A 72089-nucleotide genomic window follows, 5' to 3' on the forward strand; every position below is an offset into this window, starting at 1 on the left:
TCATCGTGCAGTGTGCATGGCAGGTAAAATTGTGCGGTCTGCTTGTGGTCACCCAGGTATGTTCTTTTTTAATTGCTCAAGGGATGTGGGCATCTCTGGCTAAGCCAGCATTTATTGCCCATCCCTAATTGTCCTTAAGGAGGTTGAGGTGAGCTGCCTTCATGAACCACTGCAATCCATGTGGTGTAGGGACACCACAGTGATTTTGGAAGGAAGTTCCAGGATATCAACCCAGCGACAGTGAATGAGTGGTGATATATTTCCAAGTCAGGATGGTGTGCAGCTTGGAGGGGGAACTTGAAGGTGATGCCGTTCCCATGCAGCTGCTGCCCTTGTCCTTCTAGGTGATAGAATTTGAAAGGTGCTGTTGAATGATCTTTGGTGAGATGCTACAGTGCACCTTGTAGATGGTACACACTGCTGCTATTGTTGTCAGTGGTGGAGGGAGTGAATGCTTAAGGTGGTAGATGGGGTGTCAATCAGGCAGGCTACTTTGTCCTGGGTGCTGTTGAGCTTCTTGAGTGTTGTTGGAGCTGCACTCATCCAAGAAAGTGGAGAGTATTCCATCACACTCCTAATTTGTGCCTTGTAGATGCTTGACAAGATATGGGGAGTCAAGAAGTGAGTTACTCACCAATGAATTTCCAAGTTCTGACTTGCTCTTGTAGCCACAACATTTATATGTTCGGTCCAGTTCAGTTTCTATTCAATGGTAACCCCCAGGATGTTGATAGTGGGGGATTCAGCGATGGTAATGCCATTGAATGTCAAAGGGTGATGGTTGGGTTCTCTGTTGTTGGAGATGGTCATTGCCTGGCACTTGTATGGCGCAGATGTTACTTACCACTTGCCTGAATATTGTCCAGGTCTTGCTGTATATGGATAGGGACTGCTTCAATTTCTGAGGAGTCTCGAATAGTGCTGAATATTGTGCAATTTGAATATTGAATCAATGAACATAACCACTTCTGGCATATGACAGAGGGAAGGTCATTGATGAAACAGCTGAAGAAGACTGGGCTTAGGACAGTACACTGAGGAACTCCTGCACCAATGTCCTTGGAATGAGATGATGGACCTCCAACAACCACAACCATCTTCCTTTGTTCTAGGTATGAATTCCAGCCAGTGGAGAGTTTTCCCCTTGATTCTCATTGACTCCGGTCTTGCTAGAGCTCCTTGATGCCACACTCAGTCAAATGCGGCTTTGATGTCAAGGGCAGTTACTCTCACCTCACCTCTGGGCCAGGATTTTACATATGGCGAGTGGGCTGTTTGGGACCGAGTGCGGGTGGGCCAATTAAGGCCCGACATGCATGGATCGCAGCTTCTGAGAACAGCGGGAATGGCCGGGCGGCGGCAGGAGGCCAATGACCGCTGCATCCAATTGTGACCTGGTGGCCTATTCAAAAACGGCACAGGCAGCCTTCCAAAGGCTGCCACCGATGATGCACAGGAGGATGTCCGACAGCACTCTCGGAGAGCAGGCCAGGCAGGAGGGCAGGTTGGTGGGGCAGTGTGCCGAGAGATTTTTGGATAAGTGTCTCGCTAGCCTCCTCGAGGAGGTGGCAGCACAGCGCGAAATCATCGTGCCAAGGGATGGGGGGAGGAGGACCCTCCACATGGCGAAACTTGCCTAGCAGGAGATGGCAGAAAGGGTCAGCTCCCACGATGTGGTGCAGTGCCGGAAGTGGTTTATGACCTCCTGCGAACGGGAAGGGTGAGTACCGTGTTGGCATGGGTCACTTAGCACAGCAGTTAGGTTCCCCTCCACACCCCCCAACTCAGAATTTTATTTTTGCATTCATTCATTCACAGCATATAGCCCTCGCTGGGTGGGCCAGCATTTACTGCCCATCCCTAGTTGCCCCTGAGAGGGTGGTGGTGAGCTGCCTTCTGTATCCACTGCATGTGGTGCAGCTGCACCCACAGTACTGTTTGGGGGTGAGCTCCAGGATCTGGACCTAGGCGCAGCGCTGGAACACTGAAACATTTCAAAGTCAGGATGCTGAGTGACTTGGAGGGGGACTTCCAGGTGGCGGGGTAGCCATCCATCTGCTGCCCTTGTCTTTCTAGGTGGTAGTACTCATGGGTTTGGAAGGTCTTAGAGTGTGAATGGCAAATGTGATGGAGGCAGCATCTGGGCAAGGGGGTCAGCCCTAGCTGTACGGAGTGAGTGTACAGCGGCTCCAGGGTCACAAATCGGGTGAGCCCTGCAATGTTTCACTCAGGTGGGGGTGGCAGGGCTGCAATGGTAATGCAGGTACAGGGAGGACTAATAAATGCTCCTCTCTCCTTTCAGGAGAAGACAGCACACAATAATGCCGGATGGATGTGGATTGGCAGAGGGCAGGCCCACCTGCTCATACTGACCAGATATGAGCAGGAGGCTCTTGAGCTGGAGAGGCACCACGTGCCCAGGTCTACCTGCCACGGTGAGGTTCGCGTGCCAGTGGGAGGTAAGAGTGCCGTGCCCTGAGGTCACAATTTCTGTCAGTGCAAACATTCCACTGTTGAATATATATTTATTTCAGCCTTCAACATGGGTTGCCCATTGATAATGGAAGGAGGAGCACATCCTGATCTGGGTGCTAGGCATGCACATTAACAGTGTAACTACTTTTACTAATCAAATGTCTTTGTTCTTCCTTTCAGCCTAATAGGAGCGCGCCCAGACTCAGGAGGCAGATGGAGCGCCGCTGACCCCTGAGGACCCAGAAGATGTAAACACACCATCATCACACCCTCTCAGCCAGGCAGGCACCAGCGCAGATACCAGCACTTCAGGTTTGGCGGCTAGTATCTCGGTGCACAGTGGTGAGGGCACTTTGCACTCACTTGAGGTGCAGGCGGAGGCAGAGAGTGTCCAGGGCGCCAGCAGTTGGTGAACTGGTGGGGTCCAGGAACATGCTCAGTCAGCAACTAATGATGTGCCTCGAAAGTCATCCCTGACGCAGCAGATGCTGGGTGTGCAGCAGGGTCTGCGGGAGTATCTGGCAGCGATACATGAGGGTATGTGTGCCATGGTCTCCGTACTGGAGGAGTCCATGTGGAGCATGAGCAATGCAATGACCCTCATGGCCGAGTGCACTGCCTCCTCCATGGGGAGAGTGGTGGCTCTCATGGAGAGGATCCTCCAGGAAAACAATCAGGGGTTCCCGGGGATGCACTTGGACCTGCAAGCCCTCATAGCGGCATTGACCCCAGGTGGTCATCCATCAATGGTGAGCAGGGAAGTCCAAAGCGACATCATGTTGGCGCACGGGCTGCCTGTCATCTCTGCGGGCTCCTCTCAGGGCACTCCGGATGATGTCAGCAGCTCCTCCGCCCCTCGGCCAGTGACCGTGGCATCTGATGAGGCTGCAGTGACTGGGGAGATGCCAGCCTTGCCACTGGCTGCTCTCTCCCAGTTGGGGCCAGCACAGGCTCCACTAGCCAGAGGATGCCCACCAATGTCCTCAAGGCCAACAGGACAGCACAGTGAGCAGGCTGTCTCAGGCCAGCGAGGAGGAAGCACCTAGACATAGCACCCGCTTATCACTGGTGGTTTTCTTTTGCCCCCCGTTTCAGTTGTTTTTCAGTAGGTGTGCTGCTCAGCACCTTTTAATGGACTTTGATTTTTGTATGCAAGTATGCAATCATTAAATGTTTTAGTTCTCAACAAGCCTCTGGGTGCCTCATTAGTTCTGCAGGTGAAGGAGAACTCATGATGTTATGAGTGACTTGTTTGTAATTGAGCTTTATTGACAAGGCACATAGTTCATGTTCCTAACCATGCTGATATTGCTCTCAGGTATCAAGTATGGAGTCTGTGGCCCTGGCATGTGTTAGAGGTCCATCTGTGGTGGGCTAGCTTAAGGAGCATTGGATCAAAGCCTCCCAGGTTTCCCTGCCTCCCGGGAGGTTGCCAGGTTAGAGTCTATCCCTTCAGTGTTCTCCTGAGTGTGCTCATCCTCAGGCTCACTACTGGACTCATCGGGCAGAATTTTACGAGTCGGCAAGAGGGGGCGGGGCCCACTCGCCGATGTGTAAAATTGAGGCTATTGACAGGGTCAATTAAGTAATTAAAGGACCTGCCAGACCAACCTTAAGGTTGGCGGGCAGGCCAGGGGCCCCGGTGAGAACTAGAAAAAGCATGAAACCTCATCCACTGGCGGGATGAGGTTTCCTGCAGGCTTTAAAAAATTTTAATAAAGATTTTGTAAAAATTATGGACATGTCCCAACTCATGTGACAAGGGGACATGTAAGGAAAATTTTATTTTTCTCTCTTTGTCTTTTTTACATTTACAGCTGATCCCCCTGAGGCAGCACTTAGCCTCAGGGAAATGAGTGCTCTTTCCTGCGCATGCGCGAAAGAGTGCACTCTCGATTTTGGGATTCACCCCCCCCACCCCCCGCCCACACAGGGAGCGCATAGCCTTAATTGGCCTGCCCACATAAAATGGTGGCATGCCTCAGATCGGGGGCACCAATCGGAAGCCCGCCCGCCCACCAATTCCCCCCCGACGGGGAGAAAATTCAGCCCATCATCTGCAGCCAGAGCATCTGCGTCTACATCTTCCTCCTCCACTGCATCCCCCCTTTCCAGTGCCAGTTTGTGGAGAGTGCAGCATACAACCACTATCAGTGACACACTGCGGGGTATTGCAGTGTGCTCCCTGAACGGTCCAGGCATCGGAAGTGCATCTTGAGGAGATTGATGGTTCTCTCTACCACCACCGTTGTGGAGACGTGGCTCCTGTTGTACCGCTGCTTGGCCTCTGTTCTTGGACAGCAGACAGGAGCCATGAGCCACCTTCTGAGGGGATAGCCCTTGTCACCCAGCAGCCTTCCATCAAGCCGGGCTGGAGCACTGAAGAGCCCCGGCACTTGGGAGCATCTGAGGATGTAGGCATCGTGGGAGCTGCCTGGGTACCTTGCAGCAGACTTGTAGAATCAGCATCCTGTGGTCACACACTATCTGCACGTTCATGGAGTGGAAGCCCTTCCTGTTGACGAAGGCACCGGGTTCACCTGCTGGCGACTTGATGGCCACATGTGTACAGTCTGCTGGACACGGGGGAAGTCAGCAATCACTGCAAAGCCTCTGGCTTTCTCTTTCTGGCTGGCCTCATCTGTGCGGTAGTGAATGAAAGTCAATGCATGCCTGAACAGAGCATCTGTCACCAGCTTGACACAACTGTGGACAGCCAACTGGGAGACTCCACAAAGATCACCCACCAACTCCAGGAAAGAGCTGGAGGCATAGAAGTTGAGGGCAGCCATAACCTCCAGTGCCATTGGCATGGGTTGTCCATGTACACAGTTGGAGCTGGTCTCAGGGCCGATCATCTGACAGATATAGTTCACTGTTTCCCTTGACAGTTGGAGCCTTCTTCGGCACTGCACCTCAGTCATATTGAGGTAGCTCCTTCACCACCTGTATACCCTGGCAGCAGGATAGTGGCGTCTTCTGCAGCCCCTTCCGCCTTGGACTTCCTGTTGGCCTTGTGCCCCTTGTGCCTGCGCCTGTCCTCCCAAAGGTGGCTCCCTTGGAGGTTGAATATGGTCTCCTGACCTCCTCCCCCTTCTGGCCCCCTCTTCTTCTTCAGCGGTGGTGCCTCCAGCGGAGAGCACAATCCCCATTCCCAGGGTAAGGATAGGCTGTCTGATATCTGCAAGGTCCCAAGAATTACGTTTCTTCCAGAGCCCCGAACTGAAGCCTGTTTTTTCTGTCAAAGGAGCTCTGAAGAGAATTGAAGTTGTTCTGTTCACACAAGCAAGTAGCAGTAAGTTTAAAAAGTTAATTACTTACAGCTCACAATCACGAGCTCACTCACCCAACATCACTGTGCACCATTGCGATATTTTGTTCGGCGGGCGCGTGCCAGAGTCATTAATTTAAAACATGTCCCAACTCTGTGACACAGTCACATGAGGGGACATGTTCAAATAAATTTTTAAACCATTTATTTAATTTTTTTAATATCCATTCAATTTCCTTGAGGCAGCTCCGTGCCTCAGAAAGAGTGCTGTGCTCTTTCATGTGTATGCGTGATAGACCGCTGGCCCTAACTCTCCCTCCTCCCCCTGCCCCCTGCACAGGTCGCACTGAGTGCTACCTGTTGTGTATCACGCTGGGTGGGCCTTAATTGGCCCGCCAGCATAAGATGGCTGCACGGAGCTGATCGAAGGCAGAAATTGGCTCTGAGCCTGCCCCCACCCACTCCCGCCCAGCCTGTCCGCCAAAGGAAAATTCCTGCCCATAAGGTTTAGGATGATGGTAGAAAAGGACAATGGGCAACCCAGAGTAAGAATAATTAACTGAGGAAGAGCCAAATTCAATGGGGGCAAGAACAGAGCTGGGCCAGAAAACTGAAGCCAAAGGTTGGCAGGAATAACTGCAGCTTGACAATGGGCTACCTTCAAAGAAGAAATGGTATGGGCACAGTCAAGATATATTCCCTCAAAAGAGAAAGGTAGGCAAACAAATCCAGAGCTCTCTGGGTGAAAAAGGAGATAGAAATTAAGATAAGGAATAAAAAGCGTGATTATGATAGGTGCCAGGTAGAAAGGACAATTGAGAACAAAGCTGAATACAGAAGGTTCCGAAGAGAGGTGAAGCAGCAAATAAGAGAAGCAAAGGGGGATTATGAGAAAAGACTGGCAGCCAACATAAAGGGGAATCTGTTGGCAAATAAATAGTAAGAGGGTGGTAAAGGGAGGAGTTGGGCTGATTAGGGACCAAAAAGCAGATTTACACGTAGAAACAAGAGACATGGCAGAGGTGTTAAATTATTACTTTAATAAATTAATACTTTGCATCTGTCTTTATCAAGTAAGCAGATACTACCCAGGCCATAGTGACAGAGGAGGAAACTCTGTGAATAGAATTGTTCAAAACTGATAAGCAGGAGGTATTGGACAAACTGTTGGTACTTAAAGTTGACAAGGTACCAGGACTGGATGAGATGCATCCAAGGATATTGAAGGAAGTGAGAGTGGAAATTGCAGGGGCACTGGCCATAATCTTTCAGTCTTTCCTAGACTCAGGGGAAGTGCCAGAGGACTAGAGAAATGCAAACGTTACGCCCTTGTTCAAAAAAGGTTGTAAGGATAAGCCCAGCAACTACAGAAAAATTCTGCCCTATGATATAATGATCACTGTCTCCTAAATGTGTCCCCACTGACACATGATCACTTGATCTACTTGGCCCACCTCATTTCCAAGAACTAGGTCTAGCAGTGCTGCCTTTCTTGTTGGGCTGGACGCATAGTGCTGTAGCAAATTCTCCTGAACACACCCTAGGAACTCTTGCATTAAGCTGCAGCTCCTGTGTGAATGGTAATTGCATGTTATTCACCAACAGATGCTTATTGGAACAGCCTGAGTGCCCACAAGGCACTGAAACAGTCTGTTGTTCTTTTTATCCAGTAGCAATTTGGGCTCCTGTTCATCAAATTTCATAGCACTTTGTAGTATCATAAGAGCTCATTCAGACCTTGGCTCACCGTGCTGTGAAACATAAGCTGCTCTTAATCTTTATTGTGCAATGAGGTCACAAATGCAGCACTAAACTCTTCTGTAGACCTGTCAGTATAGGACCACTGTTAACCATGATGACAACTTAAAATAGTGGCAGAATTACGGACTCCTGTTCTACATCATTAAACAGGCGAGTATCGTGACTTATAATGGCCTGCCAATGGTCGAGAGAATATTTGTCTGTCACATATAAGCTGGGCAAGTTCATTAGTGAACCATTCGGATTTTTACAAAAACTCTTCAGCTTTTTGGATTTAGTTTCACAACTTATCACGGTGGCATTTGAACATACAACCCCTGTGTTGCTCCTGCACTACCACTTGGGTAATGCATATTACATTAGTGCATGAGCCTCCTCAATGATCATTAGTAGCCTACTTGATGTAGACTGGGCAGCATCACAGTCCTGTCCACACCCAACATTTAAACATGAATACTTGTAACAGGCCAGTCAGGCGTTGAATCCTAACTGATTATCCTCTCCTTATTTCATGGGTACTGAGGCTAGCTGTAGAGCTCTTCCTTCCAGCTAAGATCAACCATCTGCTTCTTGAATAAACTCATTGGGCTGAGTTAAGTTTAGAACAGCACCACCTGTGCAGCCATGGAACCAACATATTATAGAGTAGCATCATTTCACTCTTGGTTAGCATAGGAAAACATTTCAAAATGCTTTATGCTCAGCAAGGGATAAAAACACTACATGTATAGAGAAAGAAAGAAAGTAATCGGAAGTGTAGCCGCTGTTGTAATGAGAGAAATGGGGCAGCCAACTACACACAACAAGATCCCACAAACAGTAACATGATAAAAGACCAGATAAACTGGCTTTAGCAATGTGAATTGAGGGATAATTATTGGCCAGGTCACCCAGGAGAACTCCCTATTCTTCTTTGAAATATTGCCATGAGATCATTCCCATTTGCCTGAGAAGGCAGGCAGGGGCTCATGTCAAAGAAAGAGAGGGTATAAGCTGTCAATGATAAGGGTTTTTTTTGTAACCAGCAAGATAGATGGCAAGTTGGAGAAATCTAGGGAGGGAATGCTGAAGTATATGAGTATATTAGTTTGAAAGAGCTGTCACTAATTATGAAACAAAGGGAACAGAGAACAAGGGCTCGTCCAATATTGGAGGAGCAGCAGGTGAGAGCGAAAATACAAGGTCAGAGAAGATTGCTGTGGTGGGGTAGAGGAAGGCTACAGACAGCACTGGAAGTGAAAAAAAAAATCTGCTTATGCATACATATGCAATAGATCTTTGAATCTAAAAGGAAGTGATTGCAGTGAATGCTTACAAACTGAACAATTTAACTAGATCAGCTGAAGTGCAATGATAGACTAAGGAATATTTTCTGATCAGGGCATAACATAAGCAATGACTGATTGAGAAAAGGGTGGAGAGCCATGATGTCAGGTGTTTGTGTCTTTTGTTCCGCGTCAAAGCTCTTGCGAGTAATTTTGAGGAATGCTGGAAGGACTTGCCAGTTTACCATTAGATCATGCAAATGAAGGTTAAAAGTTGCAATTGCACCAACATTTCCTACCATTGACACTGGAATATTTTCAACCCCTTATCTTTTGCTTCTGATCATAGAAAGGACATTAAAGGCACAGAAAGCATATGGCATAGATTCATGAGAACTATGCCAGAAATGGGAAACTATGTGGCGTGCATCACCACAACAGTCAATGGTTGCAACTGCTTGGTAACAGATGCCAATGCCAAAAACAACAACTCATAATGACACTTGGTAACTTTATGTGCAGTACTTGTGGAAGAACGTGCCTTTCAAGTATTAGCCTCTTCAGCCATTAGCAATGATGCACCATATTTGAATACCCCATCTGAAATGAATTTGTTTGCTGTGTGTCCATTGTCTTTCGTAGATGAGAGGATACTGGCTAGTTGTCTGAAGAGACTTGAGATACTGGAATTGCATTCAACTGGAGCAGGGATAGCTAAGGAAAATTATTTCCGAGAAGTTTTTTTTCAATTGTGAAGAGTTACAATAAAGCGAATATGGAAAAACTCTAAGTTCTGATTGAGGAGTCAGTGACAAGGGTTATCAGGGAGAGAGTAATTTATATCCTCAGGATTAATGGGGCATGGAATACTTTGCTACAGTGAATGGTTGTGGTAGAAATTGTAGGTTTTAAGGGCAACTGGATAAATCTTTGAAGCACAGGAAGTCACAGGGCTATAGGGAGGTGGTAGGATAATGGGACAAGTTTTGGATTGTTCTAACAAGGAGTCAGCACAGACCTGCTGAGATAGATTATTTGTCTTTCTATGCTGTAAATTCCCGGGGGATGAGTTGATAGTGAGTCAGCCTCCCATTATACACCTCTCCTGATTTTTATTTGCATTCAAGTTGAGCTGCTTATATAAAATGGATATCTACGGTTGCTGAAAGCTTTGTTGTTTAACAGAAGATTGTCAGGAGCTTTTAAAAGGTATTTCTGCACCTTTTTTATTCTTTCTTTGCTGATACCATTCAGGCAGTCAACAGCTTTGAGGTAATCATTTAGGTTCTGCCATTTTTCGTGCATGAGACAACAGCATGATGGGTTTCCCTGAGCAGAATCCCTTTGTATTTGCGCTTTTATGTAAGGAGAGGAGATGCAGTGGGGTCATGTTAGGTTGCGTCATTGGCACTCTGTACCCATCAGCAGGAAGCCTCACAGTCATATGTACAAATAGAGGTGTTCGGAACTTGAACTTTTTAGGAGATCACTGCCTGAGAACGCTCTAAATCACAATACAGGTTGTGACAGGGTTTTGTCAAATTGTCCTCAAGATGACCTATAGACAATCCTTCCATATCCATAATGCCGACAGCTGCTGTCCAGGTTACCAATGTCTTCAAAATTCCTGCTGCAGGTTGCCAAAAGAGACGTTGGCAAACTAAACCAATCAGCTGCTCTTGCTGCATTTGAACAAGACAGTGATATCTTGTTTGCTCAAGAAAGCAGTTTTAGCTCCTTATCAAGGAAGAACTGACAACCTCATGAACTGGCACTGCATTTTTACTAAATGGTAGGATTTCCAAAAATTCAGGACATTAAATATTGCACTCGTGACCTTTCACAATCTCTCAACAAGAATATTTAAAGCATTCTACACTATTAATGTGAGCATGGCAATTATGTAAGTTAATGATTGTGACAGCTGACTAGAAGCAGATGTTTTCATTTTGAGGCAAATCACTAGTGAAACACCTAGCAGCACCTCGCATATCCAGCTTTCTCTGTCACTTTCTGTGGAGCCTCACTTTCAGATAAAGCCTTCTTTTACATCATACAATGGCGCCTGCATCAGAGGGGGCATAGCCAGGGGTATGATAAGAGACAGAAAGAGTCCCAAACCAGATGTAAAATTGACACAAAGCTTGTCAGTTTAGCAGTGGGGCATCCTCTGTGTAGGTGTTGGTTCTACTGCTACATTTATGGGGTCCTTTTTAGGGGCCCCAGGCAGGCGTTTAAAACAGATTCTACCTGGCTGCAATCCAGTGCTGACCCTCACTTGTTTCCTTCCCAGTCAGTCACCCTCCCCACCCAGGTCTTATAAGGCTGTATCTGATACCACAGTTGATACTTACATTTAAATGAGGCCAAGGGCCCATTCTCAATTGGCCTTCTGGCCTACTGGCCTCACATAGTGAAGGTTCCCTGCCTTCAGGTTAGTGTTATTTAATTTCCACCCCACTGGTTCTCATTCAGAATCAATGAATGCAATCTTATCCAAGATGAATTATCCCTCGCCCGTCATTGCTGAAACATATAGATACATTATGGGGGTAACTTTTCCAAGTCTGAGCTAATAGCAGTGTATCGGATAACATGAGGCTCTGTGTCATCATTTTTTGATGCACGCTGATGGTGGGAGAGATCCCCCGCCAGGAAGGTGCATTCTGAAAATAACCCCCTCTTAGTAGATGCAAGAGAAAATGGTGCACTGCATTTCTGCTGGCGCAGAGCTTCAGAGAATTGGAAATGGAAATCGGTGCATCTGATTGGCAGGTTTCTGGATCATTAAAATTAATCACCAGAAAATGAGGAGCGCCTGCTGCGAATCAGAAGTGGTGACCTCTGTGCTTGATTTTCTGATCCATGGCACATTGAATGAAATTCAAGCTATTGTCGCAAAATTTACCATTCAGCTTCAATTTGGCTCTCTCGGGTCAAAAACAGTGGGTGGAAATTTTGCAATGTTCAAAATTAAAATGAATCACTTGAGATTCAAGAGTGCCGTGAATCAGGCACACTGACCTCTTTAACCTATTCTCCAATTTGCACTCCTGTCAAGCGAGGTTCTTTGTCGGGAACATAACCTTACAAGATGTGCTCATATTTATGCACCTCATCCATAATAGAGATTGTAATAAAGTTCATGGGATAAATTTCCACCATTAACATTTCTTTCCTTTGTGCTTTACTTGTCTAAGGACTTGTCTGTAGGATCCAAAAGGGAATATTTCTGCATCCATTTGCAAATGCATTGATCAATATCGTATAATGATTTCCTTACAGTGAAAAAAAGATATTTGCAGCCTGTGGAAATATTGAAGATCAAGCCTCACTATAATATACAAAGAAAGGAACATCACAGCTTTAACAATTCTGTGTGAATTGCTTTGGGGTAACAAACATGACAAATTAAATAAAGCCACATCACTATTAACACAGTGTTAATTGCTTTTAGCAACAAAATACATATGAATTACTCAGAATGAATGCCAGCAAAATGTATTATAGCAATTTTAATGTAACTTATACTGCAGTTTTGAAGAGGGAAAGGCCAAGTACATTCACAGAATCACAGAATCACAGTGCAGAAGAGGCCCTTCAGCCCATTGAGGCTGCACCGACATTTGAGAAACACCTGACCTACCTACCTAATCCCATTTACCAGCACTTGGCCCATAGCCTTGAATGTTATGACGTGCCAATTGCTCATCCAGGTACCTTTTAAAGGATGTGAGGCAACCCGCCTCCACCACCCTGCCAGGCAGTGCATTCCAGACTGTCACCACCCTCTGGGTAAAAAGGTTTTTCCTCACATCCCCCGAAACCTCCTGCCCCTCACCTTGAATTTATGCCCACTTGTGACTGACCCTTCAACTAAGGGGAGCAGTTGCTACCTATCCACACTGTCCATGCCCCTCATAATCTTGTACGCATCGATCAGGACGCCCCTCAGTCTTCTCTGCTCCAACAAAAACAACCCAAGTCTATCCAACCTCTGTTTATAACTTAAATATTTCATCCCAGGCAACATCCTGGTGAATCTCCTCTGCACTCCCTCCAGTGCAATCACATCCTTCCTATAATGTGGCGATCAGAACTGCACACAATACTCCAGCTGTGGCCTCACTAAGGTTCTATACAACTCCAACATGACGTCCCTACTTTTGTAATCTATGCCTCGATTGATAAAGGCAAGTGCCCGATATGCCTTTTTCACCACCCCACTAACATGCCCCTCTGCCTTCAGAGATCTATGGACACACATGTCAAGGTCCCAGTGTTCCTCAGAACTTCCTAGTGCCATGCCATTCATTGAATACTTCCTTGTCAAATGACTCCTTCCAAAGTGTATCACCTCACACTTTTCAGGGTTAAATTTCATCTGCCGCTTATCTGCCCATTTGACCATCCCGTATATATCTTCCTGTAGCCCAAGACACTCAACCTCACTGTTACCCACCTGGCCAATCTTTGTGTCATCCACAAACTTACTAATCCTACCCTCCACATAGTCATCTATGTTGTTTATATAAATGACGAATAATTGGGGACCAAGCATAGATCCCAGTGGTATGCCAATGGACACTGGCTTTCAGTCACTAAAGCATCCTTCTGTCATCATCCTCTGCCTCCTACAACTAAGCCAATTTTGAATCCACCTTATCAAATTACCCTCTATCCCATGTGCATGTGCCTTCTTTATAAGTCTCCCATGTGGGACCTTGTCAAAGGCTTTGCTGAAATCCATATAAACTACACCAACTGCACTACCCTCATCTACACACCTGGTCACCTCCTCAAAAAATTCAATCAAATTTGTTAGGCATGACCTCCCTCTGACAAAGCCATGCTGACTATCCCTGATCAAACTTTGCCTCTCCAAGTGGAGATAGATAATTTCCTTCAGAACTTTCTCCAATAGTTTCCCTAACGCTGACGTGAGACTCACTGGCCTGTAGATCCCTGGATTATCTCTACAACCCTTCTTAAATAGCGGAACCACATTAACTGTTCTCCAGTCCTCTGGCACCTTCCCCATGGCCAGAGAGGAATTAAAAATTTGGGTCAGAGTCCCTGCGATCTCCTCTTTTGCCTCCCTCAGCAGTCTGGGACACAAATCATCCAGGCCTGGAGATTTGTCCACTGTTAAGTTTGCCAACACCTCCAATACCTGGTCACTTCCCATCTCAATTTGCTCAAGAATCTCGCAGTCTCTCTCCCCGAGTTCAATACCTTCAACCTCATTCTCTTGGGTGAAGACGGATATGAAGTATTCATTCAACACTCTAGTGATGTCCTCTGGCTCCACCCATAGATTGTCCCCTTGGTCCCTTATGGGAACTACTCTTTACCTGGTTATCCTCTTCCCATTGATATACTTATAGAATATCTTGGGATTTTCCCTACTTTTACCAGCCAGAGCTTTCTCATATCCCCTCTTTACTGTCCTAGTTGCTTTCTTAAGCTCCACCCTGCACTTTCCATACTCCACTAATGCCTCTGCTGATTTGCTTCCCTTGTACCTGCTAAAAGCCTTTCTTTTCCTTCTCATCGTAACCTGAATATCTCTGGTCGTCCTTGGTTCTCTGGGCTTGTTACTCTAACATTACCTAGATACATTAAAGAAGTTCCACAATGATGAAATAATTTTAGCCAATAATATATTTGTGCCCCGTGAACAATTCGGATCTTTGATTGATGTGTTCTGCTTGAGGATCGCACAGGAGCTAATGTCTGTGGAAGTCAATAGGTGATTGCCACTGTCACCCAGAGGTCAGATTAATACCAAAGTAATAGAATCTGAAGGGTAAATGCTCGCTTCTATAAGCATTATTTACGGCATTCAAGTTTTTAATCTCCTGCTTATTTTGATCAGTTGTAGAACAAACATTTTACAACACCTGAGATTGCAATTAACAGGTTAAAGGAGGCAGCATTTGTGGAGAGAAACAGTTAACATTTCAGATCGATGACCTTCATCAGTTCATTTTCTCTCTACAGATTCTGCCTGACCTGCTGAATGATTGCCACATTTTCTGTTTTTATTTCCAGTAAAAGGAACTTGTTTTAAATATTTCCTACAGAAAAGTTGGGTGACATGTAAAAACAAGCAGCCAATCCGCTGTAAGCACCCATTTTATGTTCTCACTAAAATTAAAGTTCTGCCATTAAAATGTGAGCTTGAGATATGATGGGCACAGGTGTATACTCGATTTGTACATGTGGCTGATTCCACTGTTGCTTACAGCGAGTCAGGGGATATGCTGTAACCATGCAACTCACAACGTGTCATCAGGATCATTGATTTACAGTGACCGAATAAATCAAATTCTGGTTCTTTCCAAAGCATCCTGAGATTTTATCAGTGCCTAGAAATTGAACTGCAATTGTTCATTTTTGTATAAAAGTGTACATAGGCAGCTTTGATTCATGCTATATTCATAAATGAGCGGCCTTTATTTAAGGGTAAGTATGTGGGATCAACTTAAAAATAGAACTAGCGACATGAAATTGGACTTGGTAACACCCGCTGCGTGGTGGCTACAGATATCAGAGATAAAAATGGTATCCACTGCACGCACACAGACTCCTGGCTTGAAGCATGCCAGACATCATATTGGTGATGGAATTAGCATTCACACAGCTAATGTCTACTATGGGTATGCAGAGCAGGCAAATCATGACATGAATCACCAAGCAACGCTGAGTTGATGCCATTCTGAAGCACAATGCTATAGCCAGCAGTCTTTCTTAAGATCCACAACACCCACACTTTTGGTGGAAATTGTTTTTGCTACAACGGAAGCTAACACATCGATGATCGAACACTGCATCAGGGTTTTGGTGCATAAGAATTCTAATGGAGTTGGCCACTATTTCCATGCTGGAAAGAATGGGCTCCAAGTTATGTACAAAGCCTTGCATCAAGTGGTTGCAGGGCTCCTCCATTCTCCTTGACATTGCAGCCTTCCCAATGCTCCAAGTATTTCATGGTGTGTGCTCATCAGTCTTCTTCTGCAGGCTGCCCCATCAAAGTACTCATCTGAGACCCCTGCAGCAGAACTCCCCCTCACCTTCAAGCAAGCTGGCAGCTGTGCTACCCTTGCCCACTGTCCCTTGTGTACTGTACTCATGTCTTGACACATGCTGATCTTGCCTCTAATCTATTATAACAGTGCACAACAGACACAATTTCACTGCAAACCAATTACTTTTATTAGCAGAAAGCTTAAAGCTTAAACAACACAAATATTTTAGAAAATATCCAGTTACTCCCTAGGTAGTCACTCAAGGTTGACTGCAAGTTGATCCATTTCCAGCAGGACTTCTTTTGTTGATGGTCTTGCTCCCAATGGTGCTGTGCTGATGAGGGTTCTAAACCTCATTAAGTCCTTTGGCTACACTGCAACTGCCTTCGTGTCCAATCTTTCTGTGACCCTTGATCAACATGATCAGTCTGTAAATGGTCCAAATAAAGTTGGATTTAGTCCAAGGTTCGTCAAGTAGTTGGCTTTCCCCGCATCACTCTCCTGCATGTAGTCATTTAACCACAGGGTGTCTGCGGCATTTTATCTCTTTCAATTTCAACCTTCTCACAGGTGGTTGTGCAATTGCTCGAAGTCATGAGCTGCTGTCTGTATCAAAGCTCATATGAGAAAACACAACTACAGCAATTCTTTAGAAAAGATAGTTTTGTAAGTCACAACATGTTTCCAAAAACTGTAACATGTGGTGTAGATACACCACATAGACTGCAGGGGTTCAAGAAGGCAGCTCACCGCCACCTTCTCAAGGGCAGTTAGGGTTGGGCAATAAATGCTGGCCTAGCCAGCGATGCCCAAATCCCACGAATGAATAAAAAAAATCAGCTTACTTCCATTGCCCTTTTGCAATAAAATTAAGCACATCTTACACTATCCTCTAAGATACATGCAGTGCCAATATCTGAGCTGGTGGCTATGAGTGTGAAATCAAGTGCTAGTGTTGTGTCTTCATCATCACTGTCTTCTTGGCATCTCTCCAGTGCCTGATGAGGCTGCAGTTCCTGGGCACCTGAAAGGGTAAGATTGTGGCACATTCTCCTAAAACATGTGTGAAGTGGCTGTATTGCATGCCTAAAGCTGGATTTGGGAGGCCTAAACCATTTTTCAGCTTAGGTGTTATTTGAATGCCACTGGTAAACTGCAAGAACTAAAGAGGTACCTCATTGCAGCTTAATGGTTGTGGGAGGGCAGGAAATTGGTTGGGCACTAGCTAAAGCCAGTTGGTAGATTTGGGGAATGCAGGCAATCCTGGAGGGTGTTAAGCACAGGCTAGCAGTGGCTGACAATATTTTTGTGAAGCCAGGAGAACTCCTCTGCCTCCTGACTCAATGAGAATTTTGCCAAAAAAATTTTGGGCCATTTCCTAAGTGGCTCTTTGGACCTGAAACGTGCAATTGGAGTCCTGCAAACAGTATAGGATATCTATTTACATAAATATATCATACTGAAAACAGACAGGTGGACTCCTCATCCATTTACCAGCCTGCCTGAAAGAGAATGTTGGACCCAAAAAAATAGGCAGGCCTTGGGCATCAATAAGGTGGCTGTAATGGCTCCTGATTTTAGACTACTGGATACCCATTTTTCAGGCAAGAAATAGATGACTAGCAATTGAAAATCACTCCCAATATTTCCTGCGTAGTTTATTTTTCAGTAATCAGTTGCCAAAGTAAATCTCCTAAGACTATCATATCTGTCACCTTCTGCCATACATCTCCAACACTTTGATCTTCATTGTTCTCTCACTTAAATCACAGTGTTTCAGCACAACCCACTGCATGACAGAAAGAAAATGTTTCGAAAAGTTAAATATTCAATATGTTTTGTGAAGAATAACAAATAGCTGACAGTGAGTTTCAGTCAGTACATCCATCACAAGGTTTTACATATTCATAAACTACTTGAACTTCATTCTTGTACTTTATATCATTAGAATTGCTTGACTGAGTCATTCGCTTGCAGCTTGCTTCTATTCTCTATTATCCAGTGAATGATATGATGTGAAGACCCAGTATTTGATTGCATTCGCTACAAGACTATTCGAATGTTCACAATTAAGTGGCGAATTCCAAATCAAAGTGACAGATATTGGGCCAGTTTGGATTAAGTTAACAGGATTCAAAAATTTCATGATGAATACACACCTCTGTTATGTCTGAAAAAGCTGGCATAGATAGAAAAAAAAATGCCCATCTGCCCATATATCGGTTGTTCTGTCACAAGTTCTCCCACCATCATCACAGTGTTGTAAACCGCAGTGACACAGCCTGGTATGTTCTTGTAGGGATTATAGTTTTGATAAACGTAGAACTGTAGCTTTAAAAATAATTCTCTGTTGTAAGATCACATGGACCTGAATTTTTCAAGTGGTGGGCGGGCTCGGCGGGAGCAGTTGCAGAGCTGATCGTCGCCCATGATCAGCTCCATGCCGCCATTTTACACGGGCGGGCCAATTAAGACCTGCCCAGCGTAATAGGCAAACTGTAGTGCTCAGCACTACCTGTGCAGGCTGGGGGAGGAGGGAGAATTGGGGCCAGCTTCTTTGACTGTGGCGCATGAGATGGGACATGTTATTATAACTCGGAAAAGTTTATATTTATTTAATAAAAGCTTTAGGAAGCCTCATCCTGCTCATGGATGAGGTTTCCTAAAAGTGTTAAGGCCACTTGGCCTTTTTGCCTGCCTGCCAACCTTAAGGTTGGACGGGCAGTATTAACAATTACATTAATTGCTTCCTTAATTGCCTTTATAGGCCGTTTATATATCGGCAGGCTTGCAGCCAACTCCGGCACGTGCCGCCAAACAAAACATCACGAGACAGTGCAATGACGTTGGGACGCAAGCCTGATGTCATCGTGTGTCATTTTACGCGTCGGTGTGTCGGGCCCACCCCTGCATGACTGAAAGATCTTGCCTTTGATCTATGTAAACCAATCAGTTTGTAACACGGGGAGCTGCTAGGAGGGAGTTCTTCTTTAGTTATACAGTTAGATGCACACATAGAGCTGCTGCTGCTGTCTTGTTAATAAAGTTCAATGTTCCCCACCAACAAAAGTTGCCTGGAACATCAACTCTGTAACAAACTGGCGATGAGGATAAATCAAATCAGGTGCTGTCCCTCACCCGGTGATTGTGAGTATCTAAGATAATTAAAAAGAAAGGAAGGCATATTCATCCAAGATGCCACAGTTTGCCAGAATTGGTCCCTTTGAGCCAGCCACAGAAGGCTGGCCTCAATATATAGAACACCATGGGTTCTATTTTCAAGCCAATGAAATCACAGAGGAGGAAAAGAGGAGAGTGATTCTCCTAAGTATTTGTGGGAGCAAGATCGACAGTTTAATTTGAAGCTTGACGGCCTCTAGTGCTCCAGATTTGAAGACCTTCGGTTAATTAGTAGACCTCATTAAGGGATATTTTCAACCCAAGCCCTCAGCCACAATGCAGAGGCTCAGGTTCAATGCATGGATTAAAGCCTCGGGGGAGGCCATTGCTACCTACATGGCGAAAATAAAACTAGTGGAGAATTGTGATTTCAGTGAAATCCTGAATGATATGCTCAGGAGTCATTTGGTCTGTGGTGTGCAAGATAATGCTATTCAGTGAAGATTGCTGGCTGAAATAGATCTTGATTTTAAGAAAGCATTAGAAATAGTGCTTGTGATGGAAAGTCTGTAAGGGATTCACAAGCAATTCAAGGTGCATAAATGGTGCTGTTTTCCATAGTTGGGGGGAACGGCCAGTGGAAAGTGGCTCGAAAAGCCTAGACTCCGCCGCAAAGGGGGAAACAGCCCTGCTACCCAAAAATTTAGAGGAAACAGCTTAGCAGCAAATTCGAAAACTAATTGTTATCGACCTACGAACAATCATATTCCTAACAATTGGTGAGTTACAGCGGTGGGATGCTATTTTTGCCTTAAAAGAGGGCATATATTGAAACATCACAAAACGAGATTAAAACAGGCTTCCAAGCAACAAGCAATGTCAAATGAAGAATATAATGTGGAAGAACCAGGAACAACCAATTCTGACATTTATTCATTATTTAACATGAAAGTGAGGAAAATAGAGCCAATCACTGTTACTTTATGGGTGAATGGGAAACACTTAAAAATGAAAGTAGACACTGGTGCTCCTAGCACTGTAGTAGGAGAGCACACCTTCAGATATTTAAATAAAGTTGCTCAGCAATTAAATTTGGAACAGACTTCTGCCAAGTTGTATGAGTACTGCCAGAGCTGCTGAAAAAACATGACACCGTCTTCTGGGATGAACTGGGGGAAATCAAAGACCTACAGGCCAAGTTTTACCCGGACTCAGAAGTAACGCCTCACTTCGTAAAGCAAGATGCTGTGGGAGAGAAGGTTGGCGCTGAGCTGACCCAGTTAGAGAGACTGGGTGTCATAAAAACGGTTCAATTCTTGGAGTGGGCAGCATCTACAGTTCCTAAAACCAGATCGGACTGCCCAGATTTGTGGGGACTGTATGCTAATGGTCAACAAAGCAACCAAACTGGACAGGTACCCTATTCCCAAGATTGAAGACCTCTATGCCAAAATAGCAGGAGGGACAACATATACAAAGCTTGATATGAGTCACACATATCAGCAGCTGGAGCTGGATGATGTCTCCAGAGAATTTGTGATCATAAGCACCCTCAAAGGATTATATCAATACACATGCTTGCCCTTAGGTGTCTCTTTGGCCTGTGCCATTTTCCAGAGGACAATGGAGAGCTTGCTGTAAGGTTTACCTCAAGTTGTGTTCTACCTGGACAATATACTAATAACTGGATTCATGGAAACAGAACACTTGGCTAATCTGGACGAAGTCCTGAAATGATTTTTAGAAGCAGGAGCATGCTTAAAGAAGGAAAAATGTACTTTTCAGGCAAATGAAGTTCATTTGTTTGGGCCACCAGGTAGATGCCCAAGGGTTGCATCCTGTTGAAGAGAAGGTTGAAGCTATCAGAGAGGCACCTGCACCTAGGAATGTCACAGAACTTAAATCATTTTTAGGAATGGTGTGGTTGATTCCTACCTAACCTATGAATGGTTCTAGCCCCTCTACACTCACTGCTGAAGAAAAACCAGCATTGGGTTTGGAAGTCACCTCAGGAAGAAGCCTTCGTGAAAGTCAAACAACTCTTGCACTCTTCAAATTTGTTAGTGCACTACAACCTGACTAAAGAATTGGTGCTAACCTGTGATGCATCCCCCTATGGAGTGGAAGTGGTACTGTCTCACATACAGAGAGGCTGATAGGCTATGTATCCAGGACAAAAACAGAATTACCTGGAAAAACTCAGCAGGTCTGGCAGCATCGGTGGAGAAGAAAAGAGTTGACATTTCGAGTCCTCATGACCCTTCGACAGAACTTCAGTTCTGTCGAAGGGTCATGAGGACTCGAAACGTCAACTCTTTTCTTCTCCGCCGATGCTGCCAGACCTGCTGAGTTTTTCCAGGTAATTCTGTTTTTGTTTTGGATTTCCAGCATCCGCAGTTTTTTTGTTTTTATCTATGTATCCAGGACACTTACCACAGCCAAGAAAGGACATTCCCAAATTGAAAAGAAAGGACTGCCAATTATTTTTGGTGTAAAAAAATTCTATCAATAGTATCAGACCACAAACCACTTTTGGGTCTGTTTAGCGAGGAAATGGCTATGCCTTCAATAGTTTCTGCATGAATTCAAAGTTGGGCCCTAATATTAGCAACATATGAATGCACTTTTGTACATAGACCAGGGATTCATATAGCCAATGCTGATGACCTAAGTCACCTTCCTTTGCAAGAGAACAATGAACATGTCCCAATTCCCCTAGAGATCGTATTAGCAATGAATTTCCTGGATGCCTCACCCGTCTGTGCCAGGCAGATAAGAAACTGGATGAATTGTGATCCAGCCCTGTCTCAAGTGAGAGATCAAGTGTTAAATGGTTGGTCCCAGGAGCCAATCCCTGATGAATTGAAGCCTTTTTTCAACTTAAGACACAAAATAAGCTGTCAAGATGGTATTCTATTATGGGGTGTGTGAATAGTAATTCCTTCACAAGGAAGGGAACCACTCTTAGTAGAGTTATACAGTGCCCATCCGGAAATCTCAAGAGTGAAGATAATCACGCAAAGTTATCTTTGGTAGCCGGGAATGAATGGCAATATTGAGAAGGTGGTTAAACACTGTATACAATGCCAACAACTACAGGAGTTGCTGATGGCAGCCCCATTACAGTCATGGGAGTGGCCTGGCAGACCCTGGGTGAGATTGCACATAGATAACCTCAGTCCTTTTCTTGGAACCATGTTCCTACTGATTATAGATGCTCATTCCAAGTGGTTCGACACATATAAGCTTAAGTCGCCAACGTCAGGTGCTACTATAGAAAAGTTAAGCCAAAGACTTTCCATGCATGGATTTTCAGAAGTAATCATCTTAGATAATGGTATTGCATTTATTAGCACTAAATTTCAAAGACTTGTCAGCCTAAATGGTATCAACCACTTGAAGGCTGCCATCTGTCATCTAACGGACAGGCGGAAAGAGCAGTACAGGATTTTAAGGTGGGAATGAAGAAATTAACTGGCAAATCATTGGAAACCAAATTTGCTCATTTCCTGTTTCACTACAGAACAAACCCCCACACCACAACAGGTGAACACTTGCTGAGTTACTGATGAGGCACCATCTTCAAAAAATACTAAGCCTAATACTTCCCAATTCGGAGGGGAAGGTGGAGAAAAGTCAAGGGAACCAAAAAACAACTCACGATTTGCATAGTCGTGAGCGTGAATTTACTGTTTGTGAAGCAGTATGTTTAAGGAATTTCAGTAGAGGACCAAAAATGATCAGACTTGGTAAAGTAAGCTCTGTGGCCGGACCCTTGTCATACCACGTAGAAGAGGAGAGCCAGATCACCCACAAGCATGTGGGTCATTTAAGCAGAAGGAAGATACCCCAACAAAATTATGTTCCACCTGTAAGCATTGGAGAACCTATGGTTCTTATTGAAGTTGTGCAACAAAGGATAGACATGCCCAATGTCTCTGTTGAAGTGGACGACACTGAACTGCCTGTGCCTAATGAGGCACCTGATGTTAATGCGGTTCCAGAGAATGTGGTTCCTGCCAAAGGTTTGGAAGTTGTGGAGCTATGATGTTCCACACCAATCAGGAAACCACCTGGAAGATTGAACTATAATTTCATCACCTGTGTAAATATTGTTATGTCATGAGATAAATATCATAATGAATACAAAATGTACAGAAAAGTTAAGGGGAGGAATGTAGTAATTATAGTTTTGATAAATGTAGGACTGTAGCTTTAAAAATAATCCTGTGTTGTAAGATCACATGATCTCTGTAAACCAATCAGTTTGTAGTGCAGGGAACCCTTAGGAGGTAGTTCTTTTTTAGTTATAGGGGAGAATTTTCTCCCCGTTGGGGGAGGTTGTGTGGGAGCTGGCACGGACATGTCTGCAGCTGATCGCCACCTGCGATCGGCTGGGACCCGCCATTTTACGTGGGCAAGGGCCACCCAGCGTGACGCGCACCCAGAAGCACTGAGCGCTAACTGTGCAGGTTGGGGGGGCTGCCTGAGTCGGAGCCTGCACTCTTTCGTGCATGCACACGAAAGTGCACAACTCAGGGAGATTAGTTTAAATTTTAAAAATTTTAGTAAAGAGAAAAAAAATTTTTATGGCATGTCTCCTCATGTGAAACAGTCACATGAGCTGGGACATGTCTATGAATTTCATTAAAATTCTTTTCAAACCTTTAAAAACCTTCATGAAACCTCACCCCACCCATGGATGAGGTTCCATGAAAAATGTGAAGGCTACCTGGGCTCTTTGCCTGCCCGCCAAGCTTATAGTTGGACAGGCAGCTCAGTTTTTTGTTTTAATTGATAGTTAACTGGCCTTAATAGGTCTTTGACAGTTCAGTGGGTGCGTAGCCAACTCAGGTGCTCGTCCACTGAACTGAAAATCTGAATGATGTGCGCGTCATTTTACACCTCGGCGAGCAGGCCCCGCCCCCGCTCGCCGAGCCGAAGATTTTGCCCACAGAGGTCGATGCACACATGTAGCTGTTGCTGCTGTCTTGTAAATAAAGTTCAATGTTTCCACCAAGAAAAGTTGCCCAGAAAATCAACTGTATAACAGTATTGTTAAAGATCATTTAACATGCAAATCATAATAATTGACAATTTAGTCTATTAGCCAGAGGCACAAATGAATGACACTCTTATCCATTGCATTTTGTATATGGGAACAACTCAATAAACTTTGAACAATAGCAAAGAGCACAGATTAAAAATCAATCACTATTTGGTCTCTGGCAGACTGGGAAAAAAACTGCTTGGCTATCCAGTGAGGCAGCCTTAACTATTTAGCTTTGCTTAATTTCTGAATGCATGTCCAGATTTGGTCTGAACTTAACTCAGTACTCAACCCCAAAGTATTCATTCAAAGCATTAGTCCAAAACTATAGAATACAGAGGAGCACAATTTGGGCAGAACTCCCAACCAGCCAGACTTCCACCCCTTGTGCAATGTCCAGCAAATTCTAATCTTGGGGGTTAGTTGCCTCTTCTGCTTGCACTCCTGACATTACGGAAGCATTCTGGGGGTGTTCTAGGAAGTGTTCCTGGCTTCCTCAATAATTCGGCCTCACACTCAAGAGCATTCTGACTTGATGTTCATCATGTCATGATTTATCATACTGGATGCACCAAAGAAAGTTTAACAGAGCTCAGCCATTCATCCCTTTTTACAAACTGTACTAAGTCATTAACTTCTGTCCTGTTCCACTCTCTCTAAATTTTAGACTCTCTGCAGAATGAATTATATGTACCTGTTTATATTCTGTACATTGTGAATGCATTGAATTATCTTTCCCGCCAACAATGTCTGCCAAGCTTTAGATTTTGCTGTCTTCAGCTCGCATAAAGGCAGTGATTAAAAATAGAGGTCCAAAAGTTCCAAAAGCCTCAATTGTCATGGAGGTGGGCTCAGGCTCCATCCCAATATTATGGGAACAGAATCATTTAAATGGATGGGGGTAGATATAGGCTCTAATTGTACCTGCTTTATGGCACAATTTTGGGTTGTAACAACCAGTGTCTCAAGGATGTTTGATAAACATTCGACCTACAACTCGGTCTGGCCAATTTGCAGGCCCCGGGGTGGTTGCCTAAAACCAGTAGGCCCCTCACATATACTAAAGCATGGTTTTATGCCAGTCCTCTTAGCCTGCTCTAAATGGAGCAATTATCAAGCCTGCTCTGCTGACTTTACTAGACATGGATCTAGCTAAGTCAGTGGGAAACCACCAAAACTCTGTCTAACTCTGAGCCGGTGCAGTATTTCACAGCCCCATAAAATTCTGGGCCCAAAAATAGGTAGGCCCAATGGGGATTTCGTTCTTAGGAGGTAAGGAATAAATGCATCCTTGCCCCGGTTGTTTTATGGAGCCCAAAGCAGCATCCTTGCTTTCCTACCCCACATAAGTAAATAAACAATTACAATCTGCATTCCTCTTCATCTGAATGATCAGCTCAAACTGGGTTGGAGCATGCATGTCGTTGTAAAATGCTAACTGATGTCTTATTCCTATCTTAGGGCTCCTTTTTGCGTATTCAAAGGTTCCATAATGGGAATTAGGTGGGCACTCCAGTACCCAGTGGTAGGCTGTTGGGGATATAGCACTGGGTTTTACCAGCCCTCTGGGGACAGGCTGGGATATGAGGGGGCCCGTAAAATGATGAGGGCAGGGGGAAGGGCTGAAGGCCCATCGTCTTCCCAATGACATGCCAACTTGCTATCCAGCACTAGGCCAATTGAGCAATTTAAGTGGCCAATTAAGGGCCTCTTCCTGCCACCACTGGAATTTAAACTAGCTGTGAGTGGGCCCTCTGCCATGATAGGAAACTACCAGGTGAACCCCAACAGCCTGTAGACTTGAGGGAAGAGGGGCCTTCCTATTCAGGCACTCTCTGGCCCATGGAGGGGCCTCCCAGCAGCAATGGTACCACTGTGGCAATGGTGCTACATGCCTTCACCAATCCCCCTTGCTGGGGCCTGCCTGATTGGCCTTAGTGCCCCCTGACCCCACCTACCTGATTAGGAAGGCACCTACTTCCATTGCATCCTCTTCTTTCAGGTGCAGTCCCAGCTGCGGCCACCACTCCCAGCTGCTTCTGGGAATGGGCAGCCATCCTTAATAGAGACGGCTGCCCTATTGGCAGCCAATTAGCTGGCTGCCATTGTCAAGATGTGGGCCTGGGTCCCACAGACCGCCAAAGCAGGGTCGCCATACTCTTTTGGGGCCCATCGATGGGAACAAACTTCAGCCCATAATATCAGCCACACCGTTGACAGGAAGAGGGAGGTAACTCATACCACACCATTTTATCAGGGGCAGATTTTGCTGCTTTTTTGCTGAGTAGAGGGCCTTAGAATCCTGGTTCTACCCCCTCCCAACACTGCCCTAATGATATCATCAGATGTGATAATTTCCCAGTTACTCACAGCACCATCCAGGAGATTAGCCTTTAATTCCTGCAAATCATAGGACAGTCTAGGTCAGTTGATAGCCCTAATGACGATAGGTCTAAAACTGAGCCTGTTCTTTCTGCCAAATCCTCTTGTGCTAGGCCATGCCAGGGATTGACCCATGCCTGCTAAATGGCCTAGCACAAAGTGATCCTAGGGGTATACAGGAACAGTGCACTGTGGGTTCTTTGTGACGGTTGGCTGCCATCTAAGAAGCATAGAAAGAAGCAGCATGATTCATGAAATTTTAATTTGTATTCAATTATAACACAAAAGGTTGGTTGATTAGAGGAGCAAATTCCAAATTGCTTTTCTTAGGCATGCAAACTCAAACTTCAGATTTCTGAATAACCCTGACAATAGAAGCCTGGTAAGAAAACCAACCCGTGCCCAAAATGGAAAGGAAGTTGTTATTTGGTAGTACAGAACTTGAGCATCTGCAGCTGCATGTAACCATGTAACAATTTCCTTACATGTCTTAATGGGCTCCATCCTGTGCTCAAATTCACCTTTGAAGTGGAGCAGTCAAATGAACTTCCCTTCCTTGATGTACTAGTTGAGAAATCTGCCAGGGGATTCTCTACCACGGTCTACCACAAGCCTACCTTCACTGGTCAATATATGAGTTGGGATCCTTACAGTTCCACACACGATTAGATTGGTCTTATCAGAAACCTTGTAAATAGGGCCTGAGCCATTTGCTCACCCTGCAAGCTTGATGCTGAAATAGGGCCCATCAAAGGCATTCTGCAGGATAATGGCTACCAGATCAGATTATTTCACTCTGAATATCAGATTTCCCTGGAAGGGGTATCTCAAAAATTTGAGCAACAGGTGAAGCTAGCTGTTTCACGCTGCTACTATGCAGTAGCAAGCCAAAAAGATATTCTGCCTATCACACAATTGAGTAATGTAGTATATGAATTTCAGTGCCAACGTGATGCTCGGTATGTAGGCCGTCCATCCCTAAGGCTGGTGGATTGCATCAAGCAACTGAAACAGGCACTCGGAATCATATCTAAGTTTGGACACTGTTTTGAGTTTAGCAAGCACGGATTGGTTGGGTATGGTCTATACCCAGCTGCTGTTTGCAACAGGCAGGGTATAAGCCATACTCAACCAGCCCATGCTTTCTAAACTCAAAACAGTGTCCAAAATTAGATGTGATTCCATGATTGTACAACATTTACTAAATAATCCTCAGTGTGCTAAGAATTACGCTGTCAACCAATTTAAGATTGCCAGTCGGGCTCACAGTGTGGCGCATTTGTGGGCATTGGAAGCTACATATATTAATACACAGGGCCCTGTTCCTTGCAGACAAAAAGAGCATGTACACACATTGTCTGTTTGAGTTAAACAAAATAAGTGACAGTTATTCGCTGACTCAATCCTTGGGGCAATGCCTTGATCAATCAGGGTCAAGCTGCCTGGTTTAATTTTCAAATAATGCTTGGCAGTTAACTGTCAGTTATGATTAGTGGTACATTCTGCATGATAACACCCCTTGCCAACCAATCAGCACTCTCTTCACATACAGTCTAAAATGTTGTTTTCCCCCTGTGAGTGTCCTGATGAGTGCATGACAAAAAAGCTTAGACATGTCTTTTTTTTAGCAATGGAAAAAAAGTTGGTGAAGCAATTGTTTTGTTTGTTGGTCCATGTCAGCCTGAGAGCCAAGCCAAATCATGCATCCAGCCTCTTGGAATTCATGTTGCTGTGCTAAGAGCACCAAATGGGTATCCCAATTCAGTTTGCCGGTTGGGACCTGATTAATTCTGGCCTGCTCCATTGACAAACTAGCCTGCAGGTAGATCAGGAAAGGAAAGCAGAGGTGGAATCAAAGGGGAAAAGCCTGAGCAGGCAGCAGCCTAGAATACTTCTGTGGAGCCAAAAGGACTAAGATAGAAAGACCTGTAAGAATTCAAGTGGAAAACAGGAGATAGTTCACGATAGAATTGACATTAATAAGAGTATCTGTGGGTTTTCCTGATCTCCTGCCATAAATTGTCAAATTTAGTTAAAATAAATTGTAAAGTATGATTCCTGACTTCAGAAACAGTCAACAGGCACTAAAGTGAATGAGAAAGAGATAGACAGACTGTTGAAGATTTTTTTTTTTGTTTTAATAACATTGAAAATTTGGTCACCTTCAGTGTAAACTTCACTGCTTTATCCCAGTCTGTGATAGTGGAGAACCACCTCGATACTCAAGGTGAAGACTAGAATCCCCTCTGCTATCCAGGAGAGATAACAATGACCCCTTCACCAGAATTATAGGGAGTTGACTAGTTCATTAAGATAACATACATTCTAGAGACTAAAGAATAACAAAGCTAATTCAAACTAAACACAGTTAACTTGTGGCAAGAATGACATGAAATAGGATACCAGGGACAAGATATAGTACAAGATGTGCTGAAAATACAACAGCAATAACCATTCTAAATGAGGTGAGTGAAGCGATACACTGCTAAAGGAAGTGACTCTAGGGATGCAGTGGCATAACTGATGAGAAAATCCCCCACATTCAGTGGCCAATGAGAAACAAACTATCAGCATATGACACTGTTGGAAATGATTAGCAAGACTTGAGATGAATCATGAATCATGAAGCAAATGAAAATGGTAAGTGACTCACCAGCATTGAAGTATAACAGATTAAAAATGTGCTACAAAGGAGAAATAGCGTAATAAAAGCAATAAATAAAACAGCTAGAAACATAAGATCACAAAACAGAAATGGGAATGAAATACAAGACAGTAACATAGAGATGTATGAAATAATTATAACAACCATGACAAACCAGACACAAGATATAGACTAAATTAAAAAAAAGTTCCTGCTGAGACTACCAGTAACATGGAGTGCAGAGAAAGACTGATGAGTTGATGAAAATACATTCAAAGTAGGATTAACATAGGGCACATAGCTTTAAGGGAAAAATGTGAAAAATAGGTTTAAAGCACTTAACAGCTTAATAACGTGCCCGAGAAAGAGGCCTCCCAGGGTGAGACAAAAAGGCAATGAAAGGGCCAGAGAAAGTAGAGCAAAACCCTGAGTGAAACAAAAGCCACGCTTACATTAGAATAGATGAGTTCAAAAAGAAAACTACAACAACAAAAGTCCCAAAGCAAAGGGAAGAATCACAAGCAAAGACAGGAGTTGCTACATTGAAGAACTGAGCAAGGAGGTGTGCTTTTTATAAAGAGGAAGAATACATTAATTTGATAGGTTGTGTTTCTAAACCTCAAACATTAACAATCTGGCAAATTAACACCACACTTTGAGCAGTTGGTCATTTCTTTCAGCAGTAAATGCTAGGACAAATACTGAGTCAACTGAATGAACCCAACTGAATGGCTTATAAACAATGTTTACTTAAATATTAACCATCTGCTGGCATTCATCTTATATGTATTGTGGTCTGGTAGCTTGATTTCCATAAGGTATTGCTTACATCATTCATCCCTTCTGTACAGTGTCACTTCTGTTCTGTTTTCAGACCTGGGACTAGTCACAGTGAACAACTTTCACAGTAAGCTGTATTGGGGTATTATATAAATATATTCCTCATTTATATTCTGTGTGTTTCCAGAGGTTTCTAAATTTATAGAAGCTGGATGTTATTTTTCCATTTGAGGCATCTTTATAAATCATCATGACTGATCAAGAACATTAGTGGGCTGTATAAGGAGAAGACAGTAAAATTATTGACAAGTTGGTAGCTTACACTATAAAACAATATTGTATTACACGTTCTACATACATCTACTAGCTACAATGGTCTGCCAAAAGACAAGTTATAAAAATATTAATTTAAAATGATACCAAGACATATGAAAAGTCATGTCCTCTGACTTGGAAAGTTTCCATGAAGGAAGCTGACGGGAGAGACTCTTTGAAAGGGTCAATGAAACTTTCTTGTGAACTATCCTTACCCCATGATTGATGTGGGTCTGCTCTCTTTCAGGTGGATTCAAATCCCATTGATTTTTAGCAAGAAGGATGAACTCAGCTTAAAAAAAAGCAAGAACCAGAAATCAGTGGGTGCTGCAAAAGGATCCACTTTCCATGGTGTTCCAGCAATAAATCAGAGGGAAAGAGAGCACGATATCAGACAGGGGGGCGGAAATTCCGGTCTCATTAGCAGCGGGAAGTTTCGTGGGTGGAGTTACTTAATTTGGCGGGAGGCCAAATATTAGTTTGCTGACAACGGGATGAACTTTAGCAATTAGGTTCTTGAGAATTTATAGGTGGGTCAAATGAGTGGTTGAGCTTCCCAACGAGCAATGTCAGGAAGCCCTTTTGCATGCATTAGCATCTCACGCATGCTCATTAAAAGGCCACCTCACTGGAATTAAATTTCCCCTCTAAATTAAGTTCCCCGCCAGCAAGAAATTAGAACGTTCTCATTTACAACTATATATAAGTGGCACACACCTGGCGAGTTTGACTTCTTCCTGGATTTTGAAGTGTGACTGGACTCTGCTTTGGCCTTCTTGGGAACCACTTACATGTATCAGCTGCTTAATTCAGATCAGGTGCTGGAGGGCCAAGCTGCATAAAGGTTGTACATCAGCAACAGGCTAACGGTGGAAAGGGGGTAGGGTAGAAGGGTGGAGTGAAGGCTGGACATGAGAGGCAGGCTAAGAGAGGGATGCTGTCCGGGGAAGGAAGACAGTGTCCAGTGTGGGGGGGGAAGCATTGAGGGAATGTGAGGGTGCAGCAACTTGAGGTAGAGAAAAGGACCTTGATTGTTGGGTGATTTGGTGCGGTGGTTGAGTGGAAGAAGGGTTTTCTGGGCTGGGATGGTGGTAGAGAGATGGTCCTAGAGGGCGGGGTCTGTGCTGTCTACAGTGGGGTCCAGGAGGTTGAACTGCGAATATGGGGCAGTGGAGGGAACAGTCAAAGTGATAGGCAGTGGGATGAGGTAGGGTGACAGGTCCAGGGTGATAGTTGGGAGCTAAAGGTTTCTTGGTGCTGGGGGCGGGTGGTTGAGGGTGGTCACAGAAATGGACAAAACAGGTGGCTTGGGTAATGGGAGGGATCAGGGTCAGGGCGGGCATGGGGATGTTAATAGGCTCAGAGTGGAGAGAAGGTATGTTGGGGGTGATGATTGTAGGTGCAAGGTCAATGGGGGAATCTTCAAAGGTGACAGAGAGGAGAGGAATGGTTACATTGGGTGGGTGAAGGGTGATGGGGGGAAGTTGGTGGGTGACAGGGGTACCAGACAAGGTGGTGAAGTGAGTCTTGAATGTTATGCACACCATTTTGGGCTTCTCAGTTATGGAACACTGACACTCTGAAACCGCAATCCCTCAAAGTTTGGAAGAGGTACTTTTCGGGTGGGTGGAATTCAAGATGAGCATAATTGGCTGACTAAAGGGACGGCCTATTAATCATGACGTATCTGGATTCAGTCATGCTCAGTTTTATTCTCCTCTCTAAGCTGAAGCCCACATGGCGCAGCCTTTGTCCCTGACTCGTGGGTCTCATAACATGGAGATCCCAGCAAGTGTGGAGCTGCCACTCTTTCAGTGTGGTTTGCCATTGGCCGCTGTCAGAGGCAGGGATGGAGGGAGGGAGGTGGATGCCTCCAAGGCACACGGCTGGTGGGCAACAGCAAACTCCTAACTCCAAACGTCCATCCTCCAGGGTGAATGGTCATGCCTGACAAGGGCTCATTCATTCTTTCTCTGCTGCCAAGACAACGGTCTCTCTATGGAGTCTCAAGAGTAGTGGAGGCAAGCTGGACAGTGTCTGATGGTGGGTTCTTCCACATGGTTGTCATCACCCCGGTCAAAGAGCAATGTCTCCATGCACAGTCATGTATGAACGAGAGGAACACTCACCTCGCTTCGTCCAGAATGCCCTTCATCTGGAAGGAGTGGGGTGGGGCTGCCATGTCTAGTTGGAAGCCAGGCACAGGGCTTAGCAGTGGTGGCTCTGAAATAGTGGCAAACCTGAATGGAACATGTTCAGTAGAGTGATTACTACAATTCGTTCACAGATCCACTGAAGCCTAGATGATGCAGGCTCCAGGCAACATTGCTTTTCTACTGGCTCTCGTTCAGATGAGGAGGTAGGGGTGACAGGCATAGATTGGCACAGGGCCAGGAGGATCAACGGCCTGAGCAGCAAGCAGCATTGGGGCCTTAAAGTTAGGAAGCTAGTGACCTTGGGCCAGTGCGATGTCCAGCATTGGCACGAACTCAGGTAAATCACAGGCAGCGCAGCTACCTACAGATGAACAGAAGGTAATGCCGGAGGCACCTTAGACTATTCCAGAAAGCGGTTGCACACATCTGCCAACTTCTTCACAATGATCAGCAGCCACAAGGACATGGAGGCAATTCCATGCCTGTGACATTAAAGATCATTGCTGCCCTAAGCATCTTTGCCAGTGGCTCCTTCCAGAGCTCCACCAGGGACCTGTGCAGTATCTCCAGTCAGTGACACACAAGTGCATTCCTCTTCAGGATAGCGCACCAAATGTCTAATTCTGTCTGGATCCCAAAAGCCAAGCTGCCAGATCATTGGATTTTGCAGCAATCGCAGGTTTCCTGCAAATGCAAGGGGCTATTGACTGTACACATGTGACCTTGAGAGCTCCCTGGTAACAGCTAGTCACATTCATCAATAGGAAAGGTTTGAACGTGCAGCTAATATGTGATCACTGAAGACAAATCCTGCATGTTTCTGCTCGGTTTCCAGGGAGCTCTCATGATGTCTATATTCTGTCCCATTCCCAGGTGCATGTGCATCCTCCTCGGCCTGACCTGCTGGAGGCAATGGGGTTACTGGCAGAGAGGAGGTGATTTGGCAGGGCACTCTTGGAGTGTTCTGGGATGAAGGGTTCCTGGCTGGCACTCCTGCTCCCTGTGGATGCCCGATGGCATGTCTCTGACTTCTTGAGGAAAAGGGGCACTTGACGGGAGGTCGAGGTGCCCCATCCCTCTCTTGCCTAGCCACTGCTGCACTGCACCCATGCCTAGAGCAACAGAGTGCAGGTCCGAGCGCATATCCAACAACCATTGTGTATTCTGCTGGACCTGGGTCTCCAAGGTGGCCACAATCCTTTGCATGGAGGCAGTCAAGCACTCTCATGCCGGAGCCATGACAGCAGATAGAACATGGAAGGATCCTCCAGCCCTCGGTCCAGTCTGCACATGGCCTCTGGCATTTATGCCTGATGTTTCCCTGTCTGTATCCACATCTCTAACAGGCCTCTCCAGGCCAAATCCAGAGGCTCATTATCTCCATGGGACTGAGCAGGGGCCTAATCTCCAGCAGTCCTCCGAGTGTCAGAGACCTCAATTGTCACTTCCTTCACCAGCTGTGAACCCAGGCCAGTGATGTGCTCACCAAATTGTGACCATGGGCCTACTCTCGAATGTGCACCCAATGAGGTGAATGTCTCTGCGCTGGTGGAGAGTGCAGGTGAACATCATGACAGTGCACCTTCTGAGGCTCCTAGGCATCCTCCTCAGAGGTGGGGTTGGAAATGGAGCTGTGACTGATCTCTGTTGTGGGCCTCCCCCTTTTCTTGATGATATCTGGGATGGAGAAAAGAAAGATTTATTGGATGCCAAGCAGGCTCCTCAATTAAAGCCAAGTGTTACTCTGTGGACACAGCTGACAACTGCAGACTGGAGGCACCCTCACTTGTGTTTCCTCGGGGAGTCCTACCTCACCTTCAGCACAGACAGTCCTGCTCCTTCCTGGCTAGCTTGGTGGCCTCCTCCTTGAAAGGGATGAGGACATGAATGTCCAGAATGTTGCCTCCAGTCTTGGCCTGCTCCATCTTGTTGTGAGTGTTTTTTCAGACAGACAGAAGGATTGAGTGTCATCCCAGTGTATGCGTGAGCAGTTTAGGAGCATGCAGAATTTGGTAGTACATTTGACCTCCCCAGTAGATGATTAACAAGCAGGACAAATGCTAGAAAGTTGACAGCACGAAGAGGCTGGCACACATTCAGTGTACATGTTAAATTTGCTGCTGTATCCTGCAACCCAAACTCCTGACTGACATCCCTGTACACTCACACTGCTTGATGCCTTTATGAGTGTCTCTTTATAGTGAGTGGACTGTGTCACTTACTCTGGCAGAGTGCAGTAGATCATGCATACTTTTCCTGCACTACTGGGCAGTTCTCCCATGGGCCCCACGGGCGCTAACCTCTGCTGAGATCTTCTCCCAGGCCACTGTGGTCAGACAGGAGAGCCTTCTGCTGCCATCCCTGGGGAACAGCATCTCCTGCCTTTCCTGGACAGCCTGGAGGAAAACCTGCAGGGAGGCTGCGCTGAACCGTGGGGCACACTTTGCCTGGCCTGTGAGATCCTGGTCTCAGCAGAGTCTGGAGCTCCTGGCTTGCAGTGAGTGAATGGCTGTCCATGTGTCCTTTAAAAATGATGCCTGGACCTTCGACCCCATGGGCTTACGGTGGGGATGGCGACTTCCTGCCCACCCAAGCCACGAGATTTGTTGAGCTCCTCATGGATGCATATGTAATAAGCTTAACTGTGCGAGATTGCGTGTGGTCAGCCATTCCGCCCCACAGTGGGAATCACTCTCACTTCCCCACCCGCCACTGAGCTTAGACTCCAAAACAGAAGATTCCGGCCAGGGTCTCTTTTCCATTAATTTATGAGTTCTGAATGTTGCTGGTAAAACCAGCATTTATTACATACTCTTATTTGGTTAGGTGGTAGCATTCGCCTTCTTGAACTGCTGCAGTCTATGTGGTGTAGGTGCACTCACAATGCTGTTAGGGAGAGACTTCCAGGGCAATGAAAGTATGGCAGTATATTTCCAAGTCTGGAAAGTGTGTGACTTGGAGGACTTGCAGTTGGTGGTGTTCCCATGCACCTGCTGCCCTTGTTCTTCTAGGTAGTAGAGGTCATGGGTTTGGAAGGTACTGTCGAAGAGGAAGTCTTGGTGAACTGCTGTAGAGCAGCTTGTGGATAGTTGCTGCAGTGAGTACAATGCGCCAGTGGAGGAGTAAGTGAAAGTTTAAGGGAGTGAATGGTTTCCGACTCAAGTGGGCTGCATTTTCCTGAATGGAGTCAAGCTTCTTGAATGTTATTGGAGCTATACTCATCCAGGCAAATGGAGAGCATTACATCACATTCCTATCTTAGAATCATAGAATGGTTACATCACAGAAGGGGGTTATTACACCTGTCGTGTCTGGAAGGGCAATTCAGCTGGTCCCACTCCACCACCCCATTCCCCCTTTTCCCTGTAGCCCTCTAGCTTTTTCATCTACAGTGGTTTATCCAATTCCCTTTTGAAAACCCTGATTGAATCTGCCTCCACCACACTCTCAGGCTGTGTACTCCAGGTCCTAACCACTTTCTGCATAAAAATGTTTTCCCAATGTTGTTTTTGTTTCTTTCTGAATCACCTTAAATCAGTGTCATCTGGAGCACAACCCTTCCGTCAATGTGAACAGTTTCCCTCTATTTACTCTGTCCAGACCACTCATAATTTTGAGAACTTCTGTCAAATCTCCTCTCAACCTTCTCTTCTCTAAGGAGAACAACCCCAGCTTCTTCAATCGGTCCCTGTAAGGGGAGCCCCTCATCCCTAGGTCATTATCTTAAATCTTTTCCTTAATGCCTTCACATCCTCCCTAAAGAGCGGTGTGCCAAATTGGACACAATTCTCCAGTCGAGGCTGAACCAGAATTTTATGTAGTTTGCCATAACTGTCTTGCTTTTGTACTCTATGCCTCTACTTATAAAGCCGAGAATTCTGTATACTTTTTAGCCCCTTTCTCAACCTGCACTACCCCATTAAATGATTGGTGCACATATACCCACAGGTCCCTCTGTTACTATGCACTCCCTTTAGAACTGTGGCCTTTATCTTATATTACTTATCTTCAGTTTCCAAAATGTAATACCAAAATGTATCACTTCACACTTCTCTGCATTAAATTTCATCTGCCACGTGTCTGCCCATTTCACCAGCCTGCCTGCCCTTCTGAAGTCTATCACTGTCTTCCTCACAGTTCACAATACTCCCAAGGTTTCTGTTGTCTGGAAATTTTGAGATTGCACCCTGCACAAATCTAGATCATAATACACGTCAAGAAAAGCAGTGGGCTGAGTATTGACTCCCAAGGAAAACACGGTATACTTTCTTCTAGTACGAACTTTTCACCACTATTCTCTGTCTCCTGTGACTCAGCCACCTTTGTATTCATGCTGTCATTTTCCCTTTTATTCCACAGGTTTCAGCACTACTGACAAGCCTATAATGTGGCACTTTATCAAATGTCTTTTGGAAGTCCATAAACAAGTCATCAACCATAATGCCCTCATCAGCCATCTCTGTCCCCTATTCAAAAAGCTTGTGCCTTGTAGATGGTGGAATGGCTTTGGGGAATCAGGAGGTAAGTTACTCACTACAGAATACCCAGCCCCTGACCTGCTCTTGTAGCCAAAGTATTTATGCAACTTAAGTTTCTGGTTAATGGTGATGCCCAGGATCATGATGATATTTGGTGATTCAGCAAAGGCAGTCCCATTTTATGCATCTGTAATGGTGGGAATATCAAGAGGAGGTCGAGACAAATCATCCACTCGAAATATCAGGCTGAAGATGGTTGCAAATGCCTCAGTTTTGTCTTTTGCACTTTTGTTCTGGGCTTCCCATGATTGAGGATGGAGATGGTTTGTGGAGCCTTCTCCTCACATTAACTGTTTAATAATCCACCACCATTCACGACTGCATGTGGCAGGACTCAAGAGCTTTGATTTGATCTGCTGATTGTGGGATTGTGTAGCTCTCTGCATAGCACACTAATTCTGCTGTTCAGCATTCGTGGGTTGTAACTTCAGTAGGTTGGCACCTCATTTTTAGGTATACCTGGTGATGCTCCTGGCATGACCTTCTACATTTCTCATTGAACCAGAGTTTGTCCTCTGGCTTGATGGTAATGGCAGATTGAGGGCTATGCTTGGCCATAAGGTTACAAATTGTGGTTGAATACAATTCTGCAGCAGGTAGTCCACAATGCCTCATGAATGTCAAGTTTTGAGATATTGGATCTGTTTTGAATCTTTTCCATTTCGCACAGCATTAGTGCCACACAACCCTTTGGAAGGTGTCCTCAGTGTGAAGGCGAGATTTTGTCTTCATAAGGACTATGCAATGGTCCTACCATGGACAGATGCATTGTTTCTTTTAATTCTTTCACAAGATGTGGGCGTCGCTGTGTGGGCCAGCATTTATTGCCCATCCCTAATTACCCTTGAGAAGGTGGTGGTGAACTGCCTTCTTGAACCATTGGAGTCCATGTGGTGTAGTACACCTACAGTGCTGTTGGGAAGGGAGTTCCAGGATTTTGACCTAGCGACAGTGAAGGAACGACAGAGTTCCAAGTCAGGCTGTTGTGTGGCTTAGAGTGGAACTTGCAGGTGGTGGTTTTCCCATCCGCAACAGGTAGATTGGTGACCACGAGGTTGAGTAAATTTTTCCCCCATGTTAGTTCACTCACCACTTGCCTCAGGCCCAGTCTTGCAGGCATGTCCTTCAGACTTAATCAGCTTGATCAGTAGAGGTGCTACCAAACCACTCTGTGGTGGGTATTGAAGTTGCCAACCCAGAGAACATTTCGTGCCCTTGACAGCCTCAGTGTTTCTTCCAAATGGTTTTCAACATGGAGGGGTACTGATTCATCAGCTGAAGGAGAATGGTAGGTGGTAGTCAACAGGAGGGTTCCTTGTTTATGTAGGCTTGATGTTATGAGACTGCACTCGATCCGGAATCAATGCTGAGAACTCCCAGGACCACTGCCTCCCACTCTATATTTCTGTGCTGCCACCTCTAGGGGGTCTGTCCTGCTGATGGGGCATGATATACTTCCAAGTGTGGTGGTGGAATCTCGCTATAAGGTATGTTTCGGTGAGCGTGACTGCTGCTTGATTAATCTGTGGGGCGGTTCTTCTGGTTTTGGCACAAGTCCCGGATATTAGTGAGGAGGGCTTTGCAGGATTGATGGGTTAGTCCTTGTCCAGTGCCTAGGTCGATGCCCGATGATCCATCCAGTTGAATTTTTATGAGATACAACTATGTGATTTGCTAGGTAATTTCATGCTCAAGTGCATGACCAAGTGATGCAACGAGGGTCTCTATCTCTACCACCTTTTTAGGCATCGAGTTCCAGATCTCCACTGCCACCTGGTTGAAAAATTTGCTCCTCAATTCCTCTCTAATCCTTCAACTAATCTATTCCCCCTTGTTATTGATCTCCTTGCTAACAGACAAAGGTCCTTACCCACTTTTCCCAGGCCCCTCAACTTTATTCACCTCAATTAAATTTCCACTTAGCCCAATTTGTTCCAAAGAAAATGACCCCATCTATCCTCATAGCTAAAATTCTCCATTTCTGACAAATCATTGTAAAGCTCCTCTATGCTTTCCTGAATGTGATCACATATTTCCCTTATGATGTGACCAGAACTGTGCACAATAATCTAGCCGCAGTCTAACCTGTGTTTTATGTATGTCTAGCCTAACCTCCCTGCTCTTGTATTCCCAGCCACAGCCAATAAGGGCAAGTATCCCCTAAGCCTTCTTAGCCACCTGTCCTGATATCCTCAGGGATCTGTGGATATATGCTCCAAGGTCCCTCTGTTCTTTTATATTTCCCAGAATCCTACCATCTATAGTACATTCTTTTGCCTTGTTTGTCCTTCCCAAATGCACATTACCTCGCATTTCTCCATATTGAATTCCATTTGCCATTTTTCTGCCTACTGACCAATCCATTGTTATTTTTCTGGCATCTACAGCTTTCCTCCTCACTACATGGCCAACGTTTGTATCATCTGCAAACTACTTAATCATATCCTCTACATTTAAGTCTAAATCATTAATATATACCAGAAGAAGGAAGGGACCAGTGGGGAGCTCTGCAGAACCCCACTACAAACAGCCTTCCAGTCAGGTAAACACTTGTTCACCACGGCATTTTGCTTTCCAACACCCAGCCAATTTTGAATCAAACTGCCACTTTTACCTTGGATCCCAAGAGCTTTTAATTTCCTGACCAATTCTCCATGTGGGGCCTTGTCAAAACCCTTGTTAAAACTCATTTAGGCAACATCAAACATGCTACGCTCATTGACCTCCTTACCTCCTCAAAAATTTAATTGAGTTAGTCAGATGTGACCCTTCCTTAACAAACCCATGCTGATTGTCCTCAACTGCTAAATGCTGATTTATACTGTGTCTCAATAATTTTCCAACAATTTGCCCTCCACTGGCTGTCTTGTAATTACTTGAGACCTTCACCACTTTTTAAACAACAGTACAACATCAACAGTTTTCAGTCCTCTGACAGCATGCCTGTAGTCAGAAGATTGGAAAATGATAGAGCTTCAAAGTTTCTTCCCTTGCTTGCCTTACCAGCTTGGGAAACATTTCATCCAGGCCTGGAGATTTATCCAGTTTCAAGAAAGTTATTTCCTCCCTTACTATGTTTATCCCATTCAATCTTTTAAATTCCTTCTTTTAAACTAAAATGTCTGTTTTGTCCATCCCTTTTGTGAAACCAGACAGTTTTCATTAAAAACCATGGACGGAATTGTTCCAGATTTGCACAAAGTACAGTAGCTGGCAGGAAAACGAATGTTTTTCCCACAGGCCACAATGGCAGCTGTTCACGCTGTATCATCCCAATCCTGCCTCACTAATTATGCATTCCCAGGAAACACGTCATTTCGATGACAGGCGGGCTCTCATTCATCCACCATGCCATCAACTCTCCATTTCCTCATGCTGGGTGTCATATTTAATGTGCAGCCACGCACATACCTCTCAGTTCTTCCAGTCCAGGACTGTTGTACAGAAGACATGGCCTCAAACGGCAAGAAGACTGTGGCCCTCTGATTCAGTGACCTGTCCCTGGAACATTTTTGAATGCCCTGGAGGCCCACTGTGATGTCCTCTACCCCCACTCTGGCCACAGAAGGTCCAGCAATCTCACACTCTGATGGCAGTGGTGATCAGTGCTAATGCTGCACAGAAGAGGTTGGCCATCTAATGCAGATAGAGGATGAATGTTCTCAACCTTGCCGCCAGGGTAAGGCAACTATCTCATCAGTCTAAATTCACACACTCAAGCCCATTACACATTCACTGGCATCTCACTCACTGCCAACTCAAGAGACATCACCACCCATTCTCACAAACAGACCCTCACATGTCCATCTGGCCTCATCTCCTCTGGAGACTGCCTCCTCAGCCCTCACCATCTTGAGGCCACTTGCGCAGATCCCCTCACAAATACGCTGGGATACCCTCCTTCCCTAAGCAAGCCCTAGCCCTGCAGCCGCTGAAAAGCCACTCCCATTCTTATGGCTGGTCTGGTAGGTAGCCACCTGTCCATGAGCCCCCTTAAAGTGATGTGGTGCTGTCTGTGAAGCCTGGTGCTAATGACTGTGAGTGCTGCCTGAAGCAAGGTAGGCAAACAAACCTCGAAGCCCTGAACGAAGTGCAGTTCACTAAGTGCACATCTTATAAATGCTGTTGTGAATCATGTCGACATGCAATCATCTGGCGTGCCCAGATGATCCAGCATGGGGGAATAATTCTGGTGCACTGGGCTTATAATAATATGCAGATATATTCCGATGAGGTTCTCATGAGGCCTGCCACCAATGAATGATCCCAAACTGTTTTCATGATGTCGTGAAACCGATTTTTGGTCTTCTCGCCATATTGTCCGCTCGCGCTGCCGAACATGCCCAACGCCAGTGGAGACACAGAATACTGCCCATGTCTTCTGCCTCTGCCCACAAATTAACTTTTTGATTTCTGATTTGCACAACTCTTTCCTTAATCATTCCTCTTGTACTTTATGTATCTATAAGACATGTTTGGGTTTTCCTTGTCAATATCTTAATGTCCTTTCTTTGATTTTTTATTAGTTTCATCCCTGTACTTTCTATATTTCTTTAGGCTTTCTGCAATATTGAGTTTTTGGCACTTTGCACAAGCTTTCTGTTTTTTGCCTTATGGTGCTCTGTATGTTTTTTGGAACCCATGGGGTTCTAGATTTGGAAGCCGCACCCTTTCTTTATCCTTTTCCCTAACTACTCTAAATCTAACTTAATTATGATCATTACCATTAAAATGCTCTCCCAATGATATTCTTTCCACTCTCCAGACTCATTCCCTACAACAAAGTCCAGGGCTGTCCTAACTTTTGTTGGAATTTGTACCAGGTAAAAAGAAGTTCATCTGAATACATTTTAGGAATTCTGCACCCTCTATACCATTTACACAGATTTTATCTAAGTTAATATTAGGGTAGATAAGTCTTCTACTGTCACTATCCTTTTCTTTTTACACATTAGTGAACAGGTTGAGTTTTCAAAACAATGCAGTAGCCTCATGGTCACCATTATTGCTAAGTGCTTTTTATTCGAGGTCAATTTGATCAATATAATTTAGGTTCCCTAGCTCTCATGTTGGGATTTGAACTCAAGTCAGTGGATCATTTGATCAGGCCTGTGAATCAATAGTCAAATAACAGAACCACTTTGCTGCTATACCCATATATTTGATTAGGCACCTTCCATCAACCCATTGAAAACACAGATAAGGACAATAAGGTGTATTTTGATATCTCATGTAAAGGATCTTAGCTTTGTATTCCTGCCACATCTAGTTGTGAATGGCGGTGGATAATTGAACATCTAACAGGTGGACGAGACTCCACAAATATCCCCATCTTCAATGATGGGGGATCCCAGCACATCTGTACAAAAGACAAGGTTGGAGCATTTGTAACCACCTTCAGCCAGAAGTGCCGGGTGGATGAAACACTCAGCCTCCTCCTGAGGTCCTCAGCATCACAGATGCCAGTCTTCAGCAAATTTAATTCACTCCATGTGATATCAAGAAATGGTTGAGGTACTGGATACTGCAAAGGCCATAGACCCTGACAACATTCTGGCAATAGTACTGAAATCTTGCATTCCAGAACTAGCCATGCACCTAGCCAAGTTCCAGTTCAGCTGCAACACTGGCATCTACCCCAAAATGTGGAAAATTGCCCAGGTATGTCCTGTCCACAAAAGCACAAAAATCCAACCCAGCCAATTACCGCCGCATCAGTCTATTCTCAATCATCAGCAAAGTGTTGGAAGGTGTCGTTGACAGTGCTATCAAGCAACATTTACTCAGCAATAACCTGCTTACTGATGCTCAGTTTGGGTTCCGCCAGGGCCATTCAGCTCCTGACCTCATTACAGCCTTGGTCCAAACATGGACAAAAGAGCTGAACTCAAGAGGGAAGCGAGAGTGACTGCCCTTGATATCAGGGCAGCATTTGACCAAGTATGGCATCAAGGAGCCCTAGCAAAACTGAAAACTATAAGAATCAGGGATAAAACTCTCCATTCGTTGGGGTCATTCCTAGTACAAAGGAAGACAGTTGTGGTTGTTGAGATCAATTATCTCAGTCCTGGGACATTGCTACACCAATCCCTCAAGGTAGTGTCCTAGGCCCAACCATCTCAGCTGCTTCATCAATAACCTTCCTTCCATCATAAGGTCAGAAGTGAGGATGTTCACTGATGATTGCACAATGTTCAGCACCATTCACGACTCCTCAGATACTGAAGCAGCCCATGTCCATATGCAGCAAGATCTGGACAATATCCAGCCTTGGGCTGATGAGAGCAGGTAAAACACACAAGTGCCAGGACATGGCCATCTCGAACAAGAGGGAATCTAACCATCCCCCCTTGACATTCAAAGATATTATCATCACTGAATCCCCCACTATCAACATTCCAGGGGTACCATTGACCAGAAACTGAACTGGACTAGCCATATAAATACTGTGGCTATGAGACCAAGTCAGAGGCTAGGAATCCTGTGATGAGTAACTCACCTCCTGACTCCCCAAAGCCTGTCCACCATCGGCAAGGCACAAGTCAGGAGTGTGATAGTATACTTTGCATTCGCCTGGATGAGTGCAGCTCCAACAACACTCAACAAGGTCAACAAATCTAGAACAAAGCAATCCGCTTCATTGGCACCCCATCTACCAACGTAAACATTCAATCCGTCCATCACTGACACACAGTGGCAGAAGTGTGTAGCATCATCAAAATTCACTGCAGCAGCTCACCAAGGCTCCTTTGCCAGCACCTTCCAAACCCGTGACTTCTACACCTAGAAGGACAAGGGCAGCAGATGCATGGGAACAGCAGCAACTGGAAGTTCACCTCCAAGCCAGACACCAGCCTATCTTGGAACTATATTACCGTTCCTTCAAAATCCTGGAACTCCCTCCCTACAGCACTGAATGTACCTACCACTACATAGACTGCAACAGTTGAAGAAGGCAGCTCACCACCACCTTCTCAAGGGAAGTTAGGTGTGGGCAATACATGCCAACATACTGTGAATCAATAAAAAGGCACTCAGATCCCTCTGCACCATTGAGTTTTGCAATCGTTCTCCATTTAAATAACATACTGCTTTTCCATTACAAAATCATAGAGTCACAGAATCATACAATGCAGAAGAGGCCCTTTGGCCCATCGAGTCTGCACCGACACGTGAGAAACACCTGATCTACTTACCTAACCCCATTTACCAGCACTTGGCCCATAGCCTTGAATGTTATAACGTGCCAAGTGCTCACCTAGGTACTTTTTAAAGGACGTGAGGCAACCCACCTCCACCATCCTCCCAGGCAGTGCATTCCAGACCGACACAAACCTCTGTGTAAAAAGGTTTTTCCTCACATCCCCCCTAAACCTCCTGCCCTTCAGCTAAGGGGAACAGCTGTTCCCTATCCACCATTATTACAGCCAAACTGACAACTCATCATTTTTCCACATGATACTCCATGTGCTAATTTTTTGCCCTTTACCTATCTAAATCCTTCACGTCACCCTCACAATTTACTTTCCTATCTATCTTTGTGTCATCTGTAAATTTAGCCCCAGACATTTGGTCTCTTCATCCAAGTCATTTATATGGATTGTAAATAGTAGCTTTCTTACTTGTAACACTCCGCTGGTTACAACTTGCCAACTTGAAAATGACTCATTCATCCCTACTCTCTGCTTCTTGTTAGGCAATTGTCTATCTGTACTAATATGTTACCTCCTATACCATCTTATTTTGTGCAATAACCTTTGATGCGATGCCTTATCAAATGCCTTATGGGAATTCAAGTACACCAGATCCACAGGTTTCCCTTTATTTATTTTATTTGTTTCTTCCTCAAATAACTCTAAATCAGTCAAACATGATTTTCACAAAACCATGTTGGCTCTGCCTAATTGCATTCAGATTTTCTAAGTGCTCCATTGTTACCTTCTAAATAATAGATTATAACATTTTCCCTATGACAGATGTTAGGCCAACTGGCCTATATATACCTGCTCTCTTTCTCCTTCCTATCTTGAATATTTGCTATTTTCTAGTCTAAAGGGGCCTTTTCAGAATCAATTCAGGAAAATTAAAACCAATGCATCTACTATCTCCACAGCCACTTCTTTTAGAAGCCTAGGATGAAGCCCTCAGATCCTGGTGACTTGTTGGCCTTTAGTTCTGATAATTTTCTCAGTACCCTTTCCCTGGTGATTGTAATTGTTTTATGTTCCTCCTTCCCTTTCATCTCTTCCAAGTATTTCTGGGAAATTATTTGTGTCTTATACAGTGAAGACAGACACAAAATATCTGTTCAGTACTTCCGCCATTTCCTTATTTCCCATTATTAAATCCCCAGACTCACTCTCTAGAGGACCCATGCTCACTTTAGTCACTGTTTTCTTTTTTAAATATCTGTAGAAACTCAATTGCTCTATCTGTTTTTATATTTTTAGCTAGCAAAGATAACCAATCCTCCTTCTCAAATCTCTTCTCCCCTCATCGCGCAATCTCTTCTGATTTGCAAGCTTCAGACAGTGTAATCTCTCACTTTTCCTCTCCCCACACTTCAGGCTTACCATTGTGCCTTTCTCCTTTCAGATAAGCAAGAAGTGCAACCTGGCCAGGCAGTGGAGGAACAGCAAGAAGACATTGTTCATGAAGACACAGGTCACTTGCTCTTACACTTGCAGCTACCAGCTCAGACACTAACACTCCATGCAGCTTAGAGGCTGGTTTAGAGGAGGGATCTTTTTGTGCTGAGACACTGGGCTTGGGCTGACTTGTAGCTAGGGGACGAGACAAGGATAACGCAACTATCAGTTTGCCAAAAGGTGAGGGTGGGGACAAATTGAGCTGCAGGTAAGGACTTAAATGGGCAGGTGACAGAAGACTGTTGGGTATGCACAGTAAAATGCTTGGTGCTTTGGGGAAACCTGCCCAAAAGAACATATTCAATATATATCCTTTCCATTGTGAAGGCTGGTGTCGCACCTTCCATCACAGCACAAATAGCAGCCACCAAACAGGTGGGTGCTGCAGTGAAAGATTTGACAGCAGCCATGCACTACTGTATTGCTGCCATAACAGCTTAAACTGCTGTCATCATGGCTATAGAAGTATCTTGCATGATGCCATAGCAGCCCAGCAATCTGTAATCCAACAGATTACTAGGATTGCTGAGGTGCTGCTCCAGGGGAGTGACTGTGGTTCCAAGGAGCATGAACATGCTTACCTTCTCAGGATGACAGCATGCATTCCCCCACTCCTGCCATCCCACCAGTGCCCTCGCCATTGCCTTTCAGCTAGTTAACCCACACCACTGCTGCCCATGCCAAGATGGCACAGTCTGAAGCTCAACATCCAAGGCTTCAAACTATTTGAGGTTGCCCTGCAAGACCATCTGCAGTCTACCCCAGTGAAATAAGCAACCTTTCACCAGCCATGCTGCAAATAATGGGGTAGCACTGCATAGGAGAGCTAGGACAGGCAAAGGCACATGGAAGGCTGGCACTAAGACTAACTGGTTGACTTTCTCTCATTTATAAATTTTGATTGGAATGTTTACTTTATTGTGGTTTTTAATTTTTGCATTGTGACAAAGAGGACACTGTGCTGGTCAGTGTCAGAAGGAAGGTAAAGTGTGGGACCAATGGTGAATGAAAAATTGGGGTTGCGATTACTGGCACCGCACTTGGCCGATTTCCTCACAGACAGCCTGGGCAGAAAAGGGATCACTAGGTTACAGCCTCACTTCTTCCTCCTCATCTTCCTCCTTGTGCCTCTACTCCTTAGCTGCTGGTATATAGAGCTGTTCCTTCATGAAGGCTAGGTTGTGCAGTATGTCACAGAACACCAGGAATGTTGACAACTTCTTTGCCAAGTATTGCCATTGCTCTGCTCCTGCTCTGTTCTATCATATTTTGTGTGGTTGTTTTATTTTCCTTGTCTGCATGCTGTGTGCATATGCATGGGTTTCCCACAGGAATCACGAGCCATGTCATCAGTGGATAGCCCTTATTGGCCGGTGGCTACCCTTTGATTTGCCATGTTGGCTGAAATGTAACTGGCAAAGTGGACTGAATGAAGGCGTTATGACTTGTCGGGATACTGGAGATTGACCAGCATGATGCACTGCATATGGTCACACACAAAGTGGGCATTGAGGCAGTGGAATTCCTTTTGGTTCCAGGATAGGGCAGAGATGACATGCCACATCTGCAAAGCAATATGGGCACAGTCAATGGCATCTTGCATCATGGAGAAGCTTGTAATCAAATCAAAGCCATGTTCTTTGGCAAGGGGGAATGCAGAGCGAATAGCTTTCTACAAAGAGAGCACCTTAATGACCTCCCTTATACAACAATTGTTAACAAACTGCAAAACGTTGTAAATATCTGCACCTCCAGTTGGGAGGAGCCAGGCACATGATACATTAATCTCTGGTCACCTTCACAGCTACTGGCAATGCCACCTTGCCCTGTTCTGAGGTTGTAGTTGTGGCAGCAGCAAATGGCAAAATTCGGTGAGGATGTCTTTAGTGATTTGCAGACGCCTGAAACATTGTTCTAACGCTGAGTTTCAGATCGGAAAATTGTTCCCTGAACACCTTGGACAGATATAGTCTCTTTTGAGTGTCCTGCTGCCCCTCCTCATCACACTTAAGACCCTTAATAGTCCAATTGACTGTGATTTTTCGTTGCCAGTGCGATTTTCTGTTCATCGCACAGGCAAAACAGGCTGGCAGCCAGCCGACATTTTCACAAACCTTATCTAAGGGCAGGATAAAAAGGGTCAGCATAATTGCTAGTGTGAGCAGTGAGGAGTTGTGGAGATAACTTGCAGCTCGTTGCTTATTGGTACTTGTCAGCTTCATCCCTGTTCAGGGCTTCATTCTTAGCATTTCCGTTTCAGTGGGGGATCTGTGTGGTGTCTCCCAATCAGCTGTCCATAATTGCATCAAGCTGGTGACAGAAGCTCTGTTCAGGTGGGTACTGACATTTATTCTTTACCATACAGACCAGGCCAGCCAGGCTGAACGAGCCAGAGGCTTTGCAGTGATTGTTGGGTTCCCACACGTCCCCGGTGCCATTGACTGCACACATGTGGCCATCATGGGACCAGTAGGTAAGCTGGATGCTTTTGTCAACAGGAAGGGCTTCCACTCCATGAACGCGCAGATAGTGTGTGACCACAGGATGCAGATTCTGCAAGTCTGTGTAAGGTACCCAGACAGCTCCTTTGATGCATACATCCTCAGACACTCCCAGGTGCTGAGACTCTTTAGTGCTCCAGCCCGACTGGATGGATGGATGCTGGGTGACAAGGGCTATCCATTGAAGAGGCGGCTTATGACGCTTCTCCGCCACTCAAGAACAGAGGCAGAGAAGTGTTATTATATAAGTGATGCCCCCACAAGGGCAATGGTAGAGAGGACCACAGGTCTTCTCAAGATGTGCTTCCATGCCTGGACTGTTCAGAGGGTGCACAACAATATCCCCTGGAGCAGGTGTCACTGATAATGGTTGTATGCTGCACTCTCCACAATCTGGCACTGGCAAGGGGGTCCCACTGGAGGAAGGGAATCTTGACACAGCTGCACAGGCCATAGATGATGAGTCCAGTAGTGAGTCAGAAGAGGACCACAGTGACGAGAATGCTGAGGGCATGGAGGCAGATGTCAGTAACTTCCATAGAAGCAGGAACATTAGGCCTTGATCCAACGCTCCTTTAGATAGGCTGCCAAAGATCAGCTTCAAACGTATGCCAGTGTTGCCTCCTCCATCCCAGATGTCTGAAAGGATCCTTCCATTTGAACACTAAGAACACACAGTGCCTGTGCAATAAAGTTCAGAGACACCACATCCAGCATTACATACTGATGTTCCCCACAGCAATGAAATAAAAAGGTGAAGCATACTCAGGCCATGAAGACAAAAACATTATTTATGTCATTCTGACAATTCAATAATCTTAACAAAATGTTTCTGGTATGCAACATCAGACCAGTATACATGAAGATAACAAAAATGAACATATAATCACTCGTGACCTGTCCTCTTGTGCTCATGGTGCCCTTAACTTACACTTGTGAGTGCTACATCTGGATGCTCCCCCCTTGCCGGCACTGGCATTGGAAACAGCCTGATGACTCTGGCGTCTTGTTGGCTTTGGTGATTTTGGCGGTCGTCCTCTAACTAGTGGAGCCTGTGTTGGCCCTGCCTGGGAGAGAGTGGTCAGTGCCAAGGCTGGCATCTCCCCAGTTGCCTCAGCCTCATCAGATGCCATGGTTACTGGTAGAGGGGCAGAGGAGCTGCTGCCGTCATCCAGAGCGCCCTGAGAGGAGCCCACAGAGATGACAGGCAGCTCGTGCACCAGTGTGAGGACACTATGGACCTCCCTGCTCACCATCGATGGACAGGCACCTAGCTGGGATACTGGGTGCCTCATCCATCTCCCACACTGACACTGATCACCTGAGTTCAGTGCCTGTGTGAGGGCTTGCAGGTCCAAGCACAACCCCAGGAACCCTGATTCTGTCCCTGGAGCTGCCTCCCCATGAGCATTGCCACTCTCTCAATGGAGGAGGCAGTGTGGTCACCCATGACAGTCAACGCATTGCACACACTCCAAATGGACACCTCCATCACAAAGAGAATGGCATGCGGATCTCATGGATCTCTGCCAGATCCTCCTGCACATCTCGCTGGACATCAAGTATCTGCTGCCTAATGGATTCCCCAGAGGTGCATCATCAGCCTTGGAATGAGCATCGTCCTGGTACCCAGCAATCTTCCAACTGCCAGCACCCTGGGAACTCTCTGCCTCCGCCTGCACCTCAGGCGATTGTGAAGTGCTCTCACTGCGGTGCACCGAGATACTAGCCACCGCTCTAATGCCCACCAAGGTGCTGGTGTCTGGGCTGGCGTCTGCTTCAGAGACCAGGTATGATTGAGGTGCAAATGATGCCTGGTAGCCCCCGATGTCAGAGGTGGCCCTCCGTGGTCCGGAGATTGAACGCCTACTGGAGAATTTAAAAGAAGGGCATGTCATTAGTTAAAGACATCACACTGTCACTGTGCATGCCAGGCACCCTGGTGAGACAACGGAGATCTGCATCACGGTGCCCTCGTCTTTCAATGATCAATGAGGACTCCAAGTTTGAGGTTCACATCAATGAAGAGACTACACTAGAATGGTTGCACAAGCCAAAACTCTCACCTCTGTGCACTGCACGCTTAACTTCGCCTGGCACCCCGGCCTCTCCATGCCCAGTTGCACGTGGGGCATGCTGGCTCTTGAGCTCCAGGGCATCTTGTTCATCCCTTAAAAGGATTAGGAGGCTAGCAGGGCCTCCACTGGTCCACAGCCTTTCTATATTTTTGTGAGCCATCTTCTCCTGAACAACAGAGGAGCATTGATTGTACCTGCTGCGCCATTGCAACCCAGCCAACCCCAGCTGAGGAGAACCTTGCAGAGCATTTCTGAGTTCCTCAAGCCCACAAGTCCAAGCAGCCAGGGCTCACCCCCTTGGCCAGCTCTGGCGTGATTGACAATTGGCACTCAGACTCTAGCACCCTTGAGGTCCATGGTGGGGACAGCCAGACCTTAACACATCTGCGCACTGACCCATGCCAACACAATACGCAGCCTTCCTGAGCACAGCAGGTCATTGAAGTGCTTTCAGTACTGCAGCCAGGAACGCCACACCATGTCACGGCTGCTGACCAGGGCAGCCACCTCCTCCCATGCCTTCTTGGTGAGGTGCAGTGGCCTCCTCTTCCCATCCCTGAAGACAAGGGTATCCCTTCCAGCAGCCACTTCCTCCAGGAGGACTAGAGGCACTCATCGGAGAAGCGGGAGGGCCAATTGCCCACCCAACCTGCCTTCCCAGATACCATTTCCAGCTGCACTTGGATCCCTCGTGCCAGCTCAGGGAACGTCCTCCGTGACAGTCTTCCAGGGGCTGCCTGGTCTGCTTTTAAACTGGCCACTAGGTTGCCATTGGACCCGGCGGCTGACAGGCCCCCAACAACGCATGGCCCTTCCCAGTCAGTGCAGAGCTGCATTTCACGCCAGGCCATCCTTCATCACGTTGGGGCCTGATGGTGGGTGATGGTCAGTTTCGCCACCGCTCCGAGGCCCACACAGCTGACGAAGGGAAAATCCTGCCTATAGAATCCAAGCAAGTGTCAAAAGAAACCAACCAGCAGCTAATGTGTAATGTGTTGATGATTAATTTAAATAACACTGGTATTGTGCTCTATCCCGCTACTGAACACATGTTCAGCTATCTGACATTAAAAGATAGCATTGGCTGGAACGTTGAATTCCAAAATGGCACCACTGGCCTCAAACCAGCATTTCATGCTAATTTATACCATGAGCTGCCTACTCAGCATACTTCCAGCGGGCATTGACAATGGAGGTGCAAATACCCTCACCCATATGGTGCCAGGCATCATTTACCCCTTCAGTGTGCATGTGGGTGCTAAGGGCCATACTTTGGAGCTCCAAGAGGACCCATGGTTTCCAAAAAGCAGGCACTAACAATCCCAATTTCTTGCCCATAGGGTATTCAAAACCAATGGGCATTCTACTTATTTCCCACTGCAAATCCAGTGAGACACTGATCAAGTCTGCCAAGAGTCAAGAATGAGGTTTCCCATTTCTCTGGCTCATTATATCTTGAAATTGGTGTGCCAATTGAATTAAGACAAATGTCAACCCCATCGATGGAATCCAGGAAGGGATTTCCAGCAGGCATACTTGCATAAAAGGTTTTTTTTTATTCATTCAGGGGATGTGGTGTCGCTGGCTAGGCCAGCATTTATTGTTCATCCCTAATTAACCTTGAGAAGGTGGTGGTGAGCTACCTTCTTGAACCGCTGCAGTCCATGTGGTATAGGTACACCCACAGTGCTGTTAGGGAGACAGTTCCAGGATTTTGATCCAGCGGCAGTGAAGGAACGGCGATATATTTCCAAGTCAGGATGGTGAGTGGTTTGGAGGGGAACTTCCAGGTACTGGTGTTCCCATGTATCTGCTGCCCTTGCCCTTCTAGCTGATAGTGGTCATGGGTTTCCAAGGTGCTGTATAAGAAGCCTTGGTGAGTTCCTCCAGTGCATCTTGTAAAGGTGGAGGGAGACATAGCTGGGATCAGGTTGTACCTGGACGATCCCCTATCCCCTTCGCAATTATGTTCCAGGTTTTTCAGTCATGTGAGGCAGGGTGTGACGGAGATTTGTCTGTCACGGTGTGCATGTCCGCCTGCCTCACAGAAATGAGTGACCCTCCCGCTGAGCTCACAAACTCGAATGGGGTCAGTACCAAAGGGCACACTGGTGGACATGATCTCAATAGGTCCATATTCCAAAGAATTTTTGGGCCATTCACTAAACATGTTTATAGTGATAATATTAAATTACATTGTGCAAAGAAATTTCCTTGTTTCTTTTATTTCAAAGGAAAGGAAAAATTCCTTTTGATTAACCTCTTCTTTCTTTCAGTTATGCTATTTTATGCAGTATGCACTTATACTGTGTTGCATTTGAGACCATGTTTTCAGCAAGCTCCCAATGCCTTTTGTTACCAGCTCCTACAATTACATGGTAATGATTGTGCTCCATTTATTTTTCTTGTCTGATTGAGATCAATGCACAATGTTAATTTGAGCTGGTAAAAGTCAAAAGACATTTGATTGGCATATAGCATCAGACAGCGCAATCACACTGACAGGACTTAGCTTTGCTTCATTGTGCTGTGAAGTTGCTGCCAAGCCTTTGCAGAGAGTAGACTGTTCAGCAAATGAAAGGTGAGATAAAGTGCTGAGTGAGATGGAGTCAAGGACCATTCCCACATCGGCAGACAAAAAGAAATACAGAAAGCTGAGAGGGAAGAGTCGCTGTTTACTTAGTAACTTGAGGTGTCCATTCTGCCAGTGTTTGAACTATTAACCACATGAATGTTGAATTTTATTAAATTACCTATTTTCTTTGTCAGCATTTTTACAAACCATTTATCCTTATCCTTTCCAAAGTTGCCGCATGTCTTTTTTTTTTCAGTCAGCTCTGAAATTGCCAAAGTATAAATCAAACACTAAAGTATAATTTAAAAAAACACTCATTTCCTGTTTTGATCTGGGATGTATAGGATGGATAATTAGTGACTCTGGTTTCAATAAATTTTCAGCAATGGTAGAGAGGACCCCTGAGGACAATTACATGAACATGCTGCCTACTTAGACCCTTTGCATGTCAGTAACATGCATCAGAAATCTGTGATATTGCAATCAGTAAAATGAATGGCTGGAAAATCATGGGCAGGAAGCTCCTGAGTTTATGATATGCTCTGCCATCTCGTAAGGCCCTCCGCTAGCAACATGGGTTCATCAAATTATCCCCAAGAACTCAAGCTATGATCCAGCTCCTAATCCAGCTCCTCCTCCCTATCTGATTTTCAGCCTCATAAAAAGTAGCAACCCTCTTCTTTTTACATTCAGAATGTAGATAACTCCACAAGATCAATGCAGTGTTAAATTAAAATGCAAGATACCATGACTTACATCCTAAAATATGTTTGAAAAAAAAATCTTCATATTTCACATTTGGCTGATTCATAAGAATGTTATTTCACATCACAAGCAAAATCCAAGACACTACCTGAAGTACTTTATTCAACTTTAGACATCCTATCAGAAAGAGGCCTTGGAAGGTCAGAATGATATCAGGGCTTAAAGAGTTAAATTGTGATAAAATATTTCATAAACATGGCTTGTATCACTTTAAGTTTAGACATTAAAGTGGTGAACTAACTGAGATGAAAAGGATTCCACAAGGTAGATATAGTATTCTGTTAGGTGAATCCTAAACAAAGCTGGACAATCTCAGAATTACAGTCAGACTATTTAAGAATTTAATCAGAGAGCATTTCTTCACACAAAGGGCTGCAGCAATCTGGAATCCTCTCTCCATGCTGGGTCAGTTGGAGCTTTCAAATCTGAGGTCAATAGGATTTTGTTGGGAATGGTATCAAAAGATAAGGGTGGGTAAATGAAGTTGAGGTACTGATCAGCCATGACCTAATAGAATGATGAAATAGGTTTGAGCGGCTAAATGGCCTACTGTGTGTTAGAGCATTGTAGTAGGCTTTGTTTTATATATTCCGAAAATGGCTCAGTAAGTCAAAGCATTAGCTGGTGTGTTACTAAATCATTCATACCAAAAATGCTCCCGATTTGATGTTCTGCACTGGGTCTATAACTAGAGCACTTCGGTTGTTTGCAGCATCCCTGAACTAGGCTGGGAAACTCAATCCCAATCACTCCTGTGCATGTTGTACTGGCCATGTAGAACTTCTTCAAGTAGTTTATCAAAGAACAGTTAAAGTAGCCTATTGACCCTCAGGGTCTGAGGATACCATGTCAGCATTAATCTAGTACAAATGTTTTCTCTTCATGAAGTCCATTAGGTTGAAGAGCATGCATTGTTTTATGGCAGTACTGTTGAAGAGGCCTCAAAAGAGTACATTTAAAGTTACCTTGTGGGGCCAGAAGAAGCAGGAAGACTCCTGTAGGCCCCACAAAAATAATCTGTATGGCTACCACCCCTGGCATCCTTCACCATTGCAAATCCCATCCCTGCCCACCCAATGACTAAGCTCACTGTCAACTGGTTAGTCTCTGGACTTCCCAGTATTGCACTGGCCTGAATCAGTGAACTGAATTGGAATGCCTGTTTGACTCTTGCAGCTTCCTGAATCTATAGGTGAAGCCTTGACCTTAAAGTGGTTTTGGTCTCTTCACTCCCCCCATGGACAAGCAGCCAGCTCATTCTATCATTTGCCACCTGAGTTAAAATGTGCCCCAAAGAGTGATCAACACCAATTGTATTTCCTAATAGAATAGTGGTGGTGAAAATTCCAGAATGGTTTAAAAAACAGTTGTGGACAATTCAACCTTCTTACACCTGTACTTTGGCTGTCATATCAGAGGGGCACTGAACAAAGTCTCCCACTCTTGATCAGCATTTGAATTTTGACAGTTTCATTTTGGATCTGACCCCTGGATTCTGATAGAGGTGCCTAATACCTACTTTAGGATCCAATAATGCCAAATGCAGATAAAAACTGAGCAAGGCAGGCGCTAAGTACGGTTTGCTAAATTTTTCCAGACCTGGGATGTTGGTGGAGACTGCCAAAGGTTTTCCAATTTCCAGTGTGGATCAGGAATAGCTGCTGGACTGCACTAGCACTCCACATTCATCTCTTCCCACTCCGAGGACTAGCCTACAGGTCATTCGGTATCCATTTTTTGGAAGTGTCAAATCAGCCATCTGCATACGGATTGGCACCTACAGCTCATTAGAATCACGGAGATAAAGTCTGGAGCCTGAAGACAAACCTCAGGCTTTGTCTTGAGGCCCGTGTTTTCAATTAATCTCTGATTCCAAACTGGAACCCAGTATCTCCCTGATTTGATGCTGTCATGGGTAGAATGTAGTATTGTTCTCAATAGATAATTAAGATGAGTTGAATGGCATTCTTCATCGTTAATTATCTTGTTTCATCTTAATTTCGGCTGCTTGAGCCTAATCTCTGGAATTCCCTTCCTAATCCACTGCATTGCTCTACTTTTTTAAGGTGTTCCTTAAAAACTGACATCCCAAGCTTTTGATCACCTTTCCTGAATGGCTTAATGTTAAAAAATGTCAAAACATTTTCTGTTGATATTGCTTTTGTTAACCACCATGTTTTACTACATTAAATACACTGAATAGAACTGTAAATTGCTGTTCTTGTTGTTATTGTTGTGATCTTAATAAACAGGGAATGCATCAGGGGAATGGGACATGATGAGTGAGGGTTAGCAAACCAGGAAACTTTAAAGAAATAAATGTGAGTAATTTTTTGTGCTTATATAGAAAAAACGGCTAACCGGATAAACAAAGAAGTTGGGACTGAACATGACATAAAGTGGTGTTCCAATAAAGATATTCTGATCCCTATTATAGCCATTTTGTTTTATAAATAGTCAAAGGATGAAAATGAAAATGAAGAAAGTCCATCAACTATAGGTCATATGGGATAGGCAACAGTAACAAATGTTTGCTTTTTTGAACTGGAAGTTGGAGAGGCGGTTTATGTAAAGGGAAATATAGGCCTAGTGAAGGATAATGGTATCAGGGGAAGGAGTGGGCAGAAGTCAATGCATTCGAGTATGAAGCTCAGAGAGTCAGGCAAACCAGCAATTAAAAGACTGCACTTCAGGAGTCCACACTGTCATGCCTTCTTGCTTGATTCATGTTCTCCCTCCCCGATGCTGACTTCAATGAAGCCAATCTAGAAAAATGACAAAAAAGTGAATTATCCTCTCAGCGGTGGGCTGATTCAGTCTTTCATGTTTACTACGGGTCCCCTAGTAAAGTCCACGTTGTGCTCTTATGGAGGCTGACATGCCAGATCTTTGCTGCATAGCAGCTACTGTTGATAAACCAGTTCCATATCCAGACCAGGAGAGAGATTGCCTGAGTTAGCTCCCTTTCCCCTCATTTTCTTTCTTTGTGGGTTCTGCTGCTACATAACTGAAGTTGGGATGGGAGACCTGGTAAATTTGGGGCTTTTATTCACAGTATTCCATGTTGTGCCATCAATTTTGGGACATCGATGGTAAGGTATGCACAATTGAGATGATATGTGACTGAAAATACTGAAAAACATTCAGTAATTCATTTGCATGGCCCTTTATATAAATAATTACCTGATTGGGCAGGGCCATTCATGTATGCCAACCGCAGGATTAATCCATGCCCATTGCTTCCAATGCAGGTCACAATATTGACACCGCATATACTTTAGAAGATAGCTTACAGTTGGGATCTTCATGTGGAGAGAGACCAGTCACAAGTTGGGTTCAAGCAGGGCAGGGGAGCAAAGGTGCTAGCTCACCTGAGGATGAGGTCATACATGAGTTGTTTTGCAGAGGACTCAGATGAGGACTTTGATGGGCAATTCTCAGAAAAAGGCTGATGAGTATGCACGCTGAAATGTTTGGTGCATCGATAGAGCTGCCAGAAAGCCTGTGGTCAATGTCAAGGAACTTGGAGGAGTCTGGCACCAATTTATCACTGGGTTTTGGACAGAGTCCATTATTTCTAGCATTGAAGCCATGACCAACTCCATTAACACACCCATGGACCCAACCACGATGCAGCCTCTGCTGGCCAATTCTGTTGCAGCAGATGGAGAAACTATTCAATGCCTTGCAGCTGAAATTGGAAGCTCACTTCTTCTGTACTGAATGTTCAGCTCTCTGCTACACAAAAATTTACCCCGCTCTCAAGCATTGAGTGCCTCCTCCTTCTCTTCTATTGGTTGCTGTATAGTTGGTGCAAGGACTGTGTCCTCATGATGATGAGGTTGTGCAGCATGCCGCAGAACTTTATGAATCTTGACATGTGCTCTGCCGAGTACTACAGCACTCCTCCAGAGCGATCCAAGAAGCAACTTTTTAGCACCTCAGCAGAAGCTCTATTATTGTATATCTTATGTGGCAGCATGACTTTCATTCTATGCTGGCCATTTGTGGGTGATGCACACTGGAGTCACAAACTATTTTGTCAGTAGATAGCCAGTTGCCTAGTAGCCACCCAGTAGGTTTGGCATGGTGGCACAAATGCAGATGGCACAGCAGAATGTTGCAAAATGAAGGCATCATGACCAATGCCAGGATACCGGGCTTTGACCTGCATAATTCGCTATATATAGTACCACGCCAATGAGACCATGAGGAATGAAATCCTTTCTGAATCCTTTCTGCAATCAATAGTATCGTGTACCATGGGAAGCTGGCAATCCTTGTGAAGTGGTATGCTCGGACCACCTGCTTTTCTCTACCAAAAGGTAATAAAAATGTTGTGAACTTTATTCAGAAACTTGGTGACTTCTCTTATGCCAAAATGGTTGGCAAATTAAGGGATTTTGCAAATACAACCTTTTCTAGCTTGGAAGAAATGAGATACACAAAGGTTCTTAGCCATGGTTACCTTCTTATGTCATCTTTGTACAGCTAGGCTGCAGTTGTGACTGTAGCCAGTAGCAGATTACAGTTAGGTTAAGCATTGTGAAATGGAGACATCTTTCTACTGTTCTTGCTGAGATGCAGATCAGAGAATTTCTCCCTGAACACTCTGTGTATATGTGGCCTCTTACTGGAAGCCCTCTTGTCCCACCTCCCCGCCCACCAACTTCCTCTTCCAACAGCTTCCTATTCTGTGTTGCCTCTGCTCATTCTTCATGTTATGCTGCAGACAAGAGAAAGGCAACTACTTCATCCATGTCCCGGGCAAGTGCAGAATCCTTGAAGTTAGCACAAAATCCTACTGCGTATACCACATCACTCCTTTCAGACTTCAGAAGCTTTAAACAATTCTGGGCTATTAACTGTTTGGATTCTGTGTTCAGAAATGGCAGGTGAGAGAGCATAAGCAAGGCAAGAGTCGGAGCGCAGAAGCCAATACAGAGAGTTCAGTCGATTCTTTTCCCTCCCAAGCCACCTAATATATCAATTCAGATAAAGTGGAGACATTTTTCTCTTGAAAAAACTTGTTCTTTTCCCAGTAAACTGATGCACATTGTCAAAAACAGAACACTTCAGTTAACAGATTATCACCACCTTTCGAGGTTGTATCGAGCAGGCTTGCTTTTCAGAACAGTTGATTGGAAAACCCTTTTGAAGCTGTTCTACTGGGTCTGGAAGTGAGTGCATTGGTCTTGATTGCTGACAATTTAAACCTCAAACTTATTTCCAAAAGATTGCACATTTGTTTTCTTAATATTTCATATATTTTGTATCATGTACCAAATATAGCCACCTGGTTGCCAAAAGTTTGTCAAGCATCAATATCCTATTGGACAATACTGCTTTACATAAGGTGGGAGGGGTGGTCCTTCATGCTTTTGCACACATACTGAGCTGTCTGAACTTGAGAGAGGAGGTTAGTTAGGTGTTGAGCTCCAAAATAGCAGCCCTGGTGTGAAATAAGCTTTACATCCTGATTAAAGTCATGACCAGCCTACTCTGTGTACTTCAGTCAGTTGCTCCCAGCAAGCACTCTTACTGAGAGGTTGTACGCAAAGTGGGCATCATTTTACAGCAAAACGTAACAATGTCTTCATTTGCAGCAAGCCCTATTCCCCCTTTCATTCCTGTCCTCGCTGACCTACATTAACTTCTGGTCAAGCAACATCTTGACTTTAAAATTCTCAGCCTTGTTTTCAAATCCTTCCAATGCCTTGACTATCCCTATCTCCAGCTCACAACTCTCTGAGATACCTATGCTCCTCGAATTCTGGCCTGTAGTGCGTTCCCAATTATAATTGCTCCACCATTGGTAGCTTCAGCTGCCTCAGCTCCCAAGCTCTGGAATTTCCTCCCAATACCACTCTATAGCTCTACCTCACTTTCTTCCTTTAAGACGCTCGTCAAAACCTCCCGCTTTGACCAAATGTTTGGTAATCTGGCCAAATAACTTCTTATGTGGTTTCGTGTCATACTTTGTTTTATAACACTCCTGTGAAACACCTTGGGACGTTTCATTTCATTAAAAGCACTAGATAAATAGAGTTGGTGTTATTGCTGTCATGCATGGTATAAAATGCAAGCAGTATCTGCAGTGAAACATTGCAAAGAACATATATGTGCATGTGCATTTGTGCATGCGCAAGCATGAATGTGGTGAGAATATGTATCCATGTATGTGCATACATGAGCTGTGTGCATACATGTGTGTATGCATGTCTGTGTGCACATGGTCCCTTGTTCACACTGTACAAACTCCAGCTAAAAGAAGTAGCTCAATGGCCTCCACTAATGCTGCTTTGTGCCTCACCTGCCTTTTGCTTTCACTGTAACTCCTGCAAACCAGAAAGGCATCAAGAACAATTGTACATGCTCATTTGGCCCACACTGCAACATTCTGCTCCTGAAACCTTTCTAGTCAGTGGCAGGGTCTTGGATCTATCAAAGGTTTGAGAGTTTCACACTGCATTGGACCCTGCAACATAAGCATTTCCCATGGGAATTCCAATGTTAAAATTCGATACTTACATGTATGCATGTTGTCAGTAATACCACCAAGTAGCATTTTAATGGGAATTCTGCTGTATCCTTCAATGTGGCACTGAAACACATAGAAAAACATAATTTGCTGGCAAAATTCATCCCAGGTCCCAATCTATGATGAGATCACAATCACAATGAGATGTTTTGAGTACTGCTCCTAGGCTAGATCCAGTGTGTTGAGCTTTCTGCAGGGTGCTTCTACACAGCCTGGGTAGCTCATTTGGTAGGTAATGAGACTCTTTATGCTAGAGTCATTATTTCAGGTCCCATGTTCTTAAATAATTTTAGTCAAAATATTTTCTATTTAATCTTACCAGGAATGTCCTTAAGATAACCATTACAATCAGTTCTCCATATTGGAAGCTGAGAATTTAATTTAGTGGAATTTCCTGATTATATATCTTCATCATTTACTGAATGGTCAGAAGTACATTTTACAGGGGATCAGTCACTAAATGATAGGTGAATTAGATACAAGATTTTACAAATAGTTAAGGGCTACACAGATCTAAAAATTGGAAACTTGAACTTTGTTGTTAGTCTGTGTCAAGCCAACTTTTTGTTTTAATGCTGCCAACTGACAACTGAGACTGCAAATAAGCATGTGCAGGAAGTGCTCCCTCCAGTATTGTGGCACAAATAAATACAGCTCTAGGAAGCTTCCACTTAGTATTGAACGAGACAACAGAAGCCAGATCAATGATTCCTCTCAGTGATTGGCGCAAGTAAGAAAAAATGGGTGTGAGTTTAACTTTTCCAAGTCATCGTCAATGATGTGCTAATGGCCTCAAACTGACAACAGTGGATTAACAGCTGAAACTCTGGTTGCCGGTATTTTTCAAGTGCCTAACAAAATGCCCACTTGTTTCAAGCAGTGGCCCTTTTAATATGCAAAATAGGCTGCTACGATTAACATAAAACCTCAATTTCCATTTTGGAATAGAACTGGATAAGACACACACATTACATACACTGTCCAGTTTTACTGGTGGTGTAGCTGAAGAGGAACAAAAATGATTCATTACTGCACTTTATTATGTGCAGTCAGCTGAAGCAGGAGTGCTCCTCCAGTTCCCACAAAAATAATCTGGGACACTGCTGTTCCAAGCTGCTCTTTCACAATTTCAACACACTCACCAAGTTTTACCTTTCTGTCCAGACGCTGCCCCATGTTACACCAGCACAAACTGAGAAAACTGCATCAGGGCCCCATTTGGGCAATGCAGGTTGCTGGTTCAATTTATATGAGGCTTAAACCTCAAAATAGCTCCAGTTTTTTTGCTTTTGACACAAGTGGGAACTGGTGAACTCCCAATGGCTAAACCCTGCCCCATTATCCTCTATAAAAGGGGAGGTTTGGTGCAATTGTTGAAGTAGAAATAGGATTGCCTGCAGGGGAACTATAATTTACTTTCACATATGAGATCAGTGTATTTAATTAACTGCCAGCAGTGCAATGGGTTGGTCCCTGATAGTATACAGACAATTCGCATTGACTTTAGCCTAGTCCTACATACACCGACTGTTGTGTCGACAAGCTGTGTTTCACTATTTTACGATGGTACATAAATACTTAAAATATTCTGCAATGGGATTTATTGTGGGATTTATTGTGGGATTTGTAGCCAAAGCCAATATAGTGTTATTAAAAAATAACCAGTCACAAAACAGGATATTTATCTTCATTGATTTCATGTGAAAAAAAAAGTGATTTAATGTCATCATTATTACGTTTTTCAAAAATGATAGGTAACTTGTACTTGGATTTTAAATCTTTTCCCTAGTTTTGGTTAAGTATTAAGCTCTGTTCATAAAAGCAATTTTGGGGACTAAACTTTTGTAAGGACATTTAAGAAGTGGAGGGTATTCAGGGTTGAGTCCTCGTCAGAATATGCAGAACGAGACTTTGATGTTCTGACTTTCCCTGAATTTCTGACAGGTGCTTCAATCGTGCAACACAGCAGGAGTGCTAGATCTCACCCTGTATTGTATTATGATGTTTTATCTTGTACAAGAACGAGTGACTGTATAAATGAATGCAGTAAGTGAGATGGGTAGCAAGAATAAGAATAGTATTAGCCCTAAATTTGGTGAAGAACTCCAACTCATCATTCCCTAGGCCCTTCAATGCTCTCTGCTCCTATGAATTTGAGAACAGCCACTATAAAAAGGACTCAAGAGCTTCAAGTTTCTCTCCTGCGGAGATGCTTTCATGCATGTTGAATTAGGGCAATCCTTCTCTTACCTGTTAATTGACTCCAGTGCTTCTTTAAATAGCTGCTACAAATCCTTTAAAATTCTTCAGTAACATTGCAAATTGAGTGATGTGCCTAGAGCAGGGGGTGGGGTGAGGGAAGGTGGAGCTCAGCATGAATAATAAATGCCAAAAGCTCTGTTAGGTGGGCTGTGGACAGGTAGGACTGCATTTCATGGGGTCAATAGGAGTGGAACAGGAGGCAGGGCGGTAAATTAGGAGGGAAGACGGTGGGTAGTGTCCTTCACCTTCCCGTCACCACGGCTTTTTGGCAGCAGCAGGGAAGGTGAAGGTTTGCCACCCGTCCCAGAGGCCAATTGTGCCACTTGTGTAGCCAATTAAGGGCTTCTTCCCACCACCTCTGGCATTTTGTCAGCAGCAAGCGGGCCCTCCGCCACATGGGGGGCTGCTGGTGAACTCTGGTGGCCTCCCTGCAGGCTCAAGGAGTGGCCTTCTTAACTGGGAACCCCATAGCTCTTGATGGCAATGACCAGCTCTCTTAATGGCACACGTACATGTTGTCATTCGCTACTTGTCTGGGTGATGTTCCCTCTCTGGGGAGTGTATTCCCATGGCATTTGTTGTTCCATTTCCTTGTTGGGGATTGGTGGACCTTTGGGAATGATGGTCCTTCTGTACTCTGTGCAGCTGGTGAGATCCCATCCTCTTGATTGGCCGCCTACGGTAAAGGGACAGTTTCTCTAGTTGTTCATTTACACCTACAATTGTGCCAGTATATTTGGTTGCTCACGCCTACCACGTACAATCGAGGTGACAACTGTTCTACACATGTCCCAAGTTTCCACGTGGGTTGATTCTTGTTAAGTGTATTGAAAGTTTATACCCTGACTGGCTCTTCAGTGCTTAACTCTGCAGTAATTTGGCAGTTATGTCAAAATGAAATTTGGCTTTCTGCCATTTCACCTTGATTTTTTTCACTCAAATTGGTTACTACTTCTGGCTTCAGTAGCTTTTTTGCTGTTGGAGGGGAGTTTGTGTGTGGTATGACATTAGTATTTGGACTGGATTACTTTCCATGCCTTCAGTCGATGGGTTTCTCCACTCGTGGATTGCCTTGTGTAAATTTGTGCTAGATTTGCTCAATTTCTTAATGGTTCCTTTGGTGATTTTCACTGCCACCTCAGCTTTTTCATTTAACTGGGGATAGTGTGGAGGTGATGTATAGTGTTGAATTTCCCAATCCTTAGTGTGCAGCTGAATTCTTCACTCATGAATTAAGAGCCATTGTCGCTCATCTCAATGTCAGGAATGCCATAATGACTAAAGTGTGCTTTCAGACATTCTACAATCTCACTGATAGTTGTTGAAGTCAGCTGGTCTAACTCCCGGTCGTCACAACAGTAGTCTACGGTGATAAGATAATCAGTGCCTGTTGGAGTGAAGGGGTCTACTCCCAGCTTCATACATGGTTTGTCTGGGATGCCATGCATAATCAGCAGCTCTTAATCTTGTTTAGCTTGGTAATCGTTACAAGCATCACATTGGCTGATATGGTCTTTAATTTCATTGCTCATATTTGGCCAATAGAGCCCTTCCCTTAACTTCAGTAAACTCGACTCAATTCCTTGATGGCTTGCATAGATGCGCTTCAGCATCTCTCCTTTCATCTTCTTAGAGATAATGACCCTATTTCCTTTGTACAAGTTTCCATCTTGGACATTCATTTCATCTCAATATGCCCAATATGCTCTTGTGAGCACAGGTGTGATCTTGATGCTCTCAGGCCATCCTTTCATCATTACTTTTTGCAGCACTTGGAGAGTTGCATCTTGTTGGATAGTTCACTTGACTTGAGCAAGGGATTGTCTGTCATATTCAATGTCTCTGCTGGGTTAATGACATCCAGAGCATGTTGAACTGTTGCTTCACATTGAATCTGAAAGATATCACATTCTGTTTCAGCATCCTCAACTTTCTTCATACTCTCGATAGCATGTCAGCAATGCACATCTGTTTCCCTTGTTAGTATGTCATGTCCAGATGATATCTCTGTAAGAAAAGTAACATTCCTTGTAATGCTTTGGAGCAGACAGTAGCCCTTTGAGAAGAATATTTTGAAGTGGCTTGTGGTTGGACTCTACTGCAATGTTGTCTCTCTCGAGCAGGTATTGATAAAAATGCTCACAAGCAAAGACAGTAGTCAGGTGCTCTTTCTTGATCTGAGTATAGCGTCACTCAGTTTATGGTAATGCCCTGGATGCAAATGCAACTGCCTGTCTTTGCTACATTAGGGTTGCTCCAAGACCTGTCTCGCTGGCGTCACACTGCAAGGTGAGCTCATCATTGACATCATAGTACTTCAGCACTGGCGTTGTTATCACTGGTTGTTTGATTTTAGTGAATGTTGCTTCTTGTCCTGTGCCCCAAAACCACTGCACCTCCTTGGCAGTGAGCTGATGTAATGCTTCATGTGTCAACAACAAATTAGGCAAAAATTTTGCTAAATAGTTTATGAATCCAACAAATCATCGCACTGCTTTCACATCCGTTGGGTCACTGCATTGCTGTTACAGCTCTTACCTTTTAAGGATCTGAACTTTTGCTGTTGGCACTTGACCCATGTACTTGACTTCAATTGCAATTTTTTTCTTGTTCAACTTCAGGTTCATCTGGTGAGCTCTCTCTAGCAGTCGCACTAGATTGTGGTCATGATCAGCAATAGCTTCTTCCATTGTGTCTCCACATTCATAGACTAGTAGATCATCCACTATGGCTTCCACTCCAGGAGGATCACTGACTATCTCATGCTGTCTGCGTTAATACTCTTCTGGAGTCATGGAAATGCCAAACGACATGTGTAACCACCTGCATCTCTCGAACAGCATCCAGAATGTCATTAGAAAACTATTGTTTTCATCCAGCTTCACTTGCCAATAACTATCCTTCACATCTAGAGTAGTAAAGATCTTGGGTGTGGCAAGTTGTGACAAAATTCCTTCGATAGTTGGAATGGAATAGTGAGATCCCTTCAGTGCTTTATTTAGATCCTTTGGTTCTAAGTATACTCTTCGCTTTCCAGGTTGTTTCATTGCTACCATGCTGCTAATCAAATCTGCAGGAGTTGTTACTTTCTTGATTTCTCCATTCTTTTCCAGCTCTTCTTCCTTGGCCAGGATTTTTCCTATGGCAGGCGGGCTGGGCAGGAATGCGCAGGGGCGGATGCGGGCGAGGAGCCAATCGGCGCCCGCGATCAGATCCACGCCACCATTTTATGCGAGCGGGCCAATTAAGGCCTGCCCAGCATAATACGCTGCCAATAGTGCTCAGCACTACCTGTGCGGGTGCGGGAGGAGGGAGAGTTGGGGCCAGCGCTCTTTCGTACATACCTCAGGGAGATTGAATAGATATTAAAATCATAAAAGAACTGATTTTAAAATTTATTTAAACATGTTCCCACACGTGACTGTGTCACATGAGTAGGGGTGTGTTTTTATATTTATGAAAAATAATTTATTTATGTTATAAAAGCTTCAGGAAACCTCATCCCGCTCATGCATGAGGTTTCCTGAAAAACACAAAGGCCACTTGGGCTTTCTGTCTGCCCACCAACCTTAAGGTTGGACGGGCAGTGTTCTCAAGTGGCTCAACCGATTACTTAATGGCCTTAATAGGCCATTTACATTTAGGTGGGTGCATATCCAACTCTGGCGTGCACCCGCTGAACGAAACATCGCAATGGCACGCGGTGATGTGGGGACACACGCCCGATGTCAACGCTTGTCATTTTACATGTCCGTGTGTCTGGCACGCCTCCAAACGCCGAAAAGGGAGATTCTGCCCCTTGTGTTTTAGGCTGGACTTGAGAGCAGCTGAACCTCTTCTTGAGAGATGCTTAGTTGGTCTTACACTCTCATCTGCTCCAAGATGATATTCTCCAGGTAGACATTCAAACCCTGTAAACATATCTTTGTACTTCTCTTTCAGTAGCTGTGGCTTCTCTCCAGTTCTTCAAAACTCAACCTCAGCTCCACTTCTGGCACCATGTTATGAGCTCAAAGAGTACAGTGCTTCTAGTGCAATATCTTAATTAGAACAGAATGTAACAAGGCTGCCCCCAGCCTGTGCCTCATGGCAGAGGTCACATGACAATGGCAAGCCAGAGAGGACCTTTAGTACATGATTGCATTTCAATCTCAAACACACCTCATTAGCTGCTAGATTGCCTTGGAATCTGGCTGGGGCTCCCAAATAGTCAAGGCAGGGTTCCCCATGGCTTTCCAGCACATTGTTGAGCTATGACCGCCCCATCAAAATACAGCCTATAATGGGTGCAAAGTCTGCCACTCTAAATTCTGTTTTGAAATCAGAATATCCCCCCTATATGGGGCCAGTTGCAAAGCACTAGCACCCTTAGTCACACTCTAGATTTCATCATTTTAGCTTTTTGGAAGTTTTCTACTCCATAAATGTTGGTGATGGGTGTCCATCTTAATATTTGCTGTATGTGGTTCCCAGAAGTTTGAAATAGTCATAACTTTAGACTCAAATGCTGGAACTTCATCAAATGTATTTCTCAAATCACACCATGTACTGAGGACTGATACATTGCCCGTTCAATACACAAGATTATAGTGCAGTAGTGAATGACATGCTACCCTGGATACTTATGTATACACAAATAATTCCTACAATACTCAGTCTTCCAGAGTCACTTTATCCAATTCAGGGTTACAGAGCCTATCCAATGGGTAATGGGTGCTAGGTGGGGTACACCCAGGATGCCAGTCCATTACAGGGCACACACTCATGGACAATTTACTGTAGTCAGTTCACCTAACCAGCACATCTTTGGACAGTGGGAGGAAACCAGATGAAACCCACACAGACATGGAGAGAACATGCAAACTCCACACAGTCAGACACCTAATATCAGAATCGAACCTGGGTCCCTGGAGCTAATAGGCAGCAGCACTAACCACTGCGCCACTGTGCCACCCAATTTCTAAATCACATTAAAATCATATAACAATATTACATCCCACGTTCTTTAAACAGCGCCTCTATGTATCAATATAACTGTTCCAATCGTTAACTTGTTTTTTTATATTATGCCTAAACTAAAGAAGATTAACAATTGACTTGAAGAATTAAATTGAACACCTAGGGTGGAATTGTCCCAGCTTTGCAGAGAGCAGTAACGGGTGGGGAAAAGGGTGCTTTACCAGCTGACCACAATGGCGGCTTCTCACACCATATCGTCCCAATTCCGCTTCAATAGTCATACATTCCTGGGAAACACTCCAATTTCAATGGCAGGCGGGCTTTGATTTGCCCGCCACACTGTCACCTCACTACTTCATTACGCTGGGTGCCACATTTAAAGTGCAGCCGTACACACACCTCTCAGTGCTTCCAGCCCAGGACTACAGCACAGAAGACTGGAGGGTCCTGAAAGGCAAAAAGACTTCAGCCCCCAGTTTAGTGGCTTTTGGATGCTGTGGAGACCAGCTGTATATAGTTGCAGGAGGGGCAGCTACATTACCACTCTGGTGTGGTAAGCAATGGCAGTGGTGACCAGTGCCAATGCTGCACAGAAGAGGTTGGCCAACCAATGCAGATAGAGGATGAATGATCTCATCCGTGCAGCCAGGGTATGGCAACCATCTCATCACTCTAAACTCACACACTCAAGCCCATCCCATATTCACTGGCATCCCACTCACTGCCAGCTCAAGGGTCATCACCACTCACTCTCTCACACTCACCTTCACATCTCCATCTGGCTTCATCTCCTCTGGAGACTGCCTCCTCAGCCCTCACCATGTTGAGGCCACTTTCACAGATCAACATGCGCCCCACACACCACCCTGGGATACCCTCCTTCCCCAGTACAGCTCTTGTCCTGCAGACTCTTCCCTTGCCTGAGGCCACTTCTCCCCCTTCCACAAACAAGCCCTAGCTCTGCAGCTGTTGAGAAGCCACCCCCACCTTATGGCTGGTCTGGTAGTTAGAGACCTGTCCCTGAGCCCCCCTAAAAGTGCTGCGGTGCTGTCTGTGAAGCCTGATGCTGATGACTGTGAGTGCTGTTTGAAGCAAGGTAGGCAAACAAACCTCAAAGTCCCGAGCAAAGTGCAGCTCGCCAGGTGCACGTTGCTTATGTACAGTTGTGAAACACATCAGTGTGATCAGATGATCCAGCGTGGTAGGATGATTCCATTGAGCTGGGCTTATAATGATATGTAGATCTATTATAATAAGGTTCCCTGTGTCCAACGATGGGAAACGCGATCTGCCATTGACAGGTAGAACAGACAATTGCAAACCGGTTTCACCATGTCATGAAGCTGATTTTTGGCCTTCTCACTATATTGTCCACTCACGCCACCAAACACACCCGACACCAGCGGGCACGGAAAATCCCCCCGTCATCTTTTATAGCTTCTTTTCTGTTCTCATTATTCACTTATGTGATAGATTGGTGTGCCGCTTCTGAGCTAAGCAGCTTGCTACAATCGGTCTCTGACCTGGCAGTACTTCTCCTCGAGCTCTACATTATAATTCTACAACTTATGTTTCTCTACCAACCACTGTCTTCCATCAGTTTTTCAGCTCTGCTTGTCTTCTTGCATTTTGTATTTCCTCTTTTAAACACTCCAGCATTTCTGGCTGCCTGTTACTGGTCTCCAGTAAATCATTCTCTGACTGTGATATAGCTGCATCTGCAAAACTCAACACTGTCATTCTTTTATTTTTCAAGTTCTCCAATTTGAAGCATATGCTGTTGAAGTTTTAACCTGAGGTTTAGGATCTCCCTCTTGGACGCCTCCTCTGCCAGTTGTACAGCTTCCATTTTCGCTTCCATATGCTCTTTTTCAACATGTCATGTTAGGTCCTGTTCAGACTCCAGTCTTTCCAGGCCAGCAACTTTACTCTCTAAACCTGACTGTTCATCTTGGATTGCTGTGAGTTTCTGGAAATCTTCTTCTTTGGCTGCCTGAATTTTCCAAATTAGCCCTCATTCCTTTTCTGTCAAGAGCACTTCATGTCTTCCAGTGTTGGCCTTGAGAATTTCAATATCTGACTGCAACCCATTCATTTGACTTTGCATGTTATTTCTCATAATGATGGAATTGACCTAAACTGTAGGCTCTGTAACTTTGACGAGCACTTTCCTGTTTCTGATTGGAGGGCACTTTTCAATGGGTGCATTACCTTCAATCTTTGATGATGCCTCCTTCTTCTTATGATTTACTGAGATCACAATTGCCTAACCCCAAGATAACAGGATCATCTGTTTCCATGGCATAGTACATACAGATCTTTTCCTTTGTGTATCCCTCTGATCATCCTAGCTGGGTTGGTCCTAGCTGTCGAATCTCTGTTCCCTGTACCCTATAGCACGTCGTTGCTCAGTTTCAAAGCATCTTTAATTGGGTAACCATTTTCTTTCACATTTTCAGGAAAGATCTTCTGGTATCGTCTGAGTGGGATGATATCACTCCATGCCCTAGTATCAAGCTTCAGCTTCAGATTTGTGGTTTTGGGCTTATTTACCAACTTCTTCCTGATCTGGATGATTGTGTAAATGTCTTTTCTCTGGAAATTGTCACATCCAGACATTTCATCCAGTTGTATGTTTCCTACATCTATTATATCCTCAAACATGTCGTCTTTCAGGGTCGGGGTGTTCTGGTTTCTTTTCTTTCTCATTCACCGTGCTTCTCTGCCTCTGGTAACTCTTTTAGCATCTTCTTTCTTTGTTCTGCTGATCTTGTGGGCTTTCCACAATCTACTCAGCTTGATCCATACGTGGAACATTTCCTTCTGTCTGTGAACTCGTGGTCGTCCATAGATCTTGCACATCTTTCTCACTGTCTGGTGTGTACTCCTTTGGTGCTATTTCACTGCATCAGCCTTGCTGCCTTTCCCTTGACATAACTGAAGGCTAGCCGTTTGGGTAATCAGCACCTTCGTCTGTCTATTCGTGGCTTCATGTGCTTTAGCAGTGTCAACTTGTGAGCTTGCCCTTTTCAATTATGACTTTTTGTACATCAGGGTATGCAGAACTCTAAATGAGCTGATCTACCATCATTTCATCCATTTCCACGAATTTACACTTGCTGGCTACATTCCTCAATCTCATTAAGAAATTATCATCAAGCTCACCTGGTTCCTGCCTCAAGCTTTGAAATTCATATCAGTGATCCTATTATTTGAAATTGGCTGGAGATGTGTGCTGAGTTTCCCAGAAAATGTGTTTGGGTTTTTACTGTCATTCTCACTCATCTCCCAGCAATTAAACAGATCTAAACCTTTCTCTCCTGCCCATAGGAGGTTGTAGCTAACCCTTCCCTCTTCCATAGTGCTTTTTAGAAAACTACTGAATGTCAATCTGCACTTTTGTTCAAACTTCTCAAATGCCTATATGCCATTATCAGCCTCCAAGTTCAGTTCTAGCTGAAACTGTACATTCATTGCTGTGGGAGCAGTCATTTTGTTTTCATGCAATTCACTCAGTTTTTCACTTTCTGGAATGAATTCAGTTGATTTCTCTTTATCTAACTCAGCATTAAATTCATTTATAATGTGTTATGAAATCCATTCATTCTGTGTCTCTGTGTGCTATGTAAGCTTGTAGTCTGTGCAAATTGTAACATCTAAGGTATAGGGTGTTCCATTGCTATATTTGTTCCTCCATAGTAACAAGGGTACGACCCTCTTGGAGTATTGTGATAGGTCACCAGATCAGTTCAAGGGTCAGTGAGCATTCACTTTTTAGTCAGCCAGCCTGCAAGTGTCCCAGGTGAGGCCAAAGACAAAAGGAACAGAAACAAGTCTCAGTTAAGTTAAAAGAAAGGGGGAGAGAAACAGGCTGCAATTAGAGAAAGGGCTGGGGAAGCAGACTTTAAGTGAAGTGGGCTTGAGAGAAGCCCGGAGGATCCACGAAGACAGCCAAAGGTTGTTAACTCCATGCTGCAGGCCGTTGGGGCAAAGGACACCCTTTGAACAGTTCTGCTTGGCACAGCCAAAGATGTGAAATTGTGCATGTAAGTTGATGCTCGAGTGTATATGGAAATCCAGGGGAACGTAATCTTGGACGACGAGATTGAAATCCTATGCGGCAGGGCCGTTGTTGAAGTCGTCTGAGTTAGAGTCACTTTTGGAAAGAATTGCAAGGCAGAATCTTTGAACGTGGAGATTGAAAACCCTCGTGAGAAAGATAAAGTTTCAGTGAGATTGGGTCTGGTCTCATTTGGAATTTATTCTGTAATGTGGTGTGCTCAACCACAAGTTGCCTGTTAATTGACATGTACCTCATACGTACCCTGAATGTTAGAGTATAAGATAGATGTTGTAAATTGTTTTATCTTTTTGCACTTGTATAGTAAAATTTATTTTTTTTTGTTCAAAACCCTTGGATTCTTGTGGCTTTATTCACTTGGTAAGCATCTTGAATCTCAAACTTTGTCTACTTTAAACAAAACTTTATTGGTCCCAAACTGGATCTCACCAACAACTTGGGGTCTGGCCAAGGATCATAACAATGGTTGGGTTTTACTCACAGGTACATGCTGTGACCATATGTTCTGTGGTTTGCAGAAGTTCAAAATAACCACACTTTGAGATGCAATGCAGGAGCTTCACTGAATGCATTTCTCAGATCGCACCATGTGCTGCGGACAGATACACGGTTAGTTCAATACACAGATTGTACTGCATTGGTGAATGATGTGGCTCTGGATAATTTTGTATACATACACATGAACATATAGTTCCTAAATCACATTGGAATAATATAACAATATAACATTTGCTACATTACACATAACACAATTGACAGGTTTAGACGCTAATAAAGTATAATATTGCAACTGAGAGGATTTTAAGATGTCATAAATTAAAAAAAGAAATATTCCATAGTGTATACATGTTTCCTGAACATCACCATTTTATTGCTGTTGTTAACAGCTTC

The sequence above is a fragment of the Carcharodon carcharias genome, chromosome 3 (assembly GCF_017639515.1).
Source record: "Carcharodon carcharias isolate sCarCar2 chromosome 3, sCarCar2.pri, whole genome shotgun sequence".
In the NCBI taxonomy this organism is placed as follows: domain Eukaryota; kingdom Metazoa; phylum Chordata; class Chondrichthyes; order Lamniformes; family Lamnidae; genus Carcharodon; species Carcharodon carcharias.